Here is a 60,948-nt window from a genome sequence, read left to right on the forward strand (position 1 = left end):
TACATTTGTATATTATTCCACATTGCCAAAAATTTCACACCGAGTGAACTTGAAGTACAGATCGTTGCAAGTCTTGTTGCAGCTGCCATGTTTTTCCTACAACTGGGTTGTGAGGAGATACAACAGGCATCTGGGTTGTTAGTGACTGAGGATAGGAAATGCCACAGCTGGTCTATTGAGTGTAGAGTCTCTACTGGTTTAATTTTAGAAAAGATGAATATGTATAAGGGCTTTTGTGGCCTTGTTCATTACTTTGGTCCCTTTTCACATAAGATCTTGTATTCCTCAACCATGAATTCTATTAATGAAGAGTTTCCATGGTCAGAGAAGAAGTAATGTATAAATCTTAACCATTCTATTCATTTGCAGATGATTTCAAATTTGATCTTTATATTAGAGCCAATGGGTTATTTTTTCAAATGGCAACTTCCGATGGGTCTACCTCATGTGGTTGTCGGGAGGATTAAATAAGATGCTGCAGGTAATGTCCTTCTCACGGAGCCTGGCCCATAGTGAGTGCTCAATAAATACTAGCTGGAAGCAGAGTGCACCACAGTTAAACCACTCTGGTGTTGGAGGGCTTGAGGGTGAATCAGCTCTACCACTCACTATTTTTATGACCTTGGGCAAATAAGTTGACTTCTCTGTGCTTCAATTGTCTCATCTGAAGAATAGAGAGAATGATAGTCTCACTTCAGAGGGTTGTTGTAAGGAAGAAAACATTTCCATCAATGAACATCAGAAACATATGCTTGCATAAGTTAACATGTAAAGCACTTTTATTAGGAGCAATGGGATAATAAACTAAAGTGATCAAAATGGTTGTATCAGACTATGCACACAAAGTGTTTATTTAAGGTATTTATCATTTGTATTGTACTGTCTAATTTTTTTTAAGATTACAAAAAGAATGTTGAATAAGATATATCACAGAGTATTATCAATTTAGGAAAAACAGTGAAATGGCAATAAATAAGAAATGAATTATATTATGGCAAGAGGATTGGTTTGGAGTGAAGAGAAGGCCAAAGAGTATAAAATGGCTATTAAATGTTGGAGTTAAAGCATGATGCATTTCATTTTATACTATGGAATCTCTAGTCTAATCTTTTTTGAAAGTCTTCCTGAAAGAGTTGAGGTAATGACAATCTCAGGCTTCATGGCTTATCTTCCCATAAAGCCTTCTCTCAAACTTTGAATATCGATTGTCAACCCATTTGGTAACCAACTTTTTTTTCAACAAATATTTGTACTGCTTAATTTTTATTGTTGTTGTTGTGTACTGTTAACACGTATCAGATGCTTACCATCCACGTCCCAGGCACTCTGCTGGGCAATTCCTAAGCATTGCCTTATGTAATCCTCTCAACATTCCCCATAATAACAGGTAAGGCAACTAAGACACAGAGCACATAAGTGACTTGCCCGAGGATCAGCCAACTTGAACCACAGTGTGTCCTACTCCATACCTCTTGCATCACTTTATTCTATATCTTATGATAGTCTAAAACCATTGCTAACAAAAACACATGTACAATAGAATACTAAAAATAAATAAAGCCTCTGGGAAGGGGGCCAATAATTGAGACTGGAGCCTCGGATAAAATAGTTATTGCATCAAGCATTAATTTAGAGCTAAGCTTCCCAACAACCAAGGCAAAACAGAGTACACAATGCATCATACGGTATCTGATTTTAAAAACAAGCCATGCTCTTCCTTCCCTCACCCTGAACCTCAAGTACTCCTACTCATTTATTCATCAATAAAATCTAGTAAACATCTACTTTTGCCATACACATTTCAGTCCTTCAAAAGACACACTAGTCCCTGACACCACACTCTCAGCTAAGTTTACGGTGTGGTTTTTCATAGGACAGATATGGGATGACCTGTTGAACAATGTCTTCATAAGAGCTGGTTCAGGAGCTGCATGACCACAGTCTGAGTGACCACTTCTGGTGTCAGCCCTCAATAAAAGCAGATAGTGAAACCAAGTGGGGCCCTGTGGGGCTCCTGGGCACGGAGGTCTTTTTGTCCCCCGTTTCTTGTAGGCAAGACTCCAGCCCCCATGACTTTCCCTGAGTTCTGGAGGGCCGATTGGAACAGTTGCTAAACAAGGGAGGAGCAGCCAAGAAACCACCTGAAGCAGGATTAAAGGGACCAGAGAAGCTCATCAAGATTAGGAGACCAACCACCTGAGATGAGATGAAAGGAGTGCAGGCCCTGTACACACCCTAATCTTGTCAGCAACCCCACCCTTGAACTATTGCTATAAAACGCCTCATCAAATCCTCCTAGGTGGGGACATACACTTTTTCAGGGCAGGAGCCCTCTGTGTCCCCCTTTGCCTGGCAAAGCAATAAAGCTATTCTTTTCTTTTTTAAAAATTAATTAATTAATTAATTAATTTGTGGCTGTGTTGGGTCTTCGTTGCTGCTTTCCCTAGTTGCGGTGAGCGGGGGCTACTCTTCATTGTCGTGTGTGGGCTTCTCGTTGCAGTGGCTCTCTTGTGGAGCATGGGCTCTAGGCGTGCAGGCTTCGGTAGTTGTTGCACGTGGGCTCAGTAGTTGTGGCACACGGGCGTAGCTACTCCACGGCATGTGGGATCTTTCCGGACCAGGGATCAAACCCATGTCCCCTGCATTGGCAGGCGGATTCTTAACCACTGCGCCACCAGGGAAGCCCCAAGCGATTCTTTTCTACTTCACCCAAAACTCTGTCTCCAAGATTCAATTCAACACTAGTGCACAGAGGCTGAGCTTTTAGCATCAGTAGCAGCATATTCAATCCATGGGTCCTGGTAGGGTTAAGTACCACAGGGATCTTTGCAAGACCACAAAGTACTATGATCTGTTCAACTGAAAATACCGAATGATGCCATTGTGTAAGATAGTGCATTGTTTTATACTGGACTTGAATATGTATAAGGAGTAGCAGGCCCAAAGATTTAAGAGGAAATCATGGAAGAAATTAAAATTTTTTAAGTGTTAAATTCTATCCATTGAGGTAATCTATTTTCCTGAAAATTGGGGAAAACTAGATATCAGTAGCAGAACATCTTGACACAGCCATAGAAAAGTAATGATCATAAAACAAGATTACAAGTGAGAGGATGGAACTCCTTGATGCCTCCCTTGTTCCTGTGAGTGTGGCTGAAGTTTGGTGGTCAAAGCAGGGAATGAGGAACTGGCCAAGCCAGAGGAGCCCAGAGCGGTGAGCTGCTACCCTCCAAGTCCCTGGGGTGGGAGAGGGGCATCCGGACCCAGAAGTCAGCCTCCTTCCATAGAAGGGATTCCTTGCTGTGCCATCATCTAGGTATTCTATTTCTTACTCTGCCTTTGGGCCCAAAAGCAGCAGGCTAATGTGCCTTCTGTATTTTCAAGACAGGGTAGCATAAGGCAGCATTTCCCAAACTTTGATGAGAAAAAGCTTTGTTGGCAGTACACCTATTAATATCTCCAGAACAATGTTCCTCGTGACACACTGATCTAAGGTAATGTGTATACATAGGTGAATAAACTCTGGCCAATGTTCAAGATAAAGGAAATAATCCTTGTATTATGCTTTCATCTTGCTTTCAACTTTAAACGTTGGTTTTTCTTTAAACAAGGCCTTCTGACTCACTGAAGCTCTTTGTGCAAGGAGGTATGTTTGCATTTCAAAGTCTCATGTTTCCTAAGAAAGCCAAGTTCTGAAAACACATTTTGCTGTGATAAAGACTTTTCTGAGATTATAAAGCTAAACAAAAAGTACAATGAATTTAAAAGTTCTTTCTTACCATGGATTTAGCAACAAGAGACCCCAAAATACTTATTTATACAATCTTCTTTGCCTATGAATCCACTGGGCAACTACATAACCAACAGGTTAAAGAAACACATATAGTTGTACGTATGTGGGTGGGTTCATGGGTAGTAACTGTAGGGTATGTGTTCTTCAGGAATATTAACTGTTCTCCTCCAGCTGGGTGACTTTGACAAACCACTTCCTATGTATATTTCAATCTTGCCATCTGAAAAATGAAGGTTTTGGATTATAGTGTTTTTAATACTTCCCCAAAGATGAGAATCGCTAGAAGTAGTGGTTAATATTGAGATTATTAAACCCTCTATTTGAACTTCTGATTAAATGCACCTAGGTTGTTTGTTTATTTTTTGTTTGTTTGCTTATATGCTTGTTTGTTCATTTGTTTTTAAACAAAACCTCTAGGTCTTTATCTTCAAGGAATTTGAAAACTTGATTAGATGACTCAGGGACTTTCCATCTCTGCCATTCTATAATTCTGTGACTCAGTGAGGTGGGAGATCCACTAGCCCCCTCAACAGAAGCTTACTGTAGTCAAGATGAGACCTTGGGGGACTTCCCTGGTGGCTCAGTGGTTAAGAATTTGCCTCCCAATGCAGGGGACGGCTTCGATCCCTGGTCAGTGAACTAGCTCCCACTTGCATGCCACAACTAAGAGTTAGCATGCCACAACCAAGACCCGGGACAACCAAAAATAAGTAAATTAATTAAATAAATTTTTTTTTAAAAAGATGAGACCTTGGGAAACTTCTCTTTCTTAGGTTCTCCCCCATGAAGCGTGACATCCAGATAAGTTTGTGTGAAATAGATATCTACCTCTCATAAGTCAAGGAGATGATAAGCCCTATGAGAACAACAAACCCTAGTTATGTGGTGGTTATTAAAACTGTGAACACTCTTCCCCTTAACTCTCCTGATGTGTTCTCTTAAATAAATGTCCCACTCAGGGTCCTAGTGTCTGTCCGCTTCCCCAAAGCTCACGTTGATAACTTTCAACATCCAGAAACGGTTTGAGAACCGCATAACTCCATGACCTGTTGTCAAACCTCAAACTCCTAGACACACCAAGTCTGATCACTTACTTTTTCTTCTCTGGAAGCCCGTTGGTCCCCCTGAGACTGACCCAACCATTTCTGGGAACTGGTTGGAAAAATGAAGTCTGGTTTTCCAACCAATCCTTTGAGATAATCAGAAGACAGAAGGCTAAAAGGTCCTGTGCCTTTAGCTTCTCTCAAAGAAAACCTATAGGACAGCACCCAAACACAATCATATCAATTTTAATTTTTAAAACTGAAGTTGCACCTTCGCCTGTCCAAATCAATGATGCATGCAGGGAGGAAAGCAGCATCGTGTTTTGCTGCGGAAAGACTGTAATCTCTTTCTCTGAACATCTTTAAGAACAGTGCTGGGCGGTGGCCCGAGCGCAGCCGGAGGAGGCGGAGGACGCCCGCCCTGCACCGCAGCTCGCATCTGCGGCCGCGCGATCCACCTCCCGTGCCGCTTCCCCCGCGTGCGTCCCTCTGGCCGCGGAGACGGCGGGAGGCCACACCAGACCGATGGCGGCGGCCCTGTCGGGCCTGGCGGTACGGCTGTCGCGCTCGGCCGCGACCGGCGGCTCGTACGGCGCCTTCTGCAAGGGGCTCACACGCACGCTGATCACCTTCTTCGACCTGGTCTGGAGGTCTGCGCATGAACTTCCCCTACTTCTACGTCGTGGCTTCGGTGATTCTCAACGTACGCCTGCAGGTACATACTTAGAGCAACCAACCTGTGGCACTCTGGGGGGGTGCCCAGCAGGATGGCTGAGCTCCACCCACCAGCTCGCCCGCCCTAGAGCAAAGCGACCAGCTCGCCTCGCGCGCACAGACTTGCCTGCCGGTCTTGCCATTGCCCCATCTTTTCATATAAATGGGCGGCTAGAAATCATTTGCTGAAAGCCTGAAATATAACCCAAAAAAGCCTAAGATATAATTAAATGTTGAATCTCAAGGAAATAGCTAATTCAAAGAACAGAACTTAAAAATCTGAAAATCCTCAGAAATATTTGAGAAGTTCTTGCATCCATAAAACAAAAGACAGCACCGAATGTAGGGAAATGACAGTAAGCACAGGATGCCCTAAGGGGGAAAAAAGGAAAAGTTACTAACAACTTAAAAAAAGATAAACGGTACAAGAATGGTCCAAATAGGAGACAAATCTTCCAAATTAGAAAAAGAAGAGAAGAGACTTCCAACTGAATGGAATCGATTCTAGGCAACAGACGGATAGAGTTAGACGGAGGAAATTTACAACATGATCTGAAGGCAGACATTTTTTCATCCCAAAAGAAAAAACAACGGCAAACAGAACCTACTGGGAAAAACAAACATTTCAAACTGTACAAGAAGAGCATACTTCACATATGAAGCAACCTCAGATGTGGCCTGTGTTTCAGCCGTTGCCTGGAGTGTGAGAAAGGGAATCTGAACACTGGCATGTGGATCAAGACTCTGCAGTCACAGAAAATCCAATCATAGCGTTCAACTTTGCTATTCAGTGAACAGTATTTAAATAATCATTGCAATGGAAATATTAGTTACGCATTTTCATTTTTAGAGTAAATCTCTAGGCAAAGCAGGGGAGACAATTATAGAACAGAGTGGGAATGTTAACCAACTTTGACAAGTACAGGCAACAAGTTGGCAGGCAGAGAGGAAGGAATGGAATAGTGGTGTTATTCTCCTAAACTAGGAAGTCCAGATACTGTCTCTAGTTGAAAGAATAAGACAGATTTAGGGGTTAGATTTTTTAAGTGAACAAGGTAACCAACAAAAGAGTTAAAAATAGTGATACAACCAAATGGAGGGGGGAGGAAAACCAAGGGGACAGCAGGAAGTCAGCAGAAAATGCCTCATGTCATCAAGTTAAGAAATAGTAAGGAAAGCATATTATTAGGAAAAATGGAGTTAACCTCTAAACAGACATGTAAAAGTTTTTGCCTCTGGGTTGGGAAAGCAAAAGTTGAGAAGGGGGGATGGGGATTTACTGCTTTTCATTATATGTCCTTTTGTACTGCTTGATTTTCCTAAATCCCTTATATGCATGTATTACTTTGATTAAATTTTAAACTTTAAATGAATTTACTGCAATTTTAAAAAAAAGTGTTGATCAGAGTGAGAGAAAAGAATTGACACTAGGGAAAGGAAATATAGATATGAGACTGATGAGGTTAAGTAAAAATCCTGAAATCCTGAATTTGAAATGCAAGTATCAGTATGAACTCATGATATATATATATATATATATATATATATATATATATATATATATATATATATATTTCTTTTTAATAAATTTATTTATTTCTGGCTGAGTTGGATCTTTGTTGCTGCTTGGGGGCTTTCTCTAGTTGCAGCGAGCGGGGGCTACTCTTCGTTGCGGTGCACGGGCTTCTCGTTGTGGTGGCTTCTCTTGTTGCAGGGCACAGGCTCTAGACGGATGGGCTTCAGTAGTTGTGGCACGCAGGCTCAGTAGTTGTGGCTCATGGGCTCTAGAGCGCAGGCTCAGTAGTTGTGGCACACGGGCTTAGTTGCTCCACGGCATGTGCGATCTTCCTGGACCAGGGATCGAACCCGTGTTCTTTACACTGGCAGGCGGATTCTTATCCACTGCGCCACAAGGAAAGTCCCTACCTTGCACATTCTTGAAGGTGGCCAAGGACGTCACCCTTTGTTCGCATTCCTGTGGGATGAGCTATGCATGGAGATGGCAGAAGCAGGATGACCCTGCTTTATTCTTTCACCATTTTGAGGTGTTTCAAAATAAGTGATCTGAATAAACATTCAAAAGCAACTTTTTCCAACATCAACTTATTGCAGTTATTTGAGGTGGGGGTGGAAGCCACAGAGGACCATGATGTCAGACTCCAGAACACCACTTTCTTCCCCCTAAGATGATTTAAAACTCAAACCATCTTCACATGCCTTTCTGAGGCCAGAAGGACAATCCTGGGCTCTTGGCCAGAACCAACCCCCCACCTTTTCAGCACCAGTGTCTTTCCTCTCACTTCTTTAAAGAATGGAGAAGAGCGGAAAAACCTGGAAAACATTATGCACCTTTGACAAAAGTAAAATAGAAACATACTGCATCAATTTCTCACAGACTCTGTAGTCAGAACCTCACTTTATTTTCAGATGTGTGGGAGTCTTCTGTTAGATGCTCAGTCCAGCACAGCAGGGAGAAAACAGGATACACTGTAACTAGGTTGTAAATAGATTTAAACCCCTTGGGTCACCCTGCCTTTAGTTTCCTAATGCCCTGCCCCACAACGGAATGACAGGGCCAATATCCTCAGTCTCAGAGGTTTTCAAAATTTCGTTCTTCACACAACTCTAGAATTCCTTACGTGCACAGACTAAATAGAAACAAAACCAAATTCATGACAAATGACTTTTTAAAAACTTGAAATAAAACAAGCATTTTTCTGAACAGGAAGCGTAACAGAAGCAAAGAAAACCACTCCAATTGTTTTCTTCACATGCTGACTTCGTATCTGTCCCTCACACTTATTCCTGATCCACGGTGCCCTTTTCATTAAGTTGCTTGTGGATTTGAATCCACTTTGATTCCCATCCTTTCCATAAAACCTTCAGTTTCTCTTGAGAGCCAAGGTCTAGGCTGAGGAAGTTGCAGTTAGAAACAAAAGTGAATTAATACCAGGCAAAAAGTATTAAGTAAAGCCTGCTAAACTTTCTTCATGCCTTCTTTCTTGTAACGCTTGCATGACCCTCTGAGGTAGCTGCTCTTATTTCCTCCATTTCACAGTTGAAGAAACCAAAGCTTCAAGGGGCTACAACTAGTAAGAGACTCAGCTATGACTGGAACAAATTTCTGTTTTACTCGAAAGCTGAAGCCTGTAATCACTGTGATAAACCTTTTACCAGGAGGCTTTGGAAGGGACTTAGCTATTTATGTTAAAAGTACCAGGACTTCCTTGGTGGCGCAGTGGTTGAGAGTCCGCCTGTCGATGCAGGGCACACGGGTTCGTGCCTCGGTCCGGGAAGATCCCACATGCTGAGGAGCGCCTGGGCCCGTGAGCCATGGGCGCTGAGCCTGCGCGTCCGGAGCGTGTGCTCCGCAACGGGAGAGGCCACAACAGTGAGATCCCCGCGTACCGCAAAAAAAAAAAAAAAAAAAAAAAAAAAGGCAAAGGACCTGAATAAACATTTTTCCAAAGAAGACATACGAATGGCCAACAGGTACAAGAAAAGGTGTTCAACAGCACTAATCATCGGGGAACTGCAAATCAAAGCCACAATGAGCTACCACCTCACAGCTGTTGGAATGGCTGTTATCAAAAAGACAAGAGATAAGTGCTGTTGAGGATGTGGAGAAAAGGGAATCCTTGTAGATCGTTGGTGGGAATGTAAATTGGTGCAGCCATTATGTGCCAGAACAGTACAGAGGTTCCTCGAAAAATTAAAATAGAAGTGCTATATGATCCAGCAATCCTACTTCTGAGTATATATCTGAAGGAAATGAAATCACCATTTCAAAAAGATATCTGCATCCCCATGTTCACTGCAGCATTATTACAATAGCCAAGACATGGAAACAACCTAAGTGTTTATCAGTGGATGAATGGATAAAGAAAATGTGATACACACACACACACACACACACACACACACACTGGAATATTATTCAACCGTAGAAAGAAGAAAATCCTGCCATTTGCTACAACATGGATGAAACTTGAAGGCATTATGCTAAGTAAAGTAAATCAGACAGAACAAGACAACTAGCATATGCTCTCACTTATATGTGAAATCTTAAAAAAAAATCTTAAAAAAATCATAGGAACAGAGAGTAAATTGGTGATTGTTGAGGTTGTGGGGGAAGAAATGAGGTGAAAGTGGTCAAAGGTACAAGTGTTCAGTTATAAGACAAATAAGTTCTGGGGATGTAACGTACAGCATGGTGACTATAGTTAACAATATTTGAAAGTTGCTAAGAGAGCAGATTTTAACACACTCACACAAAGGTAACTGTGAGGTGACGGACGCGTAACTAACCTTACTGTGGTAATCATTTTGCAACATATATGTATATCAAATCATCACATCGAGAATAGATCATTGCTTATCTCTGCTAATAAAATCATGCAAATATTCCAAAAAAATTCATCACGTTGTACACCATAACCTTACACAATGTTATATGTCAATTATATCTCAATAAAGCTGGAAAAAGATAAACTCATTCAAGTTAAAAAAAAAAAAAAGATACCCAAAATGGAACTTGTGCTTTTGACCCTTAACCTGCTCTTCCCCAGTCCTGTAAAAGTCACCACCATCCACCCAGCTGCTCAAATCAAAAGCAAGTCCTCTCAACTGTGACCTTCAACATTTATCCTTACTGTGACCTACTCTCCCTACTTCCACTGGCTGCTGTTGTGTGTGTGTGTGTGTGTGTGTGTGTGCGTCAGTGGGTTCCATGTGTTATATTTGTTATGCATGCAGAGAACTTGTTTTGTCTTTCAGTATGTGAGTTCCAGTTTTCCTTTTAAAGCCGTTTCTTCAGGGGTGGGCCCTAATTACCAAACTGCTTTTATTGCTCTCAGTCTCAAAACAAAACAGACAATCTTAGTCCTGCCTTGATCACAAGCGTCTTGAAGGAGTTTGTCTCTTCTCTTACCCTCTACTTCCTTCCAAGTTTCTGACTATTCCACCCTCTCTATTCTCACCCACGTAGTACCCTACTCACACTATTCTTGTTAAGGCCACCAATAAGCTCCTAATTGCCAGATCCAAAGGATTATCTGTAGGTAAAGTATGATTATCCTAATCATATTAGACCTCTCTGATCATTGGAAATTGCTGGACTTTCCTGCTGCTGTGGGTCCTGCAGGCCCCGTGGGTCCTGAGGCCCCTGCACCTTGCATTGCTCCCACCACTCTGGCTGAAAGGGGTCAGACTTCTTTGGTGACTCTCCTGCAGACTTCACCCTTAATCCTCCTCTCTTCTCAGTCTATACCAGTGGTTCTTAAACTTCTCTTTTTCAAGAACACCTTCAAACATATGTTGAAAGCTATGAGACACTCTTTCCTGAAAAAAAATATTGCCTGTTCATGGATATGCAATATTTTAAGTAATTTCAGGGTTCCCTCACACCCTGAAGGCAAGTTCGACCCCCTGCTCTACTTTCTCAGCCTGGGGGGATGCCAACAATTCCCTGGTCTTCAAGGGTCACCGTATGTTGATGGTTTTCAAATGTATACCTTGAACAGCAATTATTCTCCAAAACCCTAATCTCATATCCTCAATATCCAACTAAAATATCTCTGTTTATCCCAAAGCACCTTATGCTCAATGTATCCCAACCTAGCCTGAATATTTGGCAGTCCCTGTCTGATTTCTCCTCCAAGTGGATGACATTGCCATGCATCCCAATCACCTAAAAGAAACCTGCTCTTCCTCTCCCTCCTCTTGCAATTTCCCAGGCTCAAGCCCTTCTCATCTCTTACTTGGATTACTGGAGGAGTCTTCTATTTGGTCTGCCTCTTTCCCACATTGCCCTCTTCCAAGCCATCCTCTACACTGCAGCTACATTTATCTTTATCGACCGCTGCACTGCTCATGGCAGTACCTCCCCAAGTGTGTTTCCAAGAATACAGTCTGTGTGATGTAATTGGTGTTATAGGAACAAAAAAAGTTATCATGGTCAATTAAGTTGGAGAAAAGAGTAAAAATTAGTTAGGTTTAATTACCTCTCAGAATCTTCAACATGCTAAAACACATTTTGGAGCTCCACCTGGCGGGGGCGGGGGGGGTGAAATAAAGCTTTTGTCGAGCGTTCTGGCGACAAAAGCCTAGGGTTCTTTGGATTATACTTTGGATAGGACTGGCCTACAAGTTGAAATTTCATTTCCTTGTCTATCTTTTCTTCCAATTTCCAGCTGCTCTTCTTGATAATGTCAACAGTGGGAGGACAGCAGTGTGGTACTCTGGATTTGGGAAGACCAAAGTTTAAATTTCAGCCCAAGACTTTTGGTCAAATTATTTAATCTCTCAGAACATGGGCTGGCTGGTCTCCATGTGCCCCTCACGAGGCTTACCTCTATAGGCTGCGTCATCCAGGCGTCCCTGTCCTCTGGCTTCCAGTTGATTTTGGCCAGTGGAAACCAGTGGTGGGAGCCCAGTGGGTGGAGCAGTGGGAGAAGAGAGAACAGGGTATTCAATTCCCCCACCCGGACCTCCCTGCCTTGTTGTAATGCAGTGTTTTGGCCCTCTGACCCTCTCCTGGCTCCAGCTGTCTCCTGTCTGGGTCAGTCTCTCCCTCTCCTTCCCTTTAGACCCTGGGGTGATAGAGGCTTCCAGCTGTTGCTAATCCCCCGTGGTTTCATCATCGCTTGTTAGTTCCTTTAACTCTGTTCACACCTCTGTAAATAGTCCATTCCTTAAACTCTCTTCAATTAACCCCCCTGAGTATACCATCTGTTTCCTGCTGGATCCCTGACAGTATAGAACTTTAGTCTCCTTACAAAATGGGGATTGTAACACCCACCTCATGGAGCTATTGAGAGCATTTGGTGAAAGTACATGAGTCCCAGCACAGTGCCTGGCACGCAGCAGAGCTCGCTAAAGGAGAGAGGACTTCCCTGGTCCTGCTTCCTCTGCCTGCCCCCCAAATAGTCACATACATGGGAACCTTCCTGCTCCCTTGCCAGTGACCCAGGCTGAGATGGGTAAAGGGAAATAGTGCCAAGCCCCAGTCTGAAAATGCAAAGCTGCCACAGGGACCCAGGTTCCACTCAGCAGCCACAGAGCAGGGCTGACCTGCAGGTCCCATTACCCGGCTCTGGAACAGAGGGTCCTAATAACTGAAACAGTGAGGGTCAGGGTGCCTATGTGCTCAGCAGTCCTCTGGGAAGAAAGCTGCTTCTGTACTGGCCCCAGATGGCCTGTGTCCCCACACTGGCCAATTGTTTCCCAAGGAGGAAATCCTTCCAGTTCCAAATCTATTCCCTGTCCCCCATTAAAGTGATTAAAGTGGCCTTGAATGGGGGATGCTCTTTGGAAGGGGAGGTCACTTGAACTAGGTTTCCAGTACATTTCCCAAGACGCATAACTTGGGAAAATTTTAAAGGAGTGATAGTAGAAATAACATCTTAGAGAAGATTTAGTGAGTCTGCAGGTAAGTGAACTGTTTGTTTCATTTCAAATTTACTCACGCTGAGCCCTCATAAAGGAAATTCATGTATTGGCTATGTTGAGCAAGACAAGCCCAGCTTGTGGCACATAATCAGGATGCAACTTAATTTTGTTTGCTACCATCTCTTTAAATGGTTTCAGTGGGAGAATTCTTCCCATACCTCTTGAAAACTCAGGGAGTTGTTCTGATCACTCTTAAAACCCCGTAGAACACAGAAACAAATTCAGAAATAAAATCATCCAGTACATTATGCAACATTCAAGCTTTACTCAAAGGCAAGCCTCCTCCCCACTCCAGGAGATCTCAGAGAGAAATCCTCTACCAGGACTACAGTACATCCCGTGGCAGAGGTGCCAGCTGCAGGAACTTTGAACCCTCCCAACACCCTGGGGCCTGAAAGATTTCAAATACAAAACTTCTCCTAGCATCACAGGGCCCCCATATTGGTCTACTGCAAGGCGATATGACTGGAGGAATGGCTCCGGTGCCAAAATGAGGACACGGAAACAAAAGCCGAGCAAGGAGAGGAGGCGGGACTCTGCATGGAGGGTGAGCAAGGAAGGTTTCATGGCCCTCTTCCCCTGTGGCTCTTTGCCTTCCCAAAGCAGGGCCAAGTGCCCCCAAGACACTGAGACTTTCCCAGGGATGAGGAGGATCTAGCTTGGATAGCACAGGATGCCCTAAGTTCAAGCAGTCCACCAGTAGGAGAAAGGGGGTTTTAAGTCTCAACAACCCATAGTGAATGCAAGTTTGGGGGGTGGGGTAAAAAAGGAGAGGGTGTCACAGGGCAGCTGTCAAGTTAAATGTCTCTATCCTCCAGGCCACTCTCCAGGACTCTCTATGGTATGCTGACAGGCTGAGGCATCGCTCCAGAAACGATGGAGTTGTTATATGAACAACTGCAGATCTGCAGAGATGGTGAAACTGCAAGTCTAAGCATAGCTCCCTGGGTCAGGTAGGACACAGGTAGGTCATGAATGGCATCCAAACACCTGGGCTAGAGCTATTTGGGAAGTAGGGTGTGAAGGAAGCCCTAGGCCAAGGTTGGCCTGAGTATATTTTCTAGACTTAGGGTTGAGAGGGCTGTGGTCACAGCTGCTCCATTTGATGCCACCCTTTTTTTTTTTTTTTTTTCAGTACGCGGGCTTCTCACTGCTGTGGCCTCTCCTGTTGCAGAGCACAGGCTCCGGACGCGCAGGCTCAGTGGCCATGGCTCACGGGCCTAGCCACTCCGCGGCATGTGGGATCTTCCTGGACCAGGGCACGAACCCGTGTCCCCTGCATCAGCAGGCGGACTCTCAACCACTGCACCACCAGGGAAGCCCTGATGCCACCCTTTTCAACACACCCCCACCAGACCCACTACCTAGGGCCCCTACTGTGGCAGGCAGAATAATGATGCTTCAAAGATGTTCACGTCTTAAGCCACCAGACCAGATACTATATTACCTCACAAGGCAAAAGGGACTTGTGGATGTGATTAAATTAAGGATCTTAAGTTAGGGAGGTTTTCCTTCATAATCCAGGTAGATGGGCCCAAAATTATCACATGGGTCTTTATAGGAGAGAGGCAGGTATGTCAGAGTCAGAGAAGGAGGTGTAACAACAGAAGCAGTGGTCAGAGTGATGCATTTACTGGCTTTGAAGAGGAAAGCGGACCACAAGCCAAGGAATGTGAGCAGTCTCTGGAAGCTAGAAAGGCAAAGATTCTCCCCTACAGCCTCCAGAAAGAATGCAGCCTTGACAACACCTTGACTTTAACCAGTGAAACTGATTTCAGACTTTTGACCTCCAGAACTATAACAAAATTTGTGTTGTTTTAAGCCACTATTTTTTTTAGTAAATTGTTACAGCAGCAACATGGGAAACTATAAATGTGGCAAGAGAATATTGACATGATTCTTTCAGGATCCTAAAGCCCCAGTCAAAAAACAATCTTAATGAGACCACAACTCCCCACCTCACCCCTGTCCAATGATACGATTTTTACTGCAGGAGATCCCCCTTCCAAATCTGGAAGTTTCAGGGCTGTTCACATCCAGACTTTCGTCTCTATCAGGGACACCATACTGTGTCTCAGCAGTGAGCATAACTGTCCCTCTTCGTGGGCTGATTCCCAGTTCTGGAGTGGATGTATTTCTGATATGAGGAAGGGTCCCCTTTTGGAGAGAAAGCCCCTGATGGAGGATTCTCCCTCACCAATGATGGCATTCATTCAAAGATAATGGTGACTCATTGGGTGGTAGTGGAAATAAATGGCCAGTCTTCATAATTTCTGTATGAGAAACATCAGCAGGTGCTAAATAGTATTCAAGTATCCCTGGAGGAAGAGATTAGGAATTAGAAATACTGGGGTTAAAAAGACACCCCAGCCTAACATCAATACTCAATGTTAACATTATTAGAACTATGTATTATAATTAACTTTATTATACAACTTTTGGTGTTTTATACAACTTTTGGTTTTCTCTCAAGTTAATAATTGCCTTGGTTTTGTTTGTTTCGTTTTCTAGGTAACCATCACTTTTTAATTTTCAAACTCTGGTACTGAAGTATAAATCTCTCAAGATGTTCAAACACATGAGGCAATTGACCTGCTTTATTTTTTTCTTGGTTACATGCCTCCTGAGTCCCTCCAGCCTCCCACTCCCCTCTGAACTGGTTCCCCTCTAAGCTGACCACAAGGGCTCTTCTGCTGGATTAGCTCTATTTTGGGGTTAGGATTGGCTAACCCCATTTAGCCAATTGGCTAAATTGGCTGAGAGGTACCCTAAAGGAAACAACCTTGGAGTATGTGCTGGTTCAGATATTTTTCCTGAAGAGACTTTATAGCCCCAATTCATACAGGGAACATTCTCAGTCATATTGGACTTAACCCCAACCCCCAATCAACCTCCCACATTTTTAAACTGTTAGTGTGTCCCACATTTTTAAACTGTAAATCTGACAAACAAAGATGGCTAGCAGGATCTCAAGGTGGAGATAAGTGAACACAGACCTGAGAAGAAGAAGCTGTTAATAGTGCCAGGATAGTAGCCCTGGCCCCTAGTATACAAGGGGGCTCGAGGTCACACTAGTCCCTGGCCAGTCACCTGGAGGGGCAAGTGTTCTAGAGACTTTGGCTGAAGAAGGGAGTCACAGTACCAACTGCATTCTGGACGCCAGATAAAGAAATGGGAGCTATGGATGAAAAATGACGATGTCATGTTGAATAATCTTTTCCCTAGTTTCCTAATTTCTTAGCCAATTGTCCTAGAGCATGTGTTCTCAAATGAAGGTGACAAAATCTTAGATGTTACAATGGTTCGTGGCAGCAACATGATCAATCAATTATGAGTACAAAAACAGATATACGGTATATCTGTGATATTAAAATTTTATGGGGAGAAGGGTGACTTGGAAAATTCACTAAAAAAGTTCCTTAGGAGGGAAATAGCAAAAAAAAATTTTTTTAAGGTTGAGAAATGCTCTTCTAGAGAAAGTTGGTTTTGACTACTGGTCTCTTCAGAGTGTTTTTTTTTTTTTCTGCGTTACGCAGGCCTCTCACTGCTGCGGCCTCTCCCATTGTAGAGCACAGGCTCCGGACGGGCAGGCTCAGCAGCCATGGCTCACGGGCCCAGCCGCTCTGTGGCATGCGGGATCCTCCTGGACCGGGGCACGAACCCGTGTCCCCTGCATCGGCAGGAGGACTCTTAACCACTGCGCCACCAGGGAAGCCCTAGGATTCACTCTTGGTGTTGTACATTCTATGGGTTTGGACAAATGTATAATGACATGTATCCACCATTACAGTATCATGCAGAACAGTTTCAGTGCCTAAAAATCCTCTGCTCTACCTGTTCATCCCTCCCTCCCCACTAACTCCAGTCAACTATTTATTATTGTACTATCTCTGTAGTTTTGCCTTTTCTATAATGTCATATAGTTGGACTCATCCAGTAGATAGCCTTTTCAGATCTGGCTTCTTTTACTTAGTAATAAGCATTTAAATATGCTTGATGTCTTTTCATGGCTTGATAGCTCATTTCTTTTTAATGAGGAACATTTTTCCATTGTCTGGATGTACCACAACTTATTTATTCATTCACCTACTATAAAACATCTTGGTTGGTTCCAGGTTTTGGTAATTATGTGTAAAGCTGTTATAATATCCATGTGCAGGTTTTTGTGTGAACATAAGTTTTAACTCCTTTGGGTAAATACCAAGGAGTGTGACTGCTGGATTTTTATGGTAGGAATATGATTATAAAAAACCACCAAACTGTCTTCCAAATTGGCTGTACCATTTTGCATTCCTACCAGCAATGAATGAGAGTTCCTGTTACTTCACATCCTCATCAGCATTTTGGTGTTGTCAGTGTTCTGGATTTGGGCCATTCTAATAGGCATGTAGTGGTATCCCTTTGTTGTTTTAATTTGCACCTCCCTGATGACATATGATGTGGGCCATCTTTTCATATACTTACTTGCCATCCTTATATCTTCTTCAGTGAGGTGTCTGTTAAAGTCTTTGGCCCATTTTTAAACCAAGTTGTTTGTGTTCTTTTTGCTGAATTTTAAAAGTTCTTTATATATTTTGGATAACAGTCCTTTTTCAGACTGTATTTTGAAAAGCCCGTGGCTTCTCTTTTCATTCTTTTGGCAGTGTCTTTCACAGAGAAGAACTTTTTAATTTTAATGAAGTCCAGCTTATCTTTATTTCATGGATTGCGCCTTTAATGTTGCATCAAAAAAGTCACCACCAAACCCAAGATCATCTATATTTTCTCCTATGTTATCTTTTAAGAGTTTCACAGTTTTGGGACTTCCCTGGCAGTCCAGTGGTTAAGACTCTGAGCTTCCACTGCAAGGGGCAAGGGTTTGATCCCTGGTTGGGGAACTAAGATCCCACGTGCCGTACGGCATAGCCAAAAACAGCCAAAAAAGCGGTTTCACAGTTTTGCATTTTACATTTAGGTCTGTGATCCATCTTGAGTTAATTCTTATAAAGAGTATAAGGTCTGAACCTAGATTCTTTTGTTTTATGTGGATGTCCAGTTGTTCTAGCACCATTTGCTGAAAACACTGTCTTTGCTTCATTGTTTTGTCTTTGCTCCTTTGTCAAAGATCAGTTGACTATATTTATGGGGGTCTGTATCTGGGCTCTTTATTCTGTTCCATTGATCTATTTGTCTTCTTTTTTTTGCCAATACGCACTGACATGATTACTGTAGCCTTATAGCATATCTCGAAGTCGGGTAGTATCCATCCTCCAACTTTGTTCTTCTCTTTCAATATTGAGCATGTTATATTTTAATATACTCCTATCAGACATGATAGCTCAAATGGATTAAAAAGTTAGTACTAAATAAACAGAGTATAAATATACAAAGAGTGACCATGTATTATGTCCTAAAGTTTATTACTACTGGCAGACAACAGAATCTACTCAAGCTAATTTAAGCAGAAAAGAACTAATAAGATATTAGGTACCTCCTTGATCCTCCAAGAGGGCCAGAGAGCCAGGCTTGTAGACCATGTAGCCGGCACTGAAGTGGTCAGGGCCCCACTGGTCAGGGCACAACCAGGAAAAATGCCTAACCACATCATGGACCGCCCCAGCTGAAACTTAACAGCCATCACCTCTGCCACCTGCACTCTGCACTTTGGACAGTAGGGGGAAGATGCCAGTCAGTGCTCCCTGCATGAGGTTCACGTCTGGTTCAGCATGTCTTCTTGGGGGAAGCTAGTTAGATTAATTCTCTCCAGACTCGGAAATTCACCAGCCTAAACAGTTTACAGATAAGCTCTCCCAAAACTTTATAGGATAAATAAGCTCTTACACGTTTTTTCAGAGAATAGAAAAATAGGGAAAATACCCAATTTATTTTATGAGATTAGTACAACTTTGATATCCAAATAATTAAGAAAATAAAATTATAAACCAATCTCTCTTATGAATTAGAAAAATTAAATTAAAATTTTTTTGTCAAGTTTAACACTATTTTTAATCATTAGAGAAATGCAAATCAAAACTACAATGAGATATCATCTCACACCAGTCAGAATGGCCATCATCTAGAAACAGTACATGAAAAGAAATCTAGAAACAATAAATGCTGGAGAGGGTGTGGAGAAAAGGGAACACTCTTGCACTGCTGGTGGGAATGTGAATTGGTACAGCCACTATGGAGAACAGTATGGAGGTTCCTTAAAAAACTAAAAATAGAACTACCATATGACCCAGCAATCCCACTACTAGGCACATACCCTGAGAAAACCATAATTCAAAAAGAGACATGTACCAAAATGTTCATTGCAGCTCTATTCACAATAGCCCGGAGATGGAAACAACCTAAGTGTCCATCATCGGATGAATGGATAAAGAAGATGTGGCACATATATACAATGGAATATTACTCAGCCATAAAAAGAAACAAAATTGTGCTATTTGTAATGAGGTGGATAGACCTAGAGTCTGTCATACAGAGTGAAGTAAGTCAGAAAGAGAAAGACAAATACCGTATGCTAACACATATATATGGAATTTAAGAAAAAAAATGTCATGAAGAACTTAGGGGTAAAACAGGAATAGAGACACAGACCTACTGGGGGTGGGCTTGGGGATATGGGGGGTGGGCTGTGACGGGGCGGGGGAGAGGCATGGACGTGTATACACTGCCGGGCGTGGGGTGGATGGATGGTGGGGGGTGGCCGCGTGGCGCGGGGGGATCGGCTCGGTGCTTTGTGGCCGCCTGGAGGGGTGGGATGGGGAGGGTGGGAGGGAGGGAGATGCAGGAGGGAGGGGATGTGGGAACAGATGTATATGTATGACTGATTCACTTTGTTGTAAAGCAGAGACTAATAAAAAAAATTAAGAAACAAACAAAAAACTAAAAACATTTATCATGACCAAGTAGGGCCTTTGGGGAACACCAGGCTGAGAGAAGTAGCCTAGTGTATAATTAAGACAGCAGGTTCTGGAGCTAGTGTGTCTGCTACTTCCCAGCTGTGTGACCTTGGGCAATTTGCCTAACCTCTCTGTGACTTGGTTTTCTTACCTGTAAAATGAAAGTGATAATAGTTCCTACCTCATAGGATTTTTATGCAGATTATATGAGTGATATAAGTCAAGAACTTAGAAAAGAGCCTCAATTAGTTGTCATTATCTCATCAAATGCAGTGGATACAGTGCGAAATAAAGAAAGATGAGACACAAGACTGGCATCAGCAGCAGATACTGGCCAAAGATGACAACCAATCAGAAATCTCTTATCCCTGATGCTCAGATGCCAACCTAGGAGGACAAAGGATGCCACTCTGGGATGGGTAGAACCCAGAATTAACTGTGTTTTGAACATAAAGTGACAAAGAAATTATTCAATTGGACTGAATTTCCCTGAATGGGAGCAATCAGATTTTTGCATTAGGCAGAATAGGGGCTCAGAGTCCGAATTCAAAAACACAGTTACATTTTAGCGCTCCTGAGTCAAGGCTGTGAGCAGGGCCAGCTGCATAATTTGCAGGGCCCAGTGCAAGATAAAAATGCAAGGCTCCTTGTTCAAAAAGCAGGAATAATATGCTGTTAAAGGTCCTAAAAACGTAACGCTTTTTCCTTTCTTCCAAGGTCTCTCTCTCAACTTGCCATGGTACTTTTATTTTGCTATTTCATGTCATTCAAGTAAAGAAAAATTTAAAATTTAAATTATTAGCATGTATTGCCATACATCTTTATATTGCACAATGGCAGTTTTAAATGCAAATTTAAGAACATTTAACTCATATGTGAAATCACTGAAATCACCCTATTCATGTTTCAAAGCTCACACATGAATGTGTATTTTATTCTTACCAGGACAGTGGAAATGCTGCACAAAACGAACTTAACTGGCTTTATTTCACTGCATGATACACACATATTCTAGTAACACTCTTCACCTTCACCTTACTAAGTAAGGAAGGATTTAAAGCAAAGGAACTATGGATTGCCCTAACTTTCCTTTTCCTTCTATAACAAGCAGCATTCATAACATTCCTTATATTCACTTCAAGTCTTGCTGAAGATCCATGCATCATGGGCCCATCAGAAGCCATGGGAAGGAGTGTTATAAGGAGGTTCAGTGTGGAAAGAAAACATGGAGGGTAACACTTCCCTTAGAGAAAACTGTTTTGAGGGAGTAATGGAGGTGGGAGCCACACTGAAGAGAGTAGAGCTGTGAGGGGGAGAGGAGGAAATAGGAACAGCAAATATTAACAAATCGTAATTGGCTCTGAAGAATAGGAAAGGGCAGCTTCTAGAGAGTTATGCAGGGTTTTGAGGAACGATTTGGTTTTTTGTTTTTTGGTTTTTTTATAAATTTATTTATTTTATTTTTGGCTTCATTGAGTCTTCATTGCTGCACACGGACTTTCTCTAGTTGTGGCGAGCGGGGGCTACTCTTCGTTGTGGTGCGTGGGCTTCTCATTGCGGTGGCTTCTCCTATTGTGGAGCATGGGCACTAGGGCACGCAGGCTTCAGTAGTTGTGACACACGGGCTCAGTAATTGTGGCTCATGGGCCTAGCTGCTCCGTGGCATGTGGGATCTTCCTGGACCAGGGATCGAACCTGTGTTCCCTGCATTGGCAGGTGGATTCTCAACCACTGTGCCACCAGGGAAGCCCTGTTTTTTTTAAAATATTATTTTTAAAATTAAAACAGTTAATTAAATTTTTTTAACTTTGTTTTAATACTCCCATCTGAATCTTAAGTCATTTAACACAGTTTTCCAGAGCATATCATCTTAATTTCCAGTTAAGCTGCTTGAGATACAGCATTTTTAAATCTGTGGATGATGCTGTTACTGTAAATTTTTTTAAATGTTTGTTACTTTTTTTTGAGATATAGTTCATTTACAATACTTTTTAAATTTTTAATTAGTTTTTGTTTTTTATTTTATTTTCTGGTTGCACCGTGTGGCTTGTGGGATCTTAGTTCCCCCACCAGGGAACGAACCTGGGGCCCCAGCAGTGGAAGCATAGAGTCCTAACCACTGGACCTCCAGGGACTTCCCTACAATATTATACTAATTTCAAGTGTACAGCATGGTGATTCAGAATTTTTATGGATGATACTGTGATTAAAGTTATTATAAAATATTGGCTATATTCCCTGTGATGTGCAATTACCCTTTTAGCTTATTTATTTTATACATAGTCGTTTGTACCTCTTAATCCCCTACCCCTATTTTATCCCTCCCCTATCCCTTTCCCCACTGGTAATCACTAGTTTCTTCTCTATATCTGTGAGTCTGTTTTTGTTCCATTATATTCATTCATTTGTTTTATTTTTTAGATTCCACATATAAGTGATGACATACAGTATTTGTCTTTCTCCATCTGACTTACATCACTAAGTATAATACCCACCAGGTCTATTTGTGTTGTTCCAAATGGCAAAATTTAATTCTTCTGTATAGCTGAGTAGTACTGCAATTTTTTAAAACTGAAGTTTAGTTACAGTGTTGTGTTAGTTTCAGGTATACAGTAAAGTGATTCAGTTATATACATATATATATTTTTTCATATTCTTTTCCATTATAGGTTATTACAAGATATTGAATATAGTTCCCTGTGCTATGCAGTAGGTCCTTGTTTTTTTTTTTTATCTCTTTTATATATAGTAGTGTGTATATGTTAATCCCAAACTCCTAATTTATCCCTCCCTGTCCTTCCTCCTTTGGTGACCATAAATTTGTTTTCTATCTGTGAGTATATTTCTATTTTGTAAATAAGTGCATTTATATCATTTTTTAAGATTCCACATATAAGTGATATCATATGATACTTGTCTTTGTCTGACTTACTTCACTTAGTATGATAATCCCTAGGTCTATCCATGTTGCTGCAAATGGCATTATTTCATTCTTTTTTATGGCTGAGTAATATTCCATTGTATATATATACCACATCTTGTCTATCCATTCATCTGTCGATGGACATTTAGGTTGCTACCACATCTTAGCTATTGTAAATAGTGTTGCTATTAACATTGGGGTGCATGTATCTTTTTGAATTAGAATTTTCATCTTTTCCAGATATATGCTCAGGAGTGGGATTGCTGGATCATATGGTAACTCTATTTTAGTTTTGCAAGGAACCTCCATACTATACTCCATAGTGGCTGTACCAATTTACATTTCCACAAACAGTGTAGGAGGTTTCTCTTTTCTCCACACCCTCTCCAGCATTTATTATTTGTCAACTTTTTGATTATGGCCATTCTGACCAGGGTGAGGTGATACCTCATTGTAATTTTGATTTGCATTTCTCTAATAATTAGCGATGTTGAGCATCTTTTCATGTGCCTGTGGGCCACCTGTATGTCTTCTTTGGAGGAATGTCTGTTTCAGTCTTCTGCCCATTTTTTGATTGGGTTGTCTGTTTTTTGATATTGAGCTGTTTGAGCTGTGGTATATTTTGGAAATTAAGCCCTTGTCAGTCACATCATTTGCAAATATTTTCTCCCATTCAGTAGGTGGTCTTTTCATTTTGTTGATGGTTTCCTTTGATGTGCAAAAGCTTTTAAGTTTAATTAGGTCCCATTTGTTTATTTGTCCTTGTGTTTTCTTTGCATTAGAAAACATATCCCAAAAATATTGCTATGATTTATGTCAAAGAGTGTTCTGCCCACATTTTCTTCTACGATTTTTATGGTTTCAGGTCTTACATTTATGTTTTTAATCCATTTTGAGTTTACTTTTGTATATGGTGTGAGAAAATATTCTAATTTCATTCTTTTACATGTAGCTGTCCTGTTTTCCCAGCACCATTTATGGAAGAGACAGTCTTTTCCCCATGTGTATTCTTGCCTCCTTTGTCATAGATTAATTGACCACAAATGTGTGGGCTTCTTTCTGGGTTCTCTATTCTGTTCCATTGAGCTATGTGTCTGTTTTTGTGCCAGTATCATACTGTTTTGATTACTATAGCCTTGTAGCATAATCTGAAGTCATAGAGCATGATTCCTCCAGCTCCGTTCTTCTTTCTCAAGATTGTTTTTGTTATTCAGGGTCTTTTGTGTTTCCATTCAAATTTTAAAATTATTTGCTCTAATTCTGTGAAAAATGCCCGTGGTATTTTAATAGCGATTGTACTGAGTCTGTAGATTGCCTTAGGTAGTATGGTCATTTTAACAATATTAATTCTTCCAGTCCATGAACACAGTTTATCCTTCTACCTGTTTATGTCGTCTTCAATGTTTTTCATCAGTGTCTTATCATTTTCTGAGTATAGATCTTTTACTTCCTTAGTTAGAATTATCCCTAGGTATTTTATTCTTTTTGATGTGATGGTAAATGGGATTATTCCCTTAATTTCTCTTTTGGATAGTTTTTTGTTAGTGTATAGAAATGCAACAGATTCTGTATATTAACTTGGCATCCTGCAACTTTACTGAATTCAATGATGAGCTCTAGTAGTTTTTTGATGACCTCTTTAGTATTTTCTATGTATAGTATCATGTCATCTGCAAGCAGTGATGGTTTTACTTCTTTCTTTCCAATTTGGATTCCTTTTATTTATTTTTCTTCTCTGATTGATGTGGCTAGGACTTCCAAAACTATGTTGAATAAAAGTGGCAAAAGGGCTTCCCTAGTGGTGCAGTGGTTGAGAGTCCGCCTGCTGATGCAGGGGACGCGGGTTTGTGCCCCGGTCCGGGAAGATCCCACATGCTGCGGAGTGGCTAGGCCCATGAGCCATGGCCACTGAGCCTGCGCGTCCGGAGCCTGTGCTCCGCAATGGGAGAGGCCACAACAGTGAGAGGCCTGTGTACCACAAAAAAAAAAAAAAAAAAAAAAAAAAAAAAAGTGACAAAAGTGGACATCCTTGTCTTGTTCCTGATCTTAGAGGAAATGCTTTTGGCTTTTCACCATTGAGTATGATGTTAGCTGTGGGTTTGTCATATATGGCCTTTATTAGGTTGAGGTATGTTCCCTCTGTGCCCACTTCCTGGAGAGTTTTTATTAGAAATGAATGTTGAATTTTGTCAAAAGCTTTTTCTGCATCTACTGAGATTATCGTATGGTTTTTATTCTTTAATTTGTTAATGTGGTATTTGGTCAATTTGTGATATTGAACCATCCTTGTATCCCTGGATAAATCCCACTTGATCATGGTGTATGATCCTTTTAATGTATTGTTGGAATCAGTTTGCTAATATTTTGTTGAGGATTTTTGCATCTATGTTCCTCAGTGATATTGGCTTATAATTTTCTTTTTTGTGTGTGTGATATCTTTGGTTTTGGTATCAGGGTGACAGTGGACTCATAGAATGAGTTCTGAAGTGTTCCTTCCTCTGCAATAATTTGGAATAGTTTAAGAAGGCTAGGTGTTAATTCTTCTCTAAATGTTTGGTAGAATTCACCTGTAAAGTCATCAGGTCCTGGACTTTTGTTTATTGCGAGTTTTTAAAATTACTGATTCAATTTCTTTACTGGTAATTGGTCTGTTCATATTTTCTATTTCTTCCTGGTTCAATCTTGGGAGAGTGTACATTTCTAGGAATTTGTCCATTTCTTCTAGGTTGTCTATTTTATTGCTGTACAGTTGCTAATAATAGTCTCTTATGATCCTTTGTATTTCTGTAGTGTTGGTTGTAACTTCTCCTTTTTCATTTCTGATTTTATTGATTTGGGCCCTCTCTCTCTTTTTCTTGATGAACCTTGTCAAAGGTTTATCAATTTTGTTTATCTTTTTAAAGAACCAGCTCTTAGTTTCATTGATCTTTTTTATTGTTTTTTAGTCTCTATTTCATTTATTTCTACTCTGAAATTTATGATTTATTTCCTTCTACTAACTTTGGGTTTTGTTTGTTCTTCTTTTTCTAGTTCCTTTTGGTGTAAGGTTAGGTTTTTTATTTGAGATTTTTCTAATTTCCTGAGAGTGGCTTGTATCACTACAAAATTCCCTCTTAGAACTGCTTTTGCTGTGTCCTGTGGATTTTTTATTGTTGTGTTTTCATTTTCATTTGTCTGCAGGTTTTTTTTTTTTTTTTTTTTTTTTTTTTGCTGTACGCGGGCCTCTCACTGCTGTGGCCTCTCCCGTTGCGGAGCACAGGCTCCGGACACACAGGCCCTGCGGCCATGGCTCGCGGGCCCAGCCGCTCCGCGGCATGTGGGATCCTCCGGGATCGGGGCACGAACCCGTGTCCCCTGCATCGGCAGGCGGACTCTCAACCACTGCGCCACCAGGGAGGCCCTGCAGGTATTTTTTTTAATTTCTACTTTGATTTCTTCAGTGATCCATTGGTTGTTTACTAGCATATTGTTTAGCCTTCACATGTTTGTGGTTTTTTGTATTTTTTTTTCTTGTAGTTGATTTCTAGTCTCATAGCATTGTGTTCGGAAAAGATCCTTGATATGATTTCAATTTTCAATACATACTTGAAAAGAATGTGTATTCTGCTGCTTTTGGATGGAATGCTCTATAAATATCAATTAGGTCCATTTGGTCTAATGTGTCATTTAAACCCCTGTTTCCTTTTTGTTTTTCTGTCTGGATGATTTGTCCATTGATGTAAGTGGTGTTAAATTCCCCTACTATTATTGTGTTACCGTCAGTTTCTACCTTTACATCTGTTAATGTTTGCTTTATGTATTTAGGTGGTCATATGTTGGCTGTATCTATATTTACAATTGTTGTATCTTCTTCTTGGATTGATCCCTTGATCACTGTGCAATGTCCTTCTTTGTCTCTTGTTACAGTCTTTGTTTTAAAGTCTATTTTGTCTGATATAAGTATTGCTACTCCAGCTTTCTTTTGATTTCCATTTGCATGGGATACCTATTTCCATCCCCTCATTTTCAGGCTGTGTGTGTCTTTAGATCTGAAGTGAGTCTCATGTAGGCAGGGTCTTGTTTTTGTATCCATCAGCCACTCTATGTTTTTTGACTGGAGCATTTAGTTCATTTACATTTAATGATAGATATGTACTTATTTCCATTTTGTTAATTGTTTTTAGGTTGTTTTTGTAGTCCTCTTTTGTTCCTTTCATCTTTTGTTCTCTTCCCTTATGATTTGATAACTACCTTTACCATTATGTTTGGATTCCTTTCTCTTTTTATAGATTTTTGATTTGTGGTTACCATGAGGTTTACATATAGTAATCGCTATATATGTGATTGTTTAAGTTGCTGGTCTCTTAATTTCAAATGCATTTTAACCACCCTGCATTTTTACTTACCTCCTGCCACAATAACTGTTTCTGACATCATATTTTACATCTTTTTCTTTTGTGTATCTCTTAACTGCTTGTTGCAGATATAGATGATTTTGCTACTTTTGTCTTTTAACCTTCCTATTAGTTTTGTACTTGGTTGGCTTACTATCTTTACTGTGTATTTGCCTTTATCAATGAGCTTTTCCTTTCATAATTTTCATGTTTCTAGTTGTGGCCTTTTCTTTTTCATTTAGAGAAGTCCCTTTAACATTTCTTGTAACGCTGGTTTGGTGGTGCTGAACTCTTTTAGCTTTTGCTTGTCTGTAAGGTTTTTGATCTCTGCATCAAATCTGAATGAAAGCCTTGCCAGGTGGAGTATTCTTGATTGCAGGTTTTTCCCTTTCATTACTAAATATGTTGTGCCACTCATTTCTGGTCTGTTGAGTTTCTGCTGAAAAGTCAGCTTATAACCCTATAGGAGTTACCTTGTACATAACTTGTTGCTTTTCTCTTGCAGCTTTTAATATTCTCTCTTTATCTTTAATTTTTGCCATTTTAATTACAATATGTCTTGGTGTGTTCCTCTTTGGGTTGATCATGGATGGACTGTCTGTGCTTCCTGGACCTGGATGTCTGTTTTCTTTCCCAGGTTAGGGAAGTTTTCAGCTATTATGTCTTCAAATATGCTCTCTGCCCCTTTCTCTTTCTCTTCTCCTTCTGGGACCCCTATAATGCAAATGTTAGTATGCCCGATGTCTCTGAGATCTCTAAAAATGTCCTTATTTATTTTTATTCCTTTTCCCACTCAGCTTCAGTTATTTTCATTACTCTGTCTTCCAGCTCACAGATCTGTTCTTCTGTATCTTCTAATCTACTGTTGATTCCTTTTAGTGTTGTGTTTTTTTAATCTCAACTGTTGTATTCTTCAGCTCTGTTTGGTTCTCTTTATATCTTCTAACTCTTTGTTGAACTTCTCACTGTGTTCATCTGTTCTTCTCCCAAGTTCTTTGATCATCTTTATGAGCATTCCCTTGAACTCTATTGAGTAGATTGCCTATTTCCACTTCACTTATTTCTTCTGGGGTTTATCTTGTTCTTTCATTTGGCACATGTTCCTCTGTTGCCTCATTTTGCCTAATTCATTATTTTTATTTTTATGCATTTGGTAGGTTAATTATGTTTCCTGGCCTTAGAGAGGTAGCCTTTTGTAGGAGATGCCCTACGTATCCCAGCAGCACATTCCTTTCTGGTCACCAGAGATATATGTGTCAGGGGTGCTCCCCATGTGGGCTGTGTGGTTCTTCCTGTTGTGGCAGACTGACTATTGTGGGCTGTCTGGTAGGCATGGCTAGTTGGTCTGGTTGGTTGCCAGGCCCTTGCCTGTATGGAAGCTGCCAGCTACTGGTTGGCAGGGCCAGATCATAAGGCAGCTGTGGCTGTGGAACCCCCGGAGGTCCCAATGCTAGTGCTGGCTCACTGATGGGCAGACCTAGTTCTGGGGTGGGTGGTTGCAGGGCCAGGGCTCCTGATCTTGTACTGGTCTGCTGGGGCCGTTTTCTGACACAACTGGCTATGGGTTCCAGGGTGTCCCAAAGCTGGTGTTGGCCCACTGGTGAGTGGGGCCCTAGGGATCCTGGTGTGGCTGGCTGGGGAGTTCCATGTATCTCATAGCTGGTGTTTGCTTGCTGGTGGGTGGGCTGGGTTCTGCCATAGAAGGTTGTGGGGCTGCAGTGATCCTGGGCCTGGTATATGCCTGCTGATGGGTAGGGCCAGGGCCCAGATGGTCCTGGGTCTGGTGCCTGTTCATTGGTGGGTGGATCTGAGTCCCAGGGTCTCTGGCTGCAGGGCCCTAGGGTTTCCTAGTCTGGTGCCTGTGCACTGGTGTGTGGGGCTGGGTCCTGGGCCCTCTGATGGACAGGGCTGTGTCTAGGGGTAGCTGTGGGCTCAGGGGGTCTTAAGGCAGCCTGCCTGCTAGTGGGTAGGGCTGTGTCCCTGTCCAGCTAGTTGCTTGGCCTGAGGCATCCCAGTACTGGAGCCTATAGGCTGGTGGGCAGGGGTGGGACTGGGTCCCGAGACTGATAAGCTAGAGGGAGGAGTCTAAAATGGCATTTGACAGCACTACTATCTACATGATAGAACGAGCTCCCAAACATGCCTGCTGCAAGTGCCTGTGTCCCTAGGATGAGGTCCAGTTGCCTCCTGCCTCTCCAGGAGACTCTCCAAGATCAGCAGATGGGTCTGACCCAGGCTTCTTTCAAATTACTACTTCTGCCCTGAGTCCCAGAGAGTATGAGATTTTGTGTGCACCCTTTAAGAGTGGAGTCCCTATTTCCCCCAGCCCTGTGGATCTTCTGAAAGTAAGCCCTGCTGGCCTTCAAAGCCAAGCAATCTGGGGACTCATCTTCCTGGTGCAGGACCCCTAGGCTGGGGAGCCTTATGTGGTACTCAGACGCCTCGCTCCTTGGAGAGGACTTCTGCAATTGTAATCATTCTCCTGTTTGTGGGTTGCCCACCTGGTATGGGTCTTGCCTGTACTGCAACTCTGCCCCCTTACGCGTGTCGTCATGGTTCCTTCTTTATATCTTTAGATAGAAGATCTTTTCTGGTAGATTCTGGTCTTTCTGATCAATAGTTGCTCTGGTGTGCCTGTGAGAGGAGGTGAGCTCAGGATTTTCCTACTCTACCATCGTGGACCAGAATAAGGAAGGATTTGTTTCTAACTGGTAAACTGGCAAGCTCCTACCTCACAAGATTGTTGTGATGATTAAATTACATAATCCACACAAAGGGTTAAGCCTAGTGCCTGGTACATAGTATGCACTCAACACACATTAGCTTTAAAAATAGTGTGGAGTAGTATTAATATCCCCATTTTATGTAAGTGTAGATCTGCCTAATTGCAAACTTTCAAACACTTCATTAAATGACTTCACATCATGCTCAGCTGCCACTTTTAATGCCTTTATCTCTTCTAAGCAGATTTTTGATGAAACCACTCAGGCAAAGAAACTTGCTGGAGTGTCTAGAGTACTAACCAACAGAAGTTGGGTAAAATATTAACAATACTGATTTTTTAATACAATACTTTAAAAAAAATCTTAGCTTCCATAATGGATGCAGGGAACCACACTTTTTCATTGCCAAGTCAATATCTTTTGGAAAACCAGCAGATTAAAGACCAGTTAACACTATGATGTGAGTGCCACCTACTGCTGAGAAGCTTAAAGGCACTCTCAGGTAATCTTAATGTCTCAATTTGGTTCATGGCATGACTTGTTCCTTCAGGTGGATGAAATTTAGATGATACTTACTTCAGTTAGGTAGTTCAAAAGTTAAAACTTAAACAATTCCCTTTAACTTTTAACTAGTTAATTAGTTAACCAGCCAACTATTTGTGCACAGGCCCCCTTTTACCTGGAAAGCTCTGTCTTTTAAATGCTTAAGAAGTTTTAAAATTTAAATTATTTTAACTCTGGGTGATTTAAGTAATTATTTCTAAGATGAGCTCAGTGGGCTTGTATTTATGAGCTATAACATATAACTTCAATTCTACTTTCACTGAACACTTTCTTTGAGGAAGGCACTAGACATGGGGGAAACAGAGTTTTTAAAATTATCTCAATAGAAAACAACAATATAAAAATACATATGATCAAATGTTAAGTGCTAAAATGGAAGTCTATATGAAGTCACACCAGGAAAGAGATGAGGGAGCAGTCAGTTCTGTGTGAGAGTCTACAGAGGTAACCTTTGAACCACAGAATGTCAGAACAGGTGGGAACTTATTCATTTGTCTGTTCACTTATTAAGTGCCTACTGTTTGCACAAAGATAAATCATATAGGGTTCATTTTCTAAAAGAGCCAACAGCCTAGTAGGGGAGGCAGAAGTATAAGCAAATTATTTATTTCCCCCCTTCTGTATAAAACCAGAATAAACTTTGGTAGTTTGGAATAGAAATAAAAACATCATCTACCCATGCATACAAAGAAATCAATGCCCAGTGTAAACTACTATAATAGGAGTAAGTAAAATGTGCAATGGTAACATAAAGATGCCATGATTAACCCCACTCCTCAGTGAGTCCTTCTACTGGAATATGAGTTCCCTGAGGGTGAAAGTTGGTCTTATTTATTTTGTAACCTTTGGGCAAGCACAAGACATGCAACACAGCCACCAGTCAAGGCTGGGTGAATTGTGCTCAGGGGAGGGAAAGGACGAAGAAGGTTCATCAAGGGGAAAATTGAGCTGGGTGTTAAAGTTAAGAAGGAGTTTTAAAGGTTTACAAGGGAAGATGGAGTTGAGGGGAAAAAAAGAGGCCAAAGAAGAATATCTGAGCAAAGGAATTCACATGGAAAAAGATAGATTTCTGAAACAGCATAGGCCATCGGGAAACTGCAAATTACTTGCTATATTTGGAGTGCAGGGTAGGAACAGAGATTTGATGGGATATTAGGCTGGAGAAACAAGAAAAAAACACACACACACATAATGGGAGGCTTTGCATGCCATACATGGGAGTTAGGACATTACTGTGTACAGATATGTGTGTTAGAAAGACAACTCTAATGGCAATGGAGAGGCTGGATTGGAGTGGGAAGGAGACTAATAAGAGAAACTTGGCAGGAAGGTGTACAAGTAGAGAGTGCAGACTGAACTAAGGCCCTGGAGACAGAGAGAAAGGGACAGACTCCAAAAATATTTGAGACCATTTTGGCAATATGGAAGACTAGAGATTCTGAAATTCTTCTGCTGGATATCATCTAAAAATACTCAGTAAAATACTAATACACACTCTCTCTCACTCCTTTACATGATTAGATGAAATATGGGAAGGAAAGGGAAACCTGATGAAGCTAGGGGTGAAATTGGGAGTTTAAGGCCAGGGAGGGGAGCATCGGTTAGGAAGGGCAGATGAAATAAGTGAGGGATGTGAATGATAAAGGCTTCAGATATCCTATAGACATACAAGGACCAAGGGCAGGGGTACCACTGCACAGAGGGAGCTGGGGATAAAGCCTTGGGCCTACCCAGGGCAGATGACAGCAGAGAGGCCATGCTAGGTAAAGCTAGGACACAGGAAAGGCTATTCCCAGGAAGCTATGGGGAAGAAATCTTTCTCACAAAGGTAGAGAATGAGGAAAGTAGTTTGTTTTGGCCTTGGCTTGAAGAGAAGTTTAAAAAAAGAAAGTCTCCCCTGAGAATTTTAGTTACTGACCAGCTCTCACGTGATATGGCCAGAATACCTTAAAAAGAACTTAAGAAGGTCTTAAAAACTCAACCCACTCCTCCCCCCCAAAAATCATTACTTAAAATGGACCCAGGTCTGGAGTACCTCTGGGCGTAAGTGATAAACTGAAGAAATCCTCCTTGGGAAAAACACTTGATTCGTTTTCTATGGCTGATGTAACAAATTAACAAAACATATAGTGGCTTAAAACAACACAGACTTATTATCCTATAGTCCTTGGGTCAGAAGTCCAACATAGGTCTCATTAGGTTAAGATCAAAGTTTCAGCATTCCTACCTCTAGGTTCTAGGCAAAAATCTATTTCCTTGTCTTTTTCAGCTTCTGTGGGCTAAGCACATTTTCTTTGCTCATATCTCCCTTCCTCTATCTTCAAAGTCAGCAACTTCACATCTTTCTGACCCTTCTTCTGTAGTCACATCTCCTTCTCTCACTACAGCTGGGGAAAATTCTCCATTTTGAAGAACTGATGTTATTATATTGGGTCCACTGGACAGTTCAGAATAATCTTCCCATCTCAAGATCCTTAACCTTAATCTTGTCTGCAAAGTCCCTTTTTCCATATAAGGCAATATATTCATAGGTTTCAGGCAACAGAACATCATCTTTGGGCATCCATTATTCTATCTACCACAAGGACCCTCACCCATGCCTCAGAATATTTTCTACAGATATAGTTGCAACAAATATGAGCTTACAATTTTAAAAGGCAAACAAAACAAAACAAGAAATCAAAAAACCCACATAAGAGAAAAGCAAGGGTCATGAGCAAGAGTCAACCAAAAAAGAGAAAAAGCAATAGAACTAGACTCACAAAAGTTTCAGATAGTGGAATTATGGGATAAAAATATTTAAACAATATTTTATTTATTTAGATAAGTGAAAAATAAATTTAAAACATGATTAAGGAGCAAAAGATCAACAAAATATGCAGGCAGATTAAAATACATATACATATAGCTTTAAGAAAGGAAAAATATCACAAAGGAAATGAAAAATTCAGTGCTAGGGTAAACAGAACACTGGATGCCATTAAAGAGAGAATTGATGAAATGAAAGATAAGACTGAAGAAATTTTACAGAATACAGGCTGGATGTCAAATCTATGAAAAATATAAAGAAGAAATTACAAGACATAGAGTGTAGAAATAAGACAAGTTTATCAGGTATATTTTCTATCTTACATGTACTACAGATGACAGTATTGCCAAATACTGCTCTTCAGGCAGGCCTTTACCTGCTATATAAAAACCACACCAAAACATAATGCCTTAAAACTACAACCATTTTATTTGTTCATAATTCTGTAGGTCAAGAATGTGAGGGCCTCCCTGGTGGCGCAGTGGTTGAAAGTCCGCCTGCCGATGCAGGGGATACGGGTTCGTGCCCCGGTCTGGGAGGATCCCATATGCCGCAGAGCGGCTGGGCCCGTGAGCCATGGCCGCTGGGCCTGCGCATCCGGAGCCTGTGCTCCGCAACGGGAGAGGCCACAACAGTGAGAGGCCCGCATACCGCAAAAAGAAAAAAAAAGAAAAAAAAAGAATGTGAGGGCTTCCCTGGTGGTGCAGTGGTTGAGAGTCCGCCTGCCGATGCAGGGGACACGGGTTCGTGCCCCGGTGCGGGAAGATCCCACATACCGTGGAGTGGCTGTGCCCGTGAGCCTTGGCCACTGAGCCTGCGCCTCCAGAGCCTGTGCTCCGCAGCAAGAGAGGCCACAACAGTGAGAGGCCCACGTACCGCAAGAGAGAAAGAGAGAAAGAGAGAAAGGGAGGAAGAAAGGAAGGAAGGAAGGAAGAAAGAAAGGAAGAAAGGAAGAAAGTGAGCAAAGCTTGGGTGGGTAGTTCTTTTGCTCCACATGGCATTGGCTCATGTTGCCTGTCAGATGATGACTAGTGCTGGAGCATCCAAAATGGCATCACTTACATGTCTGATGCTTTGGCAGGGCTGGCTGGAAGACTAGAACCTCTTTGTGTCAATATGCATGGCTGGGCCTCCCTGGTGGCGCAGTGGTTGAGAGTCTGCCTGCCGATGCAGGGGATACGGGTTCGTGCCCCGGTCTGGGAGGATCCCATATGCCGCGGAGCGGCTGGGCCCGTGAGCCATGGCCGCTGGGCCTGCGCTTCCGGAGCCTGTGCTCCGCAACGGGGGAGGCCACAACAGTGAGAGGCCCGCATACCGCAAAAAAAAAAAAAAAAAAAAAAAAATGCATGGCTTTCTTTACATAGTTAGTTTGAGCTCCCTTTGAGGGTGTCTCAATTCCAAAAGAGAGTGTTCTACACAGCAAAGGAAAAAGCTGTAGATCTCTTAAAGACCAGTCTTGGAAATTATGAAGTATCACTTCTACTACATTCTATCAGGAAAAATCGGTCACAGGGCCAGACCAGATTCAAGAGGAGAGCAAGATAGAACCCACACAAGCTACTCTGGGTTTTTAGTGGAACTTTCCAAGCTGATTCTTATATTTATAAGGAAGTATAAAGGCCAAAAATAGAGAAGACATTCTTTTTTAAAAATTTATTTTTTCCTTCCAGTTTTATTGAGATATAATTGACATACAGCACTGTTTAAGTTTAAGGTGTACAGCATAATGATTTGACTTACACACATCATGAAATGATCATCAGAATAAGTTTAGTGAAAATAATCTCATACACATACAAAATTTTTAAAATAGACAAAAAATGTTCCTTGTTATGAGAATCCTTAGGATTTATTCTCTTAACAACTTTCATCTATAACATACAGCAGTGTTAATTCTATTTATCATGTTGTACATTACATTCCTAGTACTTATTTATCTTATAACTGGCAGTTTGTACCTTTTGACTACCTTCATCCAACTCTACCTCCCCCAGCCTCTGTTTCTGGTAACCACAAATCTGACCTCTTTTTCTATTAATTTGTTTGTTTGTTTGCTTGTTTTTGAAATATAGTTGACCTACGACACTATGTTAATTCCTATTAGACAACATGATGATTCAATACATCTATGAATTTTAAAATGACCACCATAAGTCTGGTTACCATACAAAGATTTTACATAGTTATTGACCATATTCCCCACACCGTACATTTCATATCCATGACTCATTTATTTTGCAGCTGGAAGTTTGTACCTCTTAATCTCCCTCACCTATTTCTTTCTTTCCCCATCAGCTCCTTTCTGTCAACCACCTATTTGTTCTCTGTATCTATAACTGTTTCTGTTTTTGTTATGTTTGTTCATTTTCTTAGAGTTCACATATAAGTGAAATCATACAGTATTGTCCTTCTCTGTCAGACTTATTTCACTTAGCATAGTACACTCTAGGTCCATTCTTGTTATCACAAATGGCAAGATTTCATTCTTTTTTATGGCTAATATCCCATTGTGTATGTATACCACATCGTCTTTATCCATTCATCTATTGATGGGCACTTAGGTTGCTTCCATATCTTGGCTATTATAAATAATGCTTCAATGAACATGTGAGTGCATGTATCTTTTCAAATTAGTGTTTTTGTTTTCTTTGGATAAATACCCAGGAGTGGAATTACTGGGTCATATGGTAGTTCTATTTTTAATTTTTTGAGGAATATCCATACTGTTTTACATAGTGGCTGCACTAATTTACATTCCCATCAACAGTGCTGGAGGGTCCCTTTTCTCCACATCCTTACCAGTGCTCGTTATCTCTTGTCTTTTTGATAAGAGTCATTCTAACAGGTGTGACATGACATCTCATTGTCGTTTTGACTTGCATTTCCCTGATGATTAGTGATGTTGAGCATTTTTTTCATGTGGTAAACAAGACATTCTTGAAGTAAAACAGGATATACATACTTGCCCTACCAGATATAAAGATTTATTTCAAAATTATAGTATTTATACAGGTAATAAATCAGAAAATCCATAAAGAGACTCATATATGTAAACTAGATATATGACAGAGGGGTACCAAAGATCCCTGAGGTAAAGATGGACTATTCAATAAATGGACTGGGATAACATTTTATCCATATGAAAATTAAAATAAAATAAAATTGGGTTCATATACAAAAATTGATAAAAGCCAAATATAAAAACTTTAAAAATTTTTGAAGAAAATATTGTGGAAAAATTTTAAATCTCAGGCTAGGGAAGGATTTCTTAGACAAAATGCAAGAAGAAAAAGAAAAAAAAGTAATCCATAAAAAAAAGATGGATACATTTGCCCATATTAAAATAAGGAACATCTGTTCATTAAAACAAAACAAAACATAAAAAGAGTGAAAAGGTAAGTCTCATAGGTATTTTTGTGTTTTTTAAATTTGATCAATTGATTCCAAAGTTACATGGAAATGCAAAGCAACTCTAGAATAGTTAAAATAATTTTGAAAAAGAACAAAGCCAGAGGATTGACTCTACTTGATTTCAGTACAAAATAGAAAACTACAATAATCAAGATAATGTAATATTGGTGTAAGGACAAACGTATAGATTAATAGAGTCCAGATATAGACCCACATCTACAGTCAGCCCTCTGTATCTGCAGGGGCTGCATCTGCAGATTCAACCAACTTGGATGGAAAACATTAAAAAAAATTTTCCAGAAAGTTCCAAAAAGTAAAAATCTTGAATTTGCCATGTACCAGCAACTATTCACACAGCATTTACATTTTATTTACAACTATTTACATAGCATTTACATTATATTAGTTATTATAAGTAATCTAGAGATTTAAAAGTATTTAGATTTATTTACACTAGATTTAAAGTATATGGGAGGATGTGTGTTAGATTACATAAAATATGATATCATTTTATATAAGGTACTTGAGCATCTATGGATTTAGGTATCCACTGGGGTCCTGGAACCAATCCCCTGCAGATACCAAGTGACAACTGTATATGGTTAACTGATTTTTAATCAAGGTGCCAGGGTAATTCAAAGGAGAAAAGATGGTCTTTTGAAAACATGGTGCTACAATATCTATATATGCAAAATTGGATAACCTCAACTCTTACATCACATATAGAAATTAACTTAAAATAGAATTAAATATAAGAACGAAAACTATAGAATTTCTAGAAGAAAACATAGGAAAAAATCTTTTTGACCTTAGGTTAGGCAAAGATGTTTTAGATACAACACTAAAATCATGACCCATAAAGGAAAAAGAATGGTAAAGTGGAATTCATCAAAATTTAAAATTTTTGTTTTCAAAAAGCATTGTTAAGATAATAAAAAGAGAAGCCACAGGATGAGAGCAAATATTTGCAAAACATAGCTGATGAAGACTTGTATCCAAAATATAAAAAGAAGTCTCATAGGAAGAAAAACAGCCATTAAAAAAAATGGGCTTAATTCTACAATAGAAATGTCATTAAAGAAAATATACAAATGGAAAATTAGCACATGAAAAGATGCTCAGCATAATTAATCATTAGGAAAATACAAATTAAAACCACAGTAAGTTACTGGTTTTTTTTTTTTTTGCTGTACGTGGGCCTCTCACTGTTGTGGCCTCTCCCATTGCGGAGCACAGGCTCCGGCTGCGCAGGCTCAGCGGCCATGGCTCACGGGCCCAGCCGCTCCGCGGCACGTGGGATCCTCCCAGACCGGGGCACGAACCCATGTCCCCTGCATCGGCAGGCGGACCCCCAACCACTGCGCCACCAGGGAAGCCCTAAGTTACTGTTTTATATCTTCCAGTTTAGGGAAAATTAAAATAAAGAAATTTGACAATATCAAGTGTTGGTGAGGATGAAAGAACCAGGAATTCTTGTACATTGCTTGTGTGAATGTAAACTGGTATAAACACTGTGGAAAACAGTTTGGCATTATCTGGTAAAGTTGGCATACACCACAAAGAAATGCACGTCTATCAGTAGTCATATATGGATATATGTAATAATACGGAAAAAAAATGGAAATAATTCAAATGTTCATTGACAGGAGAATGGATAAATAAATCATGGCATAGTAGCACAACAGAGTACTGCACAACAGTGAAAAATAAATCAACTACTGCTACATGCAACAGCATAGCTGAACTCCTCAAACATAAAGCTAATATAAAAACCAAGTCAGAAAATGTTACTACTTATACAATCTTTAACATCAAACATAATGTATCCCAACACACACACACACATATATATATTTGACAGAATTATAAAGATAAGAGCAGAATGAAAAAAACTACGTAAAATAGTGATTACCTAGAGGAGGGAGGCAGGAGGATGGGAGACGGAAGGGGTCCAATGGGAGCCTTCAGTGCTATGATGCTCAGTTTTTAGGTTTGTTGGTGGTTCCGTGGATACTCATTTTATTATTATGCTTCATAACTTACATTTATGCCTTGTGTATTTTTCCATATCTATCAAATAGTTCTTAATGAATAAAAGACATTTGGAAAGTTGACTCAATGGGTAAGAAAGAAGTAGTCTAAGATGGTAACAAAAGTTACTAGAGTGGGTATAAATTTATTATGGGTAGATTTTTGAAAATTCCCCAAAACTTTTCTTGCTCTACCACATATAGTTTTTATTTGTGTGGAATCTTCCCCTCTCAAACAAACTCTAGCTAAATTTGTGTTAGCTAAACTTGTTCTAGGTCTGTTTTAGGTCTTTTAGGCTTGTACGAGGAACATGAGGGATTTCTAATAAATACAGCTGCTTGATGGCAATGCTTGTGATAGTTGTAAGCTTCAGATTATCTCATGCTTACTTAAAAGATTGAAATGGAGAAAAGATGATTGAAATGGAGAAAAAAAACTGAAGTGGAAAAATGTCAAAACTATTCCTTTTATGTGACTTTTTCACTGTAAAAATGTGTCTGTCTTGCCTCTAGGAGTAAGAGACAATTTTGATTATGCAGATGTTCTCAGTCCTAATCGTTTCCATTCCTTCCCCAGCAATTATTGAAGTGCTGGCCAAATTAAATTACTGCCCAGCAGCAGATCTTAACAAACAGTGTGAAGCCTGGTATATTTCAATAATTTATGGTCCCTTGATTTGAGTTACTTTGTTTAATAGATGGATAGTTGGATGAATATTCAACACTGACACCAAAAGCCTCTGAAATCATTCTTGGGGTCTTTCCACTGAGAGCCGCCTGACAGCCTAACTCTAGTCTAGGATCATGCCTTTTGCCGACAGATCACAGACTCAATTTGAGTGTGCTGCTCCCCTGTGAGAATTGAGGAAATACCCTGGGTAAACCAAGACTGAGTTGTCCAAGGTTCTAAGCGAGAACTGAGAAAGAGGGCAATTCCAAGGACATGTCCATTAACATATTACATGTATACATAAATGTTCTTGATTCATGAATGTTGGAAACTGGCATACCATAGGAAATTTGTGACGAGATGTTGCTATCTTAGGGATGCACTTGAAACTCAAGGGAGCAGGACACTCCAAGAAAGCCCAATGGAATGGACTGGACTTTTTAATGTATGAGAAAACAACGAAGTACTTGTAGAAATCTCAGCTGGGGAGACTTAAAGAATAAAACGGCCAGGGTCAAAGTTCTTCAGCAAAACTGGGGAAGTCAGCCCAACCTACTTCTTATACCCCACTGACAAAAAGACAAGAGAGTGACAAAGAGATGGCAGAAATTATTACAGATTTTATAATTCAAAATGAGAAATTTTTTAAAAATTATACTTATAATTAACTTTTAATATAAGTTAATAAGTTGTTTGCTTTTAAGGAGGAGACATGACCTAAAAGCCATGTAATTTGTGCAAATGTTCTGCAAACTAATTGAGTTTTTAAGAGGTTTTTAAAATGTCTCAAGATCTCAAAAATTATTGCTTAGGAAATGTTCCTTACAAGCAGCCAAATAAAATCCTTAATTGAAAACATCTTCTATTGTTAAAAGATGTAAAAACACAGTATTTTAAAATGTCTATTTTCAAGAATGAACATGCATAAGCAAATTTTGTGTTTTGTGCACAAGTCTAAAGATACAACTTTTATTGGTATTGTGATTAAATTGTAATAAATCCATAATCCTAAGGTGGTATGAATTAAATTGTTTTAACTACTAATTTTGTGTTTCAGCATAACCCTACAGGAGAAAAAGAATGAACTTTTAAGCTCCAAAACAGTGGCAGCATCCAGACAAAAAATTATATTATGGTGTAATAATTATAAAATGCCTGTATACCCACATGTGTATACACTTAGCTACACATCTGGTAACAAATTCCTCCATACTTCACTCTTAAGTGAGAAAAAAAGGTGTCACTTTGAATCTTGACTCCAAAGACCTTGGTTTCTGGGCTGATAATAAGGGAGTTTAGCTATTCCTTTATCTTTTTTTGGTAGAGAGGAAAACTCAGAGTTTTGAGGGTTTTGATTTTGATGTAAATTTTAATTCCAAATTTTAGAACTTTCATATTAAATGTTGAAGTTCAAAGGTAATAAAATATATGACATAATGAATCTAGGAACATTAACATTTCTTACTGTGGAAATTTCCTTACTTAATGTTAATAAGTAAAATTATAAAGAAAATCTATGGGTAAAAAAACGTTTCAATGAACTTTAATTTTTTAAAAGTGACCTTATGGTTCACACCTGAAGGGAAAGTATAAATCCTACAAAATATAAAATTAGGAATACAGACATAGTTTATTTTATTCCTTGCAAAGATTAGGATCTTTTCCTAAAGCTAAAGTAGCTAAACTATTTTATGGTAGTAAAAAGAGTAAAGGTAAACATATTACAGGTGAAATGTAATATAATCCATATACCCATTCTCTTATAAATTCATTCTTTTCTATTGAAGTATAATTGTCTTTCAATATTATGTTAGTTTCAAGTGTACAACACAGTGATTCAGTATTTTTATACATTATTAAAATGACCACCATGATAAGTTTAGTTACCATCTGTCCCCATAAAAAGTTATTACATTATTACTGACTATTTTCCCTAAGCTGTATATTACATCTCTTTGACTTATTTATTTATAACTGGAAGTTTGTGCCTCTTAATTTCCCTCACCTATTTCACTCATCCCCCCAACCACTCCCTTCTGGCAATCACATCTTTGTTCTCTGTATCTATGAGTCTGTTTTTGTTTTATGTTTATTCATTTGTTTTGGTTTTTACATTTCACACATAAGTGAAATCATATTGTATTTGTCTTTCTCTGTCTGATTTATTTCAATTAGCATAATACCCTCTAGGTCCATCCATGTTGTTGCAAATGACAAAGTTTCATTCTTTTTTATGGCTGTGTAATATTCCATCATATATTTATATGGTATAAAATGGATAGATATAGATATATCATCTATCAGTGGACACTTAGGTTGCTTTCATCTCTTGGCTATTGTAAATAATGCTGCAATGAGCATAGGGATGCATATATCTTTTCAAATTAGTGTTTTTGTTTTCTTTGGGAAAATACCCAGAATTGGAATTACTGGATTGTATGATAGTTCTATTTTTTTATTTTTTTGAGGAAACTCCATGCTGACTTCCATAGTGGCTGCACCTATTTACATTCCCATTAACAATGCAAGAGGGTTCTTTTTTCACATCCTCACCAATACTATTCATTGTCTTTTAGATAATAGCCATTCTGACAGGTGTGAGGTGATATCTCATCATGGTTTTGATTTGCATTTCCCTGATAATTAGTGATGTTGAACATCTTTTCATGTTGACCATTTGTATGCCTTCTGTGGAAAAATGTCTATTCAGGTCTTCTGCCCATTTTTTTAATAAGGTTGTTTGTGTTCTTGGAGTTCAGTTGTATGAGTTCTTTGTATATTTTGGATAGTAACCTCTTTTCAGACTTACCATTTGCAATATCTTCTCCCATTCAGTAAGCTGCCTTTTTGTTTTGTTGATAGTTTCCTTCACTGTTCAAAAGCTTTTTAGTTTGATGTAGTTCCATTTGTTTATTTTTTCTTTTGTTTCCCTTGCCTGAGGGGACATATCAAAAAAAAAATTGTTAAGACCCATGTCAAAGAGCAAACTGCCTTTGTTTTCTTCTAGGATTTTTATGGTTTCAGGTCTTATATTTAGGTCTTTAGTCCATTTTGAGTTTATTTTTGTATATGGTATGGTAAAGTAGTCCAGTTTGACTACTGTAGCTGTCCTGTTTCCCAAACACCATTTATTGAAGAGGCTGTCTTTTCCCTATTGTATATTCTTGCCTCCTTTGTCATAGGTTAGTTGACCATACAATTGTGGGTTAATTTCTGGGCTCTCTATTCTGTTCCATTGATCTATGTGTCTGTTTTTGTGCCAGTACCATACTGTTTTGATTACTGAATCTTTGTAGTATAGTTTGAAATGAAGGAGTATGATACCTCTAGCTTTGTTCTTCTTTCTCAAGATCGTTTTGGTTATTCAGGTCTTTTGTGTTTCCACACAAATTTTAGAATTATTTGTTCTACTTTTGTGAAAAATTCCATTGGGCATTGCCATAGGGATTGTATTGAATCTGTAGATTACCTTGGGTAGCATGGTCATTTTAACAATATTAAATTAGTTCTTATAAGTCCCAGATGAAAAATACAAAAGACAACATTTCTTTAATCTTATTGGGTAGTTTTTTTTTTTTTTGGTTTTTTTTTTTTTTGCATTACGCGGGCCTCTCACTGTTGTGGCCTCTCCCGTTGCGGAGCACGGGCTCTGGACGCGCAGGCTCAGCGGCCATGGCTCACGGGCCCAGCCGCTCCGTGGCATGTGGGATCTTCCCAGACCGGGGCACGAACCCATGTCCCCCACATCGGCAGGCGGACTCGCAACCACTGCGCCACCAGGGAAGCCCTATTGGGTAGTTTTTAAACTGTGATATTTGTGATAATTTTTAATTACAATATTAATTTTATTGTATTTATTAAAATTAAATTACTTTTAAAATTCTTAATTGGCTTTTGGGGCTGTAGATGAAATACACACACACACACACACACACACATCTATGTATAAAGACTTTTTAAAGGTAATGTTCAACAGTGAACTGCCTTAGATAAAAGATTTAAAATGACACTAGGAAATATATATTTGTATATAAAAACCACCTATAGTTAAGGGGATATTTAGACCAAATCTAATATAAAATTCTGTGTCAATATTAGGTCGTCTGTCTGATACATCCATGAGAAGTAGGATTTATACTTTAAGATAATATTCACAGAAGAGTGGAGTAGACTGTAACATTAATGACCCCAAAGATTCAGGCTCCCCACCCATATCCATGCCCTTGTGAAGATCTGCCCTACACTGACTTTGGGCTTGGTCTTGGGATTTGCTTTGGTCAAAGGGAGTGTAATGCATTAATACAGGCAGAGGCTTGTTAACACGCTTGCACACTGGGTCCTGCCCTCTTGGAATGCCGCTGTAGATGCCTAATGGCGAAGCCCCATGCAGCCTCTTTGAGGAGAAGCGACCACAGGGAGTGGGTGGCCCACGGGGCCTGCTGGGCCCAGCCCCCAGTCGACTGATCAGCTGAGTGCAGCCACCAAGGGAACCCAGCAGGAGAGCCAGTGTCCAAGCCATAAAATGGTGAGAAATAAGAAGTTGTTATTTTAGGCCACCAAGTTTGGGGGTGGTGCCATACCAAGGGCTGTTTAAAATCTAATTCCAAATTAGCTGGTTTGAAAGAAGGGGAAACTACATCACAGTTATCATACATTCTCCATGTTAGAACCACTTGTATTCTTGTCTGATTGAAAAATACATGGACTCTTTGCAAAGACCGAAATGAAATGGTAAAATAATGTATGGTGAATAGTTTAGGACATAAATAAGATTTTTTTTTAAAAAATTAAAGCTTATAAACCTTTAATAATATTATGGTAAAACAATGTATTATACTGTATACTCAAGTTAGTTAGAAAATATTTTTAAAGAGGGACCTGGAATTTTCCAGGAGGTAAGGATGCTTTTGGAAATGTTGAGAGGACCTGGAAGTCAGTTTAAAAAGAGTCCACACTGGTTAAAAGTGTGAAAGGTTTTGCTTCAAAAAGGAAATAAAAATTATGCTTAATTTAATAAAAGACTGTAAAAAGCCATGAGTCCATAATGATACTCAAAAGAAAAGAATTAGAACTTATTTTCCCTTCAAATACTTAGTACTTTATTCAAGTAAATTTTATTCAGAGAAGGAAAAATATTATGTTGAAGTTTACATGTAGGGCTCTTTACAGGATGGGTTAAACATACAAAAGATAAGAGAATCTTAGTGGCATGAGAAAGACAAGACTCTCTTCCCGTGAAATATAAATAGGCTCATAAATCTTCCTGCCACCTCCTCAGCACCCACCCACTTAACGGACATTCATCTACTAAATTACTACCAAACATTAAGGAAGTGGGGCAAGGCATTCCTTTCATAGGTATGGGAGGACCTCCCACCTGACCCTGGGGCTTTAGATTGTGGAAGAGGATTTAAAATTCTGAAGCCAAGTGGATTTTGCCTTTTAAATAGACTTTAACTTGTGGGAATATTTTTAATTTAAATTTAACTACTGGATGGAGGTTTTACCAGCTGTTTTGAAGTTGATTGCTTTTTGCGATTACTAAAGATGCTGGATAAAGGCCAAGGATTCACATACTGAGCCTTCCTTTACCTTGTACCCGGAAGGTGAGGGCTGCAAGAATTGTCAACCCAAACCCACATAATGCACTCCTGTTGAGCCTGTTTGCTCTGACCATTCCCAGGGGATGAAATCAGAAAGCAGTTCATTTACCACGCTTGTTTAAAAAATTTAAGTTTTTTGCTCTTTTCAAAGTTGTACATGATTTGAAGAGTTAACTAGTTTCAACAAGACCCGTTCCCTCAAGGCAGCCACTTTCAATTTTTAGCTCATTCTTTGGTATTTACCTCCACCTGTCTAGATAACATGTTCATATTTCTACTTCTTGATATTTCGGTTAGCCATCATCTATTGAGTTCCCAATCGGAAGGTAAGGATTTAGCACACTCCTCTGCACTTCCATCGCACATGTACACTCTTAGTCCTTTAATCCTGAGCAAAATGACATATTTTGCTCAACCTGCCCAATCAGCAGGATGTCATTGATGTAATAGATTAATGTGAAGTTCTGAAGGATGTCCAGAAGGTCCAGATCTCTCCAGACTATTTTATGACAGAGGGCAGGAATGTTAACATAGCCTTGGGCTAAACTGTAAATGTACACTTCTGTCTGTTTCATGGGAATGCCAACTGTTTCTGATCTTTTCTTATGATTGGAACAGAAAAGAATGCATTCACTAAATCAATGATGTGTACCAAATACCTGGGGCTGTATTAGTCTACCCTAGCAAATATGCCACATCTGAGCATAGCAGCTGCCATCAGGGCTACCAATTGGTTGAGCTGGCAAGAAGGGTGCTTGTTAAGCAAGGATTGCTTAGGGGAGAACTTGAGACCATAAGGTAGCAGCTGGCAACTGCTAGAAGATATTATTTTGAAAACATGTGGTGTCCTTGAGTTTGCTACAGTTCAGAAAATTCAAGTTCTCTGTGATGCAGGAACATGTCTGAAACCACATCCACAATGGCCACCCGGCTCCATTTTGGTTGCTTGAATACTAGTTACTTCATTTTGCTTTTTAAATGATCTTAAATATGTCATCAGGAGCTTTATAAGTCTCTCTTAAAATGAGCATTTGGGATGGATATTGATTCTAAAATAGGTAGATTAAGGAGCAGTTTTCTGGGTTTAGAATTCCTGGCTTGGCAAGGGTAGAGGTCATCAATGCCCTGCAGATTTTTTTAGGATAAATATCATTCTAGGTGATTGCTAAATGGGTAGGTTAAGGAGCAGTTTTCTGGGTTTAGAATTCCTGGCTTCGCAAGGGTAGAGGTCATCAATGCCCTGCAGATTTTTTTAGGATAAATATCATTCTAGGTGATTGCTTAAAGTCTTGTGTATTTAAATACCATTCGGTGACTCTCAAATTATATCTCCTGATCTCAATTCTCTACTGACCTCCAAACTTGAAATCTATTGGCTCAGTATCTCTATTTGCATGTGAAATATGCGTCTCAATCTTTCCGTCTCAGAACAATGGCCCCTCCCACCAAACCCATCATTACCTCAGTGTTCTCCATTTTAACAAGGACAAACCACTATCGAACTGCTTTGGTTAAAAAAAAAAAATCCTTGTCTTTTTTTGTCTCTTTTTTCCCCATCAGCAGATCCTGTTGGCCTTACTTCAGAATATATCCTGAATCCTACCCGTTCTCAACATTTCCACTGCTACCACCTTATTCCAGGCCACCCTAATTTATTCCCTGGGCTGCTGGAATAGCCTCCTAGGGGATCTTACAGCTTGCACTTTTGAAGGTCAACAGTCTACCACCACAAGCAGCCGCTTTACAAATTACGCCACTCCCCAGCTCAAAACCATCAAATGACTCCCATCTCCTTACCCTGTTTAATCAGTGCCCCAACCACGTAACTAATCTCATTTCCCACAATCATCACACCTAGACTCACTGTGGTCTAAGTACCCTGGCTCCTTGCTTCCTCCCAGAACACCAAACACGTGAACCTTGAGGACTTTGGTAGCTTTTGCTCTTCTCCCTGTCTGGACCGTTCTTCCTGATTCCTCCAAGGCTGGCTGCACTTTCATTCAGCTCTCTACTCAAATGTCAAGACTACGTACCTAAAAGAGCATACTCCTTATTTCCTCTCCCTGTCACTCATGTCAAGCCCCTATAGAGCAGGGAATGCCTGGCACACACTAGGCACCTCAAAACAAGCTTGGTTAAATGAATTTGGACTGAACTTATTGTGCTTCACTGCCACCCTTGCTTTGTGAGGTCACCTCACCGAGGTAGGCATACAACAGACGGAAGCAGAAACCAGGTGAGGCCTGCCTCGCCGTTTTTGAGCCCGTTAGTAAGGGCTCGTACAGGAACCCCTTGCAGCTCCCCCAGCCAGAGCTGGGCCCTAAGAATGCTCTTTCGTTTCCTTGTCCGGTGGGGAAGGGGAAGGGGTAAACGCGAGAAAATGAGGCGTGGAGGGGCTGAGGAGGGAGCCTCAGCTCCGCAGCATTCGGTTGAGAGCTGACTGTTATCTATGGCGGTGCTTCCTTTTACGGGATGGCCTGGGGGCTGAGGCTGCGATTCGGTACAGAAAGCTCAAGCGCAGAGAAGCAGGCAGGGCGGTCAGCCATTTTCCGAAACTAACTCCCGGGTAACCCCGCCTAGTGTGTACTCATGGAACGGGGGCGGGACTTATTGTGACGGCCTCGCTCCGGAAACCCCACCCTCGCTGACGTCCCACCTTCGAGGATTCACAAAACGCAGAGCAAGACTTAACAGTCGGCAGCGAAAGCGCGCACTCGAGCGCCAATGAGAGCGGAAGGAGGGGAAACGCGCCTGAGGAACACTCTGTATGCCCAACAATGATTGGCTGGAGCCTTCCTCTCTTCTTTTTGGTAGTGGCTGGACTGCCTTTCCCCCCAACCAGGTGGGTTTTTTTTGTCTAGGTACTTCTGACTGGCTCCTCCTGGGCTGCGGGGGGCAGGGTTGGGGATTGTTCATCACGGATTGGTGGATTTGAGCACCTGGCGGTAACTTCCCGAGCAAGAAGCCCGTCCCATCTCTCTGTCCCGTCTCCCGACCCGTACGCTCCCCTCAACTGTCGCGCACGAGTGGTTAAAAAAAAAAAAAAAAAAAAAGGATGTGAGGCTCGAGCCCGCCAGCCAGGCCTCTAGCTTCTAGCGCGCGCCCTCCGCGAGGACCCGCGCGAGCTGCCCGTGACGTTGCCTGCGCTGTTTGAAACTGCAGAACCCGTTACCAGCTTGGGGCAACTACCGTTCCGGCTGGTTCCGGAGCTCGTGCGTGCCAGGAGGGCTAGTGGCGGTCGCGGGGTGGCTCTAGCCTTTCGCGTCTCTGCAGCCTGGAGACTAGAACCGGCACTTTCGTAGGACGCCACCTCCAATCGCAGCGCTGGCGCGGGCGGAGGCTAAAACACAAGGGTCCTGAGACTGAGGAAAACGCGCCAAGTTCCCGTCGGCGGTGTAGTGGGGAAGACCCCAGCGGTTCGGGCGCCGGGCGAGCGGAGCCGCTTCTGGCGCTCCTTGCCGTCCCGGGGCGGGGACGGGGGCGGGCGTGGCCGGGCGCCGCTTCGGGGATGTAGTCGGTGCCGGCGCCAGGCAGGACCGAGCCGCAGCCCGGGTTCCCGCTCTTGAGAGCGAATGGTCACTCCCCTGCGGGGAGGGCGATCCGGCCAGCTTTTCCGTGGGTCGCGGGCCCCCGCAGGCTCGGGGCAGGGGCTCACCTGTCGCACCCGCCCTCAGCCCGGTTAGACTCGTCGGCGTCACCGCCGCGGACCTCGCTCTGGGCCATGACCAGGTAAGGAGGGCCCGTGGAGGAGGGGCCGGTGCCTGGACGCCGCGGCAAGTTCGGCAGGAGTCCGAGGGGGCCGCGGGGAGGACCCCGGCTCCCTCGGTGCTGCGCCCCCGCCCAGCTGCCAGCCAAGCCGTCCGCGCAGCGGGCGGCGCCCCCTCCCGCCGCCGCTGGGGACTCAAGGCAGGTGCGGGCTGGGAGTAAATAGGCCAACTCCACGAGCTGTGGTTCTGCTTAAAGACGCCGCCCGCCGGGCCGGTGCCGCGTTTGACGGGCACGGACATCATCACCGTCCCGTCATCTTCTCACTTTCTTTTCCGTTCCTAGAGTTTGCGGGATAGGGAGGAGAAATGTTTGCCCTCACGTTGTTCTGTGTCGGTGATTGCTAAATTTTACCGAGCAGTTTAACTTACTTTTTCTACAGATATTTAGAACGGAACGTGTCTTAAACCTTTGTCGAGGATGTTATTCTTGTTTTACATTTTTCGTGAAAAGTTGGGATTGAGTCGTCCCATCTTACAGAGGAAAAAACTTGAAACTAATGAGACTTAGTGTTCACACTGTCATTTGTCAAGAACATTTAATGTTCTGTTGTTTTTTCTGCGAAACTTCATTTAGAGTTAGGGGAGAAACATTTTTGATGTAACAACCCCCAGTGATACGGACAGCCAGGAGCAAGAAGTGGTATAGCAGAAGATACGGCACTTGGTAAAATGTTATATTCTAGGTAATGTTAATGTTTAATCATTGCTTTGAGGAGCCTGGAGGGGTGGTTTATTGATTAGGATTGATAATGTTATTTCAGGTGCTTGGTCATTGTTTTTTTTAATATTTATTTAAGTCCGGTTACTCTGTCTGTTAGAGAATCCAGTTTCCATCATTTATTAGAATTGGCTCCCAAGAAAAAACGTTTTACAAAAATCGCTAGTGCTTAGAGATCCCTGACACTTCAGTGCAGGCTAGTTTATCATTCATGATAGCATTTCATCAGTAGCATTAGTGGCCAGGAGAGTAAATTGAGTTGGAGGGGGGATGGGGAAATTGGTCGGCTTTCCAGTTATTCCTGAGTTGTCTCAAAAAGGTGGTTTCACTGCCGAGTTCAGTGATGTGAATTCCCAGTTCAGAGGCAGCCGAGTTTTCGCTTATGCTTAAGGATGAAATTTAGTTCGTCCTGTTAGTCTCTACCTATATTATATTTTAAAGTCATTGCTGAGTTTTTGGACTCTTAGGTGATTTTCTGGTAATACTCGGGTCAGATAGTAGTATCTTCCTAATGAAAAATAGGACTAAAATGTAAAATAACTACCACAAATAGAGCCATTTTTTTTTAGTCCAAAAGTTTTATTTTAAAACAGGGAAGAAAGTTTGCACAAGGCAAACTTCTTTCCTACTTAAAACAGTATCTTAAAAAATTCTATAGTTAAAAGAAGTTTGGAAAGTCAGTATATTTTGGTTTCTAGTGCATAAGAATTTGATATACACAAAGTGCAGCAATTTTTTACACCATTATCCCAACTTTGCATATGGTTTATTGCTTTTCACACAAGTTTTTAGGTGTAAACTTAACACTAGATCTAGGCCTTTCCTTGTATGCAGATTATACTTTAAATAGACTTTATTTTGTATAACTAGAAAAGACCTTGGAAGGAGAACTCAGTCACTTCTAGCACTCCTTTGATTTCCCATTCATCCCTCTGTTTCCCACCTTGTACTTCAGAATTAGAGATGATAGTTGCTCAGTGTTTCCTGAATGAACTAATAGATAATAAAGTTTTTACCCCTTGATGATACTACTTTACCATTACTACTACTACTACCAGTCCAATGGGGTCTACTACTAAAGTGGGGTATTTTGTGATGTGACCCTTAATCTAATAGCAAGCTAGTAAAAGTTCAGTATCTTTTTTTTGTTGTTTGAGAAAGTTAAGGACAAATGGCAGCTCCTTCATATAAGCAATAAAACACTGACTGCCTGTTATTGGCAGGCATTAGATTTTCAAATACAAAGTTCTAATTAATACCATTCCTTGGTAAATTTGTTTTCAGAAATGATGATTCTGTTGCCTACAGCCAATAACTGAAAACTAATAACCTTTTCTCTGATTAACAGATATGATTGGTGATTACAGGGTCCCTGTATAAATTAATTCTCGTCAACTCCTTGGGATTTGAAGAGAAAATGCCCAGTGACATACCTAGTGAAAGTAATGGGCTTTCAAGAGGTAGTCCATCAAAAAAACCCAGACTTTCCTTGAAGTTTTTTCAGAAAAAGGAAACCAAGAGAGCCTTGGATTTCACAGATTCTCAAGAAAATGAAGAAAAAACTTCTGAATATAGAGGATCTGAAATGTATGTTATTTTCAGTATATTTCTGTACTTTTTAAAATTCCGCATCAGTGAAAAAGCAGTGAACTTAGATTGATATCTGCAGTCATTCTGACCTGATAGTCCATAGAGGGAGATAAAAAAGCACACATTAGTGAGACAAGTCTAGCAGTGTGTAATAGTAGAAACAGGATAAAACTGGTGGTTCCCCACAGGGATCACATCACAGTTCACATTATAACTCTTTTAAATTGTGCTCAGCCGATTAGGCTAACTTCGAGAAATACTAATTGACTAAAATTATTTTTCAATTTAAATTTGATTTTAGTGCAACACACTTTATGTAAGGGTAAAGAAATTCATGGGGGACAGTAACCTGGCATAAACTTTGTCTTTGTAGTCATACCTAGTATATGAATTCTCAAACCTGTTGGTGTACAATTGCAAATTATATTTAAAATAAACTTAAAAATAAGAAATGCTTTTGATACAAATAAATCCTTCAGTGACTGAAAAGAAATCAGAACAAAATGGAATGCTTTACTGCACCAATAGTTGCTCTAGTTGGAGTCTACACTTGCTCCGTATTCAGCACATAGGCACTCTGCTACATGACTAATGTAGATTTGCTCCCCTGTATAATTTCCTAATATTTACCAATAATCAGTTTAGGAGATTGTGTGTGAACCTTTTGCTTACCAGCATTCGTGCCTATAAATACTTTGAGGTATTAGAGTTATAGCTAGCAGCTGTAAAATAAATAAAAATGCTGTGAGGACTGTTTGTTAAACTGAGGTAAAAGAGTTATAAACTTGAACAATTCATTTTTAAGTGAGGAACAGCTGTGTAAGTATCTTCATAATCTTCTGTAAACAGAATCTGACTTAGATAGTGCAGCCTCTCCCAAATATTGTCATATTCAGGTTATTTCCAGGTTTCTATTCAGAGTTAAACTACTTGATTAAAATGTCCTGTTGGCTTAACAAATCATAGTACCAATTCTGCAATTTTCTGCTCTGTAGAATGGGATTAACAGTCGTTTAATGGAATTGTTTTGAAGCTTGTTGAGTGTAATTTTTTTTTTCTTTTTTTTTTTTTTTCTTTTTGCGGTATGCGGGCCTCTCACTGTTGTGGCCTCTCCCGTTGCGGAGCACAGGCTCCGGACGCGCAGGCTCAGCGGCCATGGCTCACGGGCCCAGCCGCTCCGCGGCATATGGGATCCTCCCAGACCGGGGCACGAACCCGTATCCCCTGCATTGGCAGGCAGACTCTCAACCACTGCGCCACCAGGGAGGCCCCTGAGTGTAATATTTTTAAAGTGCTTGTAAAACTTTTATTCTGGGTGTGTAGCAATTTTTGCACCTGTACAGATTAATTGTCTTAAAATGCCATCTGAATAAAATCCATATACTTTTCGGGTCATACAACTTTTGGGAAAAGACTAAATCTAGGGAAGTAATATTTCCACTTTAATTCTACTTGCTTATCCCTTTCTCTTCTTTGTACTTAATAGTGATCAAGTTGTTCCTGCAGCACAGTCCTCACCTGTCAACTGTGAGAAGAGAGAAAACTTGTTACCGTTTGTGGGACTGAATAATCTCGGCAATACTTGTTATCTTAATAGTATACTTCAGGTAAGTTGACAATTTTGCTATATAATAAAACTTTAGTAGGCAAAGAATGATGTTAACACTTAATATTTTCTGAGGATTCAGGTTATTGGAGGATTTCAGTTGTCCATAATACTGTCTTTGTCTTTGTAAGTAAACCAGAATGGGGTAAAATAATCATGATTCTAAATTGCACGTTACAAATTTCCGTTGAGGTAAGAGAAAATGATATATTAAATAAAATTGGGATAGCAAAATTGAGTAGATGTTGATTAAATTGAAGATACCAAACTTTTAGTTTTTCTGTCCGATTCCTGATTCTATGGTGATATGTGTTGTAATGCTTGTAACTATATCTGTTTCGTGTTGTACTCTTGTATCTGGTCAGGCTCAGTGCTTTGTTGCACTGAGGGAAGATAGCAGGCTACTATGATGAAATAGAGAACAATTTTTGACACACATCTTAATCTCAGAATTTTAAGTAATGCACATATGAACACACTCTACAAAAAGCATGATAGTGTTTTAATGATTTTGGGTATATCGTTTGTTCAGTAAATACTCAAGACAATCTCACTTTATAGGTATTATATTTTTGTCCTGGTTTTAAATCTGGAGTGAAGCACTTATTTAATATTATTTCAAGGAAGAAAGAAGCCCTAAAAGATGAAGCCAGTCAAAAAGATAAGGTAAAAAATAAAATTAATGGAAATTCACTTGCTTAGAAATGAAAAAGTAATAAATACAGAGAGGATTTGGGAGGAGAAATGACAAAGATTATTTTTCTTAACAAATTACATCTGAGAATTAAATTTCTCATTGGCAATTATTTTTCATTCTTGTGCGGTAAGGTGCTGACTTGATTATTTCATTCTTGTGGGGTAAGTAGCTAACTTGATTACCCCCTTTTATAGTGTTTTCTCCAGTCCTCTAATTTACTGTTTACCAGTAAACATTGTCACACACACCACTGTCACAACATATCTTTTTTTTTTTTTTGCGGTATGTGGGCCTCTCACTGTTGTGGCCTCTCCTGTTGTGGAGCACAGGCTCCGGACGCGCAGGCTCAACGGCCATGGCTCACAGGCCCAGCTGCTCCGCGGCATGTGGGATCTTCCCAGCAGGGCACGAACCCATGTCCCCTGCATTGGCAGGCGGATTCTCAACCCATATCGTACCCTTTTACCCTGTTATTTATCTGCTGTTTTTAAGTTGACTCACTTTTACTACTTAAATAAATTTAAAGAAACCTTTGACTTACATAATTAGAAAACCATTATAACCCACATAATAGAAAGTAACCAAAAATATGCTTAAAATTTTTTAACTTTATTTTGTATACCTCCAGAAAATTAGTGTTACGAAATTAGATTTAGAAAAGCTAGTGTTGTCTAGTGAGAAAAAGAAGGGGGAAGGTACTTAATTTGTTCAAAAATTAAAATGTTTGTGTGTTTCTTGACAGGGAAATTGCAAAGAAGATTCTTCAGTAAGTTATGAACTAATATGCAGCTTACATTCCTTGATCATTTCAGTCGAACAGCTTCAGGCTAGTTTTCTCTTACATCCAGAGAAATATACTGATGAACTTGCTACTCAGCCAAGGCGACTACTTAACACACTCAGGTATAGTCTATTATATAATTTTAGGATTCCAGTTTAGCTCATTCTCTCTTTGGAGGAGAGTGACATGTGAACAAATGGGGGGAATAAAGGGCAAGGAAAACAGACACTACAAATCTACAGTCCTTAATATCCCAGAGGCTCCAAAGACTGGAAATTTTTTCTTACAATTAGTACTAAATTCATTAAATCTGAATTTGTGTGAGGCTGTTTATAGTCTTTATTCATATTTTATAGTCTTTATTCATATTTATCTGTAATGTGAATATTCATACTCTTTTCTGTAGAAGTAGTAATGTGTGTAATTATGGGATACTGCCCCTGTTATGTTGGTGATACATATTTTAACTATGTGCCAGATTCTTTTTTAATCTGAAAATTTCTGTATTACCAAACACATTTGGTCTAAGGATTTCAGGTAGGAATTATAGGTCTATATTCAAAATACGTTATATAAAAGAACTGTAAATTCCAAGTTTTCTATTTTTGTTGTATGTACTTAGAAGAGAAATATTAGTTAACTGGATTAGATTTCTTTGTAGTATTATCTTTAAAAATGAAACTTTATCCTATATACAGAATAGCCGTATCCAAAATACTACAGGGTTTAAGTCTTTAAAAAATTATTTAATAGTTTAGGTTAAGAATAGACCTAGATGTAATACATCGCCATACATTTGTTAAGAGGCAGTGTAGCGTGGTGTCCAGGAGCAGGTTTGAATCCTGACTTTTGCATCTCTGTGACCTTGAGCAAGTTATCTGTAAATAGTGGTGATATGGTACTTACCTCACAGGGTTATTGTGAAAATTATACAGATAATATAAAAAGCATTTTGAGGGAATTCCCTGGTAGTCCAGTGGTTAAGACTCTGTGCTTTCACTGCTGAGGGCTGGGCCTCAACCCCTGGTCCGAGAAGTAAGATCCCACATGCCATGTGGCAAGGCCAAAAAAAAAAAATTATATATATATGGCATTTTGAATAAAGTATGGTACACAGTAAATACTGTATACACATTAGCTATTAACAATATTTAGAAGATCAAAGTATTTGTGATAATAAAAATCAGGTTAAGTTTGTTTTTAGTTACACATTTAGGAGTTTCAAATTAGTAGCTGAATTAAATGTTTTTGGATTTTTAAATAATTTATGATGTCCCCATAAATGAATTCATTTCTGTATGGAAAGGTGGTTTTTGGTATTATATCTTCAAAACTGGAATAGATGAAATGGAAATTTTTATTTATAGGGAACTCAACCCTATGTATGAAGGATATCTACAGCATGATGCACAGGAAGTATTACAGTGTATTTTGGGACACATTCAAGAAACATGCCAACTCCTAAAAAAAGAAGTAAAAAATGTGGCAGAGTTATCTACTAAGGTAGAAGAAAAACATCAGAAAGAGGAAATGAGTGGTAATAACAGCATGGAGATGGACAGTATGAGGCATTCTGAAGACTATAAAGAAAAACTGCCAAAAGTACATGGGAAAAGAAAAAGTGACACTGAATTTGGTAACATGAAGAAAAAAGTTAAAGTCTCTAAGGAACACCAGTCTTTGAAAGAAAACCAGAGACAAACCAGATCAAAAAGAAAAGCTACAGTTGATTCATCAGATATTCTTGCTAAAATAATCCCCAAGTACATTTCTGAAAATGAGAGTGCAAGACCCTCACAAAAGAAATCAAGAGTTAAAATAAACTGGTTAAAGTCTCCAGCTAAGCAACCCAGCATTATTTCTAAATTCTGTAGTCTGGGTAAAATAACAACAAACCAAGAATCCAAAGGACAGTCTAAAGAAAATGAATATGGTCTTGAAGAGGACATGGGGAAGTATGAGAATGATAATACAGCTAATCGTTGTGGACTTGAATCTCCAGGGAATAATGTTATGCCTGTTAATGAAGTTAAGCCCATAAACAAAGGTCAGTATAATTTATTCTTGGACATTGATAGGTAGGATTAACAGCTGCCGGAATTTTCTCTTCTTAGATCCATATACAGTATGATATCTGGCTAAAGTTTTAAGAGAATTTAACACAATGTGAACTGGCGTTTCAAGCACTACACTTAACATGTACTTTGTGTGTGTGTATAAATCTCACTAATTTTAAGGTAATAGTAATTTATGTTTATAAACTAGGAGAGTTCATCTTAATGGCAAGAGAATATTTTACCCCTTTATATATGCAGTATTTGACATAAACTCATGAAAGAAATTGCATTTGCTAAGTAGTTATACCATACTGGATTTCTGCTTAGGTTCACACAGATCTCAGGGAAAATTTGTAGAACTTACATGACTAAATTTCATCCTTTGGGGTATCTTTAGGAAGGGAGTTAAGAAGACACACATGTGTTGAAACTGTCTTTTTTTAGAGATAACAGTAATTAATTTCAAAATTATCTTTACAGGGAGTTTATATTTCATGAATAAGTCACCTCTTAATGCTAATAAGCAAGTTTGAGATATGAAAATCAGCCTTTTAGCCATGATATACTTTAAATGGAATAATGGTTATTTGGGCTGTACTGAAGAATTCATCTGTATAGATTTGTGTTTTCCTTTTTGTTTTAGGTGCAGAGCAAATCGGTTTTGAGCTAGTGGAGAAATTATTTCAAGGTCAGCTGGTATTAAGGACTCGTTGCTTAGAATGTGAAAGTTTAACAGAAAGAAGAGAAGATTTTCAAGACATCAGTGTACCAGTGCAAGAAGATGAGCTTTCCAAAGTAGAGGAGAGTTCTGAAAGTAAGCAAAATTGGAGGCTTGCATGGACTATGGAATAATTAGAGTTTTCCTCAACAAAACACTGTCTAATAAGTGGCTTATATAATTATTGAGAAAAAACTCTTTTAGTGTCTTCGGTATAATAAAATCTTTCTGCCTATATAGCTACACTTGTCAATAGTTATTAGCATTTGGAAAATTCTGGCATCTTTTTTTTTTTTTTTTTTTTTTTTCTTGCGGTATGCGGGCCTCTCACTGTTGTGGCCTCTCCCTTTGCGGAGCACAGGCTCCGGACACGCAGGCTCAGCGGCCGTGGCTCACGGGCCCAGCCGCTCCACAGCATGTGGGATCCTCCCGGACCGGGGCACGAACCCTTGTCCCCTGCATTGGCAGGCGGACTCTCAACCACTGTGCCACTAGGGAAGCCCTGGCATCTTTATTTTGATGTGTAGAGTATGTTATAATGGGAAAATGAAATGCTTTACTAAGTTAATTTTTGGGTACCTGAATCTCAGAGCTACTGAGGATATTTTTGTTAACACCATATTTGAGCCAGTGTTTTTTTTTTGTATAAACCACAAAAAGTAGTAATGCCATGGGAAGTGATCATGAGACTGGTTTACTTGTTCAGATAATGTAAATTGACTATTAAATATAAAGTCTTTCTCCCATGGAGTCAGAGGGTAGGGCTTACATTGATTTTGCTGTCCCTGACCTCAGTATTTTTTGGCTGACCAGATATAAATATTTAGAGGTATGTGCACTGTCGAAGATGAACTTACAAGTTTGTGAAACTAAAAAAAGAAATCTCTTTAGTTATTATTTGGGGAGGATTAGTCAATTAAAATTGTATGCTAATTCTGAACATAAAAATTAGTGGCTTAAGTTTTTAATTTCTGAGAGATTTTTCATTTGTGAGTGACAGGATTCTCTTGCGTAGTTTCTCCAGAGCCAAAAACAGAAATGAAGACCCTGAGATGGGCAATTTCACAGTTTGCTTCAGTGGAGAGGATTGTAGGAGAAGATAAATATTTCTGTGAAAATTGCCATCATTATACTGAAGCTGAACGAAGTCTTTTGTTTGACAAAATGCCTGAAGTTGTAACTATTCATTTGAAGTGCTTTGCTGCTAGTGGCTTGGAGTGAGTATTCTAAAATTTTGTTCAAAATGCTATGATAGTAAGGAAACAGTACAATAGTGTAATAGAAACTACTGAAATGAAGTAATTTACAAATATTGCCTTAGAAAAGTTTATTGTTTTATTACGTTTCCCTGTAAAAACGCACCAGTTTAAATCCTTCTGTATGAATGCGTATGATTTGTTCACACATTTTTCATTTTCATTCTTTATTTGATTATTTTAATTAATTGATTAAAGCAGGGAACAAATTTCGTACATACATCAACATTTTTTTGAGGGGAGCAAAAAAGCAAAATTATTTTAGTTTTAAGTAAGCCAGGAAATAAAACTAGTCTGAACAATTTGAGAGATTCTTCTTTAGTTGAAAATTTAAATATCTGAAAGCAATAATAAATATAAAAATGCCAGTTACATTTTAGATAGTCTGTCTTTTTCTGACATGTATACATGTCATTGTAGATTTTATTCCTTTCTATATTAATGAATTGTTTGAAATTACCATGAGAGCTTACCAGTAGCTCTCCACACATTTTCTCATGCCAGAAGATGACATGGTCCTTTCTTTCAGTGGCTTTTTCCTTTACTACAGTACAATTTTATTTTTTGTCCTCAAATCTTGGTTGTAGAGACAGACTTCACATTAAAATGACTTACTAAGTATAAAGGAAAAGGATTTTGAAGATCAGTGTTTTCTTTTAGTGCCATTTATTTTCTTATTGCACAAAATTAGGAAAATAAAGAAAATTAAGGGGGGAAGTGCCATATATCCTTCTTCACAGAAGCACCTGAATATTAGTACTTATTTCAGTATTCTTTGTGTAAGTATTATACAAAATTGGGGTCTTGTTTTTTACTTTGTGTTTTATTCATATGAGCAGTAAATATTAAGGGTTCATTCAGACTTACTTGGTTTCACACTGGGTGTAAAACTGAATATATATGAAGTGGAATCCCAGAAAACCTTTTTTTTCCCCCCTTCCAAAGGTTTGATGGTTATGGTGGTGGACTTTCCAAGATCAACACTCCTTTACTGACACCTCTTAAACTGTCACTAGAAGAATGGAGTACAAAGCCAACCAACGACAGCTATGGATTATTTGCAGTTGTGATGCATAGTGGCATTACAATTAGTAGCGGGCATTATACTGCTTCTGTTAAAGTCACTGACCTTAACAGTTTAGAACTAGATAAGGAAAATTTTGTGATTGACCAAATGTGTGAAGTAGGTAAGCCAGAACCATTGAATGAGGAGGAAGCAAGGGGTGTGGTCGAAAACTGTGACGATGAAGAAGTGTCGATTGGAGTCAGTGGAAATACCCAGCCAAGTAAAGTTTTGAACAAAAAAAAAGTAGAAGCTATTGGACTTCTCGGAGGACAAAAGACTAAAGCAGATTATGAGTTATACAACAAAGCATCTAATCCTGATAAAGTTGCCAGTACAGCATTTGCTGAAAATAGAAATTCTGAGACTAACAATACTAATGGGACCCATGAATCTGATAGAAACAAGGAATCCAATGACCAAACAGGCATTAACATGAGTGATTTTGAAAACAAAATTTCATATGTAGTGCAAAGCTTAAAGGAGTATGAGGGGAAGTGGTTGCTTTTTGATGATTCTGAAGTGAAAGTTACTGAAGAGAAGGACTTTTTGAATTCTCTTTCCCCTTCTACATCTCCTACATCTACTCCTTACTTGCTATTTTATAAGAAATTATAGAGTGAGTGTATTTTCCTTGTGTGTATATTAAACAGACCTGGACAAACATTGGTAAATTGATTACATCAAAAGTCTTTAGCTTATCTAGCTTATCTTTTGAAGCTATTGGATATTATTGGTCTCTCTAGGTTTTTATATAAATAGTGAAATCTGAGTTATTGAAAACCATGTTAATTTTTAGAATTCATTTTCCTTAGTGGAGACTAGTGATTGATGCATTAGCTTCTGGGAACAAACTTGTATAGGTTCTTAACTGAATTATTCAAAATGGAAGCATTTAAACACTTTGAATTTACACCTATCTTTTGTGTTTGCTTTTTCAAATAAAGTGCTTGTATTTTTATCTCCACATTTTGGAGTAATTATCTACATGATGTTTATAGGTTCTGTGGTTTTTCAGCTAAGAAGCAGAATCTCATTTCAGTACATTTAGTTTTGTAAGTCATGAAGCCAGACCTTTGGTGGGCTGTATTAGAGGCACGTGTATGTATTCAAAATAGTGCACATTTTGTGCCTTCAGTCACTTTGAAAAGTGTCTCAGAAAACCTGAAGAGTCAGTCCTCTTCTATCTTCAAAAGAATTTTATATGTATTTATGAAAATGATCCTGTACCCTAGTAAATCTTTTTCAGTGTGGACTAATTTGTATCTCTTCATAGTCATACTCTGCACGATCTGTATATAATGCATCGAACTTAGAGGTGTGACCTTAAATTTAACTTTTTTAAAAAAACCAGGAGGTCAATAAAATTTAAACTGCTTAACAACTATGTATACAAATGCTTGAGGATTTTTTTACTTGTATATTTTTTACCATAAATATAGCTGGATTCTCTTAAAAAAAACTTGTGTGTATATACACATACTATACACACATATATACATAGAAGAGAATAAACATGCATAATTACCTTTAATAGTACTTTCTGACATTTGGAGGCGAAGAAATTGAATTTCAAATAGGAGAACTTGTGCTTAGTCCATCTAAATTGTCATACCTAGTCATACCTTTAGACATATAACTATGGAATCCAAAACTGGAGAACTTAAGGTGAGGCTTTGGGCACACAAAACACTTGGTCATAT

General features: G+C 39.8%; 1 protein-coding gene and 1 pseudogene across 5 annotated transcripts; both read left to right on the forward strand.

Annotated features, from left to right (window-relative positions):
* Positions 1-5,361: 5,361 nt before the first annotated feature.
* LOC132503042 (small integral membrane protein 10-like protein 2A) lies at positions 5,362-11,468 on the forward strand (annotated as a pseudogene).
* Positions 11,469-47,664: 36,196 nt separating this feature from the next.
* Positions 47,665-60,629, forward strand: USP1 (ubiquitin specific peptidase 1). 5 transcript variants are annotated; one of them, XM_060089889.1, is made up of 10 exons: positions 48,027-48,721; positions 49,334-49,442; positions 50,826-51,064; positions 52,554-52,674; positions 53,235-53,339; positions 54,113-54,273; positions 55,519-56,198; positions 56,852-57,022; positions 57,942-58,143; positions 59,128-60,629. In XM_060089889.1, the coding sequence occupies exons 3-10, from the start codon at positions 50,895-50,897 to the stop codon at positions 59,861-59,863; spliced, it is 2,346 nt and encodes a 781-aa protein (XP_059945872.1). In that variant the 5' UTR covers positions 48,027-48,721; positions 49,334-49,442; positions 50,826-50,894; the 3' UTR covers positions 59,864-60,629. The 5 variants fall into 5 exon arrangements, with proteins under 5 accessions (XP_059945874.1, XP_059945873.1, XP_059945872.1 ...); XM_060089891.1 differs by lacking the exons at positions 48,027-48,721; positions 49,334-49,442 and adding an exon at positions 47,665-47,834 and having other exon boundaries at positions 50,973-51,064; XM_060089890.1 differs by lacking the exons at positions 48,027-48,721; positions 49,334-49,442 and adding an exon at positions 47,750-47,834.
* Positions 60,630-60,948: the final 319 nt, after the last annotated feature.

This window comes from Mesoplodon densirostris, chromosome 2, assembly GCF_025265405.1.
Source record: "Mesoplodon densirostris isolate mMesDen1 chromosome 2, mMesDen1 primary haplotype, whole genome shotgun sequence".
Classification (NCBI taxonomy): domain Eukaryota; kingdom Metazoa; phylum Chordata; class Mammalia; order Artiodactyla; family Ziphiidae; genus Mesoplodon; species Mesoplodon densirostris.

What these genes read in the sequence shown, in the direction of transcription:
- USP1 (XM_060089890.1), top strand. Translation starts at nt 50,895, where the DNA reads ATGCCCAGTGACATACCTAGTGAAAGTAATGGGCTTTCAAGAGGTAGT. An exon ending in CGACTACTTAACACACTCAG is followed by an intron (nt 54,274 to 55,518) that starts GTATAGTCTATT and finishes TTTTATTTATAG; the next exon opens with GGAACTCAACCCTATGTATG. An exon ending in TTTGCTGCTAGTGGCTTGGA is followed by an intron (nt 58,144 to 59,127) that starts GTGAGTATTCTA and finishes CCCCTTCCAAAG; the next exon opens with GTTTGATGGTTATGGTGGTG.